Source organism: Triturus cristatus, chromosome 2_2, assembly GCF_964204655.1.
Source record: "Triturus cristatus chromosome 2_2, aTriCri1.1, whole genome shotgun sequence".
Taxonomy (NCBI): Eukaryota; Metazoa; Chordata; class Amphibia; order Caudata; family Salamandridae; genus Triturus; species Triturus cristatus.
In genome coordinates this window covers 168,865,087-168,937,175 of record NC_140582.1, presented here as the reverse complement: position 1 = coordinate 168,937,175, position 72,089 = coordinate 168,865,087, and positions in this window count along the sequence as shown.

Genomic DNA, 72,089 nt, shown 5'->3' with positions numbered 1-72,089 from the left:
AATTGCGGCAAATCAGTAAGATCGCCCATCTGCTGACCCATTCAGCCCTCATACAGGTTATGATAGCCCTCATACTATCGCGTCTTGACTTTTCAAATTCTATCTACCTCGGCCTTCCTCTGTTCTTACTCAAACGCTTACAAATAGTACAGAACCAGGCGGCAAGATTAATCTCTAATCAACTCAAATGGCAATCTGCCAGACCCCTGTTAGCCCAACTTCACTGGTTACCTATTGTTCAACGTGCAGCTTTTAAGACAGGATGCCTAATCTTCAAGGCCTTGCACTGCAGGAGCCCCAAACCTTTAAGCCTTATGATTGTAAAGCATGCCCCACTCCGCAACCTACGGTCAGCCCATCTTAAACTACTGAGTACCCCTGTCATTAAACTCATACGTCAGGGAGGGTGTAGGTTCTCCTACCTTGCCCCTAAATTTTGGAATTCTCTACCACTAGCAATCAGGATGTGTGACAACCTGTTGAGGTTCAGAAAGGCGCTCAAGACTTGGCTGTTTGAGCAAGCCTACGCATAGCTCGTCTCGCCTTGAAACTATTAAAGATCAGCGCCATGAAACCTTCTGGTGACCGTGTGCTCTATAAGTTTCTGTTAACATAACATAACATAACATAACATAACATAACATAACATAACTGCTGAATTTCGCCTGTTTGAATGAGTAAAATCTGAGCCTACCTATAACGTCACTGCAGCATCAGTTTTTGCAGCCTCAGTTTTTGCAGCCTCCGTTTTTTTCTTACATAGATAGATAGATAGATAGATAGACAGACAGACAGACAGATAGATAGATAGATAGATAGATAGATAGATAGATAGATAGATAGATAGATAGATAGATAGATAGATAGATAGATAGATAGATAGATAGATAGATAGATAGATAGATAGATAGATAGATAGATAGATAGATAGATAGATAGATAGATAGATAGATAGATAGATAGATAGTGTTAATAACAAAATATAATTGTTTTCACAATTTCCATTATTTATGTAATAATAAATGTGAGGTGTGTATATTAGTGCAATTTCTTTAACTAACATGCTATTGAGCCACATTCAAATTCACTGACACAGCATAAAGTTCTTATGCCAGTTACCTAATTGAATTTACGTTTATTCGGAAAAACCATGGGCCGCCTATATGCAAAACAGTGCACCTCCAGCTGAGAGATTTCATTTCTAATAATCAAAACAAATATATTGCAATGCTGTTCTTAAAGTGTGAACTTGTTATGTTAATGATAGCCTTTGGTCGGAATGCATTTACTTAATTTGTTTACACTGGAAAATAAGGAGAAAGGAAACCAAGATATAGAGGCATAGCTCAGGATCTCAGCCTTTAACAAAACCATTTTTTTGCAAATATATTGTAACCTAATTAACAAACTGCTGCATAGTCCTCCTTGAACAACAAAAGGACGGCCAGCTTTTGAACATAATTATACTCAATAGAAAACATGCATTTGATGAATAAGTGGCAGAGCACACAGGCAAACATAATCTACCACCTGACATTTACGTTTTCAAGAAAGCCTTTGAGTCAGTGGGAAAACATATCATACTAAGCCTGACAGAGACAAAGGTTATTTTAGTCCCTGTGAAGGGTATATGATAATGAGATCAGCCCGGCTGCCGCACAAGGATACTCAAAGGATCAAACACATAATGATGAATCAAAACAAGAGAAGACCTTTTTACGGTAGAGTGGAAATACACAACCATTTCATAGCTGAGAGGTGAATAGCACCATGAGTATGCTTTTAAGGATTTACGAAATATTCTGAGAGCATGTTTTCTGCAGTAGGCACTTCTTTTTCAGATATAGGCGCATAAATTATAATAATTTTAACTACAAAGTACCAATTTCTGGTGCTATGATGTACACTGGCAATACTACTACATACAACAAGAAGATTTCTTTCATTACCTGAATTTCAGGCGTTTAACAAAAAGCCCCAGTAGTTACCATAGAAATGTAATCAAGTCATACATTTCTGGGTATAATCTTCCGCTACTTGACCTTGCAATTTATCTGCAAGGTGAACAATCCGCAAGAATTACTGTTGCCGATGTTTGCATTTGCATACCAATTAATTTTTTCTATTTTTTCCACTAGAAACATATTTTTTTGTTGGACAAACCCCTTCAAACTCATGACATTTGGAAATATTTTTGTGTTTCTCATCATCCTTCTTATAATTGAACATTTTTTGTCCCATGCATAGGAACTTAAATTGGTTGCAAAATGCTATTGGGAGGATTTGTGAGTACTCACCAAATTATGACTTTGTTGGCAACCGGTCCCTTACCAATGATCAGCTCTTGGGTGTTTTGTTGACCTGTTGCAATCAAACTCAATATATTTTTCCAGTAACTTATTTCTGTTCAAAACATATCCCCTCTCTTTTGAAAATCCATATTCTATCCCCGTTAAGCATTAGTGCTGTGATAAGTTCTGTCTATGGGCTCAGATTCTTATTCTATGGATTCCTTAATGATCTTAAGATCACCTGTTTTATCAGTTGAGGTGAGGGAGCAGTGCTTCAGACTCTTCAGAAAGGAATTTTTGCCACTAATGTAGTAATATACTTGGTGCCTGACTAGCACCTGGTGTGCTGCTCTCTAAGTAGTGACAGGGGGTCTGATTTGGAGTGTTGTGTGTGTCCTGCCTGCCCACTAGGACAGCAGATGCTCTGGCCTCCCCTCCTCTGGCTGGGGACGACCCATCATATTTAGAGATCCCCACAGATAGGCAGCTCCACTGAAGACACTGATGATTTGTAATTTATTTCCACTGCAAGTTTGGTAGGGTGGGAGCACCACCAATTTCTAGACCTAAACCTCCAAATGTGCTTCTTATAAAAATGGGGGTTATAAAAAATATGTTACCATTAGCATAAAATAGGGGGTTATCAAAAAGATGTTACCATAAGTAGTGCAATCACCTCCTATATCATAGCAAAAGGCCTGTCAATGTTTACTGTAATGTGAGTTAGTATATTTGTAAGGCTAAAGTAGATGTTAATCAGTGATCTTCAGAAGACATCTGAAAATTTAGAGTAGAGATTCAGAGTTTGAAACTGTAATTAATAAGACCCATCCTTATATTAATATTAAAAAATCCCTAATAATGTTCTCCTTATAATTGCAGTTATCGGACCATTCCATGAATGTGGATAAAGTTAAGCCCCTATTCTGAGTTCTCCGCTAACTTATCAGGGAAATACCAATGCTAAAACTAACGCTTCCTTCTGTATCTCCCTGTGGATTAATGGGTATCACAATTTAAACTCTCTGAATGGTGAATGCCCTGCTGGACCTCGAATTACAGAGTCCTTTGATACAGGTCTACTCCGGTTCCAGAGCATTGATGTTTAATACCTTCTCTGTGCAAGTGGTAAGTATATGCAGTGGGCAAGTGCTGGTTGGAAAGTGTTGGGCAGTGAGGGTATCCAGGAGTTTTGAGGGTCTGGGCCGATCTGGTTTGGAACATTGTCTGGGGTCCACATGGTGCCAGAGGGGGCAGGTAGAGGCTGAGCTGTGCTGCTACCCACAGGCACTCTCTTTCTCCACTTATGGTTTTTACTGCTGCAGATCCAGTTTCAGAAGCGAGTAATTCCACATCTGTAGGCACCAGACATCTTGTATTAGCCCCAAGCAAAATCACCTCAAGCAATACTGATCCAGGGAATTCAGAATGGGAGACCAATTGTTTTCAAAATCGATTTCCGGGAACCAGTATGCATCTCTAGCGTCTTCCAGAAAACTAACCTTAAGAAATAAGTGAGATGCCAAGTTTCCTTTAGTCAAGCCATAAAAATGGAAATAACTGTGCTTTCTCGGGTGTATGACAATATTTCACTCTGATTAGGAAAGTACTGCTGTTTAGGTCATTTGTAAGGATCCCTGTTTGTAGTTCGAGCATCAAAATCCTAAGCATAATTTACAACACGGAATTGAGTTTTACTGGGTTAATTATATTGAGTAGCTGATACAGGTTCTGTTCTGCAAAATAGGCAGAAACAAACAACCTCAGTTATGTAGGGTTATTTTCTATTATAGTGTATCCCTAGTAAATCAGACAATCTCCTAAATTAAACCAAATATCATAGCATAGTCTATTTAGAAGATACTTTACGAATGGAATAGTTCTCCTTATATAGCTGTGTACGAAATATATGAAGTGTTCCTTTACAAGTCCTTTACAGATCCTTCCAAAGTAAAGCATGGTTACCAATTGATCCACCATTTTACAGAAGATTCTTTGTATTGCAGGCAATGCATATGAAGGTGATTTAAAATTAAGTACCTTTTTCGTCTTCTTACAAACCAAATCCACCTAATATTTCAAGCAGCAAAAAACCAAATCTCCTCAGAGAATTTTAATTTCTTCAAGTTGCCAGTGCTTATTTACTAGGCACGTAACTTTCTATGATGCCATCTGCTTCCAAATGTTCATTCTGATATAAGCATGTTAAGTCTTTGAGAGCCGTTTAACCTATGGGATCCTGAAATACAAATTGACTATAGTCTAAGAACTCTTCCAACCCTCGCTAAAGATATGACCTTATAGAGATACATTTCCTTCCATATCTGCTTCAGGTATTTTTCTGGTAAGTTTTAGCATGGCAGGTTGAGTTCCTAATTTAGACTTGGGCTACAATGGAAAAGTCTTTTTTGCAGGCTGTGCAAACCCCTGAGGATAATCCAGTTTTAGCAACATGATATGTCTGATTTGTTTGAGACTTGCCAAGCTTAGATAGAAAATTAACTATTCTGGGTTTTAAGGACCATCTAACATTGGCCCATAATGCAATCAGAACTTGTCAAACAAGCATCAAGAAGCAATAAGCAGCAACCAAAACCAGATCCTCATAAGTATCTGGGAACAAATAGTGGCCATGTCTTTAGCAGATCAATTTAGAGTATTTTTGCTTTTTGTGTATCACATTTTTGAGTGCAAAATAAAGAAGATTGTTGGCTGCTGCAGGCGTGTCTTAATACATTGTAAAAGAGTGCTTCACCTACAAAAGAGGTGGGGCTTTGTGTTATAGGAGGTGATGAAGAAATAGTCATGGCTGGAAAGACAACAGCAGTTAAAAATAGCCACTCAACGAATCATAGGTGAAGTGAATGCTATTGCAGTCATCTAGAAGCTTCTGGGGGTATCAGTCCCTACCAGAGCTAATTGTGTATTCTCTGTCCATGTTATTTTGATTTCTGTTTGTGTGTGGGTTAAAAGGTATTTTGGGAGGGAGTTTTGTCAAATAACACCATTGTTTCAGTGGTGGTAAAATTTGGAGGTATTTTCGAAATTTTTCAAATTCATCCTAGTCTGTTTCTTTCTTTTTTTTCACCATATACACATAAAATTTAGACTGTTTTTGAGAACACTTAGGGCCATATTCTCAAGGAGCTATCTCCGATTTAACGGTACTTTAGCACAGCCAAAGTTGTGATAAATGTACCGCCCCATTCACAAGCCGGTGCAAACAGCCTACAGCACCACTTTCCGGTGTTAGCATCCGCAACAAACATCACCACGGATGACCCCGGCAACTATCGCTAATGAGATGCAGAGTAGGTGTTCCAGAGCAAAAAGCAGCGACAACATCACTCCTCAACATTCTCAATGACCAGCCAGACCTGCGATAAGAACACAAAACATGAGATAAGGCGCGTTAGCACCAGGAAATTAACACCTGCTGTGACCTGGTGCAAAGTTGGACCACAACCTGCACCAGACAAGGGAGCACAGCCCAGAGCCACACATGAAGAACAACAGATGCCCCTGAGCAACTGCCCATGCAGCACGGACACCCAAGAGGGCCACAACACCCACCAACACCACACCCAGGCCTGCAACCCCCCCGGCCCTCCCCCAACCCCGGACAAAGAAACTGCACACCAACACTACGAATCCCAAAACAAAAGATTTTGCCTGATGTCGCAAAGCAGGAAAATCAACATACATGTGTGGCCAGAAAATGGAGAATCAGTCATAGAGCAATGCAATCACCAACACAAAACACCATTCAAACAAAAGCCAAAACAACCATTCGGATGAGTCCTAGTGGGTCCTCACTGGACAATCTGTAGTACAAAGCCTGGAAGACAAAATCCAAGAGAAGAAGGTGTGCCATGCGCCCAACAAAGGAAAGAGAGGGAGAGAGGGAGGGAGAGAGCGAGGAAGAGAGACGGAGTAAGATTGCACAAGAAGCGCAAGGCCTCTCGGGCACCTGGCTCCACATGCCAACATGTGTGTGTGTATCGCCATCGGTACACCATGAGCCCAAGGCCTTGTCTCAATCTCAGCGCCAAAGCCACATCACATTCCGAAAACGCAAGTAGTAGTCAGACAAACATTAAGGATGAAAGCTCCTTTGTTCACACCCCACACACAGAAGCCCCTGCCTGAGGTACCCCCTCACGGAAACAGCAAACCATTCTCCCCAACGTTGCACACACATTTGAATCAGGTAGGTAACTACTGCGCCACCTGCTCATTGACGCCTTCATTGATACTTACTGACACATACTTGCTGGTCCTTCCTTTTAAATTAGATTTTAATGTTCTTTTAGCATTAGTAGTGTATCTGTGTACTTATGTGATATTTTTTAGCCCCGCATACTCGCACTTTAAAATTAAATACACTGGAACTCTTTGTTCCTATCCTTGGCTGCTATAACTTATAACGCTGTTTGCACTATTTTGCACATTTCCACACTCAAAGATGGCGCTGCCATAATCCGACTCTACCCTACTTCCTGGTAGCGTCACGTGGCTTGGCACCTATTAGCTTGCTCCGGCCCTTATTTCAATAGCCGGATGCAAGCGCGCACTTGTAGTTAACTACTGCGCAACCTGCTCATTGACGCCTTTGTTGATACTTGCTGATACTTACTTGCTGGTCCTTCCTTTTAAATTAGATTTTATTGTTCTTTTAGCATGGGTAGTGTATCTGTGTACTTATGTGATATTTTTTAGCCCCGCATACTCGCGCTTTAAAATTAAATACACTGGAACTCTTTGTTCCTATCCTTGGCTGCTATAACTTATAACGCTGTTTGCAATATTTTGCACGTTTCCACACTCAAAGATGGTGCTGCCATAATCCGACTCTACCCTACTTCCTGGTAGCGTCACGTGTCTTGGCACCTATTAGCTTGCTCCGGCCCTTATTTCAATAGCCGGATGCAAGCGCACTCTTGTAGGTAACTACTGCGCCACCTGCTCATTGACAACTTCGTTGATACTTGCTGATACTTACTTGCTGGTCCTTCCTTTTAAATTAGATGTTATTGTTCTTTTAGCATTGGTAGTGTATCTGTGTACTTATGTGATATTTTTTAGCCCCGCATACTCGCACTTTAAAATTAAATACACTGGAACTCTTTGTTCCTTTCCTTGGCTGCTATAACTTATAACGCTGTTTGCACTATTTTGCACATTTCCACACTCAAAGATGGCGCTGCCATAATCCGACTCTACCCTACTTCCTGGTAGCGTCACGTGGCTTGGCACCTATTAGCTTGCTCCGGCCCTTATTTCAATAGCCGGATGTAAGCGTGCAGAGTGCGCGTGCAGCGGGCGTACCGATGGCGTGCCGGAGGCACGCCAGAGGCAAGCCCGTCTGCGCCCATCCGCGCCCAGGCGCGCCCAGCGACCAGTAAATATATTTTGCCGGACCCTACCATCTCTAATTTTTTAACATATACAGCTGATAATATACGATCTTTAAGAGGCTTGATTCCGCCATGCTGTTCCGTAGCCAATCTTCAGTAGCAGAGATTTGTTTGTCCTAATTGTCTCTTTGCTTTGGGCCGTGGTCCTAAAAAACGGATGAAGGCTTTCTTAAATGCTCCCGCCCCTTCCATTTTAAAAGAAAAGTCTCTTCCAGGTGTAGGTAACCTTTTCCATTTCTGGAGCCTCAACTGCCGCTCCCTCCCAAAAAACAAAGAGCACATTTATGACTTCTTACAGTCAGAAAAACCAGATGCCTTGTTTGTTATTGAAACCCGGCTCCACACTAGCTCTGGCCCGGACATTGCCTGCGCCCTCCCCCCCCGACTATGTTATGGTAAGAAGTGACAGAAGTACGGGAAGGGGAGGCGGGATAGGGATCATTTTTAAGTCTAAGTATTCTTGCAAGTTTGAACCTCAATCTTTTTCAGGCTGTGAGGCCGCTCTGTTCAAACTTGCAATATCCCCACAAATGACCATATCCGGAATGCTTATTTATCGTCCCCCTGGCCATGCGAGACAATGGTCCTCCTCTTTATCAGATTTAATCGCCCCTTTTATTTTACAAGCATCTAACTTTATGACTTTGGGTGATTTCAACCTTCATTTGGAAGACCCTAGGAACTTGGAAAGCTCTACTTTTCTAGCGGATTTGGAAGCTCTTGGTCTGATACTTCACAATAGGGGACCCACACATCAGGCAGGGCACTTGCTGGACCCTATTCTATCAAATTTTGCTCTAGTCTGCAACTCTCCTGCTCTTCCCCTAAACTGGACAGATCATTATGCTGTTCACTTCCAATTCACTGTCTCTGGAAACCCTTTACCCTCATCTACTTACAGCAATGGGAACAAGAGACCATGGCATATGTTAAACCTAGAATTGTTAAATAGCCTACTGGAAGCGAATTCTCCAGATTTAGAACTTCCGCTCAACTCCTTGAATACGGCATTTTCCAATTGGCTTTCCTTTTACATCGAAAAACAGCTCTTCTCACCGTCCTCCGGTTCCCTGGTTCAACGATGACTTGAAGATTCTGAAATCCAAGTGCAAATCCATGGAAAGGAAATGGCGCAAATTATATGCTCCCAGCTGTAAAGCTGATTATAAGGCAGCCCTTCACATATACCATTCCGCCTGCAAGGCTGCAAATGTTTCAAATACCATCAATAATGCATTAAATCATCCTCAAGCCTTGTTTTCCAATGGTTAAAAAACTGGCTGGCGCAAACACTCTTCCTCTACCTCCCGTTCTTGATTCTACTAAATGCAATAACATCGCTAATTTTTTCATCACCAAGGTAAAGACGATTTATAGTAGTTTAAGTTCTCCCGTCTCTTATGCCCCTGATAAACGTGGCCTAGAAAACAATTGCACGAATTCGCCTGGCACATCAAAAATCGCACAGTGGCCCCTCCTTGATGATGATTCTTTTGCCAATTGCCTAACCAGGGTAAATTCAGGCTCCCCTCTGGATCCTTTACCGGCTAATATCTTGAAACAACTTTCTCCTGCTGTATTAGGAATCTGTAAAGGGCTCCTCAATTCCTCTCTACATGAGTCCTTCGTTCCTTCAGATTGGAAACACGCAATGGTGGTCCCTCTGTTGAAAAAGCCCAATGCTGACCCTTTGGTTTTAGCCAATTATCGTCCCATTTCACTTCTACCTGTGCTTTCCAAAAACCTGGAAAAACACATTAATCTTCAGCTAACTATTCATATTGAAAACGCAAATTTTTTACATCCTTCCCAATCTGGCTTCAGGACACATTTCTCAAATGAGACCACCCTATTAGGAGTAACTGAAAAATTACGCTCCTGTCTGGATCAGGGTGAGACTATGGCACTCATTTTATTAGATCTGAGTGCAGCATTTGATACTGTGTCTCACCCCATCCTGTTGAAATCTCTTCAGTCAGCAGGAGTGGAAGGATCCGCCCTTTCATGGCTCACCTCCATCGTTGAGGACGCAAGTCTCACATTATACTCCTATGCCGATGACACTCAAATCATTTTTTCTTTATCCTCTTCTAAAGACTCTCCTGTATCCTCCTTATGGAACGGTCTACGTCGAGTTTCGGAATGGATGAATGCCAATTGTCTGAAATTGAATGGGGATAAAACCAAAGTCATCATCCTGGGCAAAGATAAACATCTTTGGAACCCTCATCATTGGCCCCAAGAAATGGGTCCATGTCCCAAGCCAGTTGCTCAAGCTCGCAATTTAGGGTTCATTATTGATAGTCAACTCTCCATGCGGCAACAAGCAGTCAGCACCGCTGGCACCTGTTTTTCTATACTTAGATGGCTACGAAAGATCATTTGGATGCTCCCCGTTTCGACTCAGAGAACCGTGGTCCAGGCTCTTGTCATCTCCCGCCAGGACTACGGGAATGTAATCTACCTGGGAAGCAACAAAGAACTTTTGAATAAGCTCCAGGTGGTCCAAAATTCTGCGGCTCGCCTTCTTTGCCATGTCCCAAGAAAAATCTCCATCTCCCCTTTCCTTGACAACCTTCATTGGCTTCGCATTGGAAGTCGAATTAAATTTAAGGCCCTCTGCCATATTTTTAAAAATCAAGCAAGGCTCTGCACCTGCATACCTGCATGAATTAATTCACCCTTACACTCCGCATCGCGTCCTGCGCTCCTCCAGTCTAGGTAACTTGGAACTTCCTAGATTTAAATTGGCTAGAATGGGCGGACGCTCTTTCTCATATCTTGGACCCAGATTCTGGAACTCTGTTCATAATCACATGAAACACAAATCTTCCTATCTGAAGTTTCGACGTGATCTTAAGACCTGGCTCTTTACCCAGCAATTGGCTAAATTACCTAGTCTAGACTCTAGACATATTCGCGCCGGGAAACCCTGTCTGGGGGAGCTGTGCACCTTATAAATTTGATTAATAATAATAATAATAATAATTTTAATCATTGCTCAGAGCTCTGGCATATCCTCCACAGAACTGCCGCAGTTCAGAAGAGTGCCGGTTCCACGAGATGCACCAACGCAATGATAGGCCATACCAGGAACATGCACAACCCCCATCATGTGGAACAGTACCGTGCACGTATGCTGCATTAACTGGGTGCACTGCTACTGGCAGTGCTGCGGATCAGTTACCGACTGAGCTTCCGCCTTGCCTACTTCACCTGCTTCCAGCCCTGGTTCCACTGCCGAACATGCATATTTGAGTGTCCCATGGATGTCTGCTTATCCAACACAACCGTAGATGAATTGGACTATGACTTTTGTCTGCTCCCCCTGTTGGATCACGAACAGGCGTGTAACCGAGATAGCTATGAATGGGATGCCTTGACATGCAGCGTATGTATTGGCAGTTGTGCATGGGAGATTGCACAATTACTCGTGTGCAGTGACCACATTGAGGCGCTCCCCTATTTGGTTGTGTTGCGGATTGGTGAAACGGCGTGGGCTGAGCACACCTGCCCGGACCAGTTAATGGATTGGCTCACCCTGATGTTCCTTGAACATGACAATGACGTACTATTGGAACCCATTGCACATGAAGCTGCATGGGCATTCCTGGAAGAGTAACTATGTTCCTGCAGCCACATCGGATTTTCACCCACAGCACAGGTCCCAACAACGTGTTGCATCGTGGGGAATGCTCACATATCCCACCACAACAGAGGACATGAAAGCCTTCATCAGGACTCTGGATGCATGTGCGTGGAACTACGCGTGTGTACACACACCTGTGCAAGGTGATGTAGGTCAATGGTAGGAGCAACACAGCGTTGTTTGGCAACGTTACCAATTCAGACACACTGCTGGGGGGAGAGCACACACATGGCAATGTAGCACGACATGTGAACCTGTCAGACCCTTTCACCTGATCACTGTTAGCAGAGCAGACATTCGGCGCACTACGGTGGCAGAGCACTTTGAAGATCCCATGGGCAGTGAGTCGTGCCCCCTCACACGGGGCAATGGGCAGACGCCAAACAAAACATGACTCATCCAGCACGGCAAGGTGGGCTGAGACCGTTGCCATCCGTGATGATTGTCGTCCATTTTTGCCTCACCATTTTCTGAACCTCGACATGTTCCCATGCTGTGTGTAAGTGTCTTAAGCATGTCCCTGCCTGTTGTGGCCGTTGCCTCGTCCATACTGACAAGCACATGCCAATAAAGTCTATGCAACTGCACTGGTGTCTAACAGTGATGAGTGTTGATTAGATTGTCCACTCGTGTGCCACAATGAGCATCGTCCATACACAGGGAGGTACTGACTGACGCATGTACAATGGGGGTGACTTCCTTTTGCAAGCTCCACCTCTGTGAGCCAGACATTGTTTTGGGATAGTTACTGGCCGACCTGTGCACTTACGTGACTTCAGCAATGTGAGTATGGTGTCCAAACTAAGAACATGTGGAGCAATGTTATGAATTGTAACAGGACGTGTCCACACAGATGTGTGTGGGTAGGTATGCGACGTGAAGTTCGGTTGTTACATGTGATGTAGGACACCACTTCTGGCCTGCTACTGATTTGGTCATTCCTACACACAGCTGTATTCAATACAAGGACGTGTCCCTATGTTGGGGGGTGGTGAGATTGTTGTTGATGTGCAATGGGGACACAGCTAGTACTCACCTTCACAGTCAGCCAATTGGCCATGTGTCTCAGGAATACACATGCGCATAGATGTCAGTTACCAGGGTATACCTTCATGTGCGATCATTGTCCCTACCTCCAGCCATACTTCCATACGTGAGTGAACACAGTCATGACACATCTGTGTGATTTAGAATGTTTTATTCACATTCAGGTGATTGACGGAGCTGGAGCTGTACATGGCCATCCAATCCCACATTACATGGAAGCCCAGTGGTGGGCCAACCAGAGTCCTTTGGGGATGAAAAGGTGATTAGGAAGAGGAGGAGTGCAGTCCACAGCAGGATTGCTGTGTGATTGTCCAGCAGTGATGATATGGCAGTCCGTGTCGGGGTCCGGGTGAATGTCGCAGTGTTCCAGGGTCTGTGGGAGGTGTTGTCCCAGGGCATGATGCATAGGTCAGAACCAGGCAGGGACAGGCCATATGGCTGTGATGGATGATACTGCCTCCTTCCTCACACAGTAATTACCATCCCCATCTTACTCCCCTGATACGGGTTCTGTGTCCGGTGTGTGTGGCGAGGTAATGGCTGCAGAACTGTGTGCCACTAACACATCAGACTGTGAAGGTGATGGGGTTGCATCACTGTGTGCCACTGACACATCAGGGGTCAGAGCTGTGTGTGCCGATGTTCCTGCTGCAGTCATCTAGGACAGGCTCAGTGGCAGCAATGGCAAGATGATGAACTGCAGGGCATGGAAGTTCCCAGCTACTACTCACTGGTGTCCAGCAGTGGCAGCCATACTTGCAGCCTGCATCTGCTACATGGTCTCCATTGACCTCCGCATCTCTGCCAACTCTGTGCTGTCTTCGCTGGTGCCTGTCTGACCAGACAGTTCTTGTATCCGATTAATGGCCCCAGCGAGGTCAGCCAAGGTCTGTGGTGGAGCATGGTGCATACAGGGGGTGTCCGATAGGGACTGTATGTGGTCCCTGATGGGACTCAGACACCCACGTATGGCATGGAGTTTGGCTGCCATGAGCTCAAAACCCACCCACAGCTGTTCAGCCAACTCCACCTGGCAACCCGAAACACGCTGTTGGAATTCCATGTATTGGTCGGGGGGTCCTCGGAGACAGCCGTGGTGGTGTGTGTTCCCTGCTGTGTGGTCTGTTCAGGTGGTGGGGTCACCTCGAGGCAGCTGGCCTTCCCTGCTCCTGGGGATGGGGTGCGGAGGCTCTCCATTATCCGTTGGAGGGTGTCTTGACATATGTGCAGGTTGTCCTCTTCATCATCAATGATGAGAAGTGTGGTGTGCTCTGCAGGAGGTGTTATTTGTCCCTCTGCAATGTAAAGGGGATATGCAGGCTACCAGAGTTTCACATGTATGTTGAAGATTTGCAGATGTTTACATTCAGACTGCATGCCAATGTACACTGTGACTGTTTTGGTGGAGCTGGCTAATTGATGGCAGTCAGTGTGTTTTTCGACTACATGACAGATGTGTGGTAGTACCCTTGCATTATCATCACACAGTGTCAGACAATGCCAGATGTGATACAGTTACTACACACGAGCGGAACTTGTTATGAGCTCTGTCCTGTGGTGTTGGTGTTGCATTTTGTACCACATTGCCATCATTGCTGATGTTCTGTGATTGCTATGTGTGTGTGCTGCATTGTGGGCGAGTTGCCCCTGCAGCTCTGATTTTGTGTACCCTTCTCCCTATGAGGCGGGGTGCCTTTGAATTATGTGCTTTTCGGGGGCTGAATTGTTTTTGACTTCGGTCATATGTGCTCTTGGACGGATTTTGTGGCCTGGTGCATTGTTCGTCTGCTGTGTGTATTGGACGGCATGGGTTGTGGTTGCACGTAGACATGTCAGAATGTGACCTGCTCCTTCATGGATGTGATCCGCACGGGGCCACCTCCATGTTGATTCGTGGGCCATGTCATGTTTTTTTGCTGCTGCCAAGCTATCGGGCATGCAGTGTCACTTGCATAGTCAGTGTGGCTCACAGAGCCCCTGCTTTGCTGGATTCAGCACATGTGCATGGGTAGGCTGTGATATTGGTGGTAGGGAGGGGTTCCCCTTTGTGCACATTATGGACGGGGGCCTACTTGGTGTTTCTATGTTTGCTGCAGTGTGCCAAGGCTATCAGGGACATGTTCCATGATCATAGTGGGTGTGCAGTGTGCTACACATAATTGTGCATGTGTGCCATTGTGCCCATCTCCCCCTGGTCGTTACTCACCCTGCTGCTGTTGGGTCAGGCCATATTGAGCTGTGTCCAGGCCCCCAAATCCTGCCACCATCTCCACTCTGATGACTGTGGCCACCATTTCCTCTAGCTCATCCTCCTGTGTTGCAGGACTCCCACCTCCAGTCACCGTTGCTGCCTTCCTGTTGGCGGCGAATTTCTGTTTGGTCTGCCTTTTCACATCATTGCAGCGCACCTTGACCTCCTCCATTGACCTCCTAAACACTCCGACTGCATTGATGTTGGTGACGATGGCCTGCCATATTTCCGTTTGGGTTGCCAGTGCCGCAGTGGAGGTGCTGAACAGTTGTTGATGGTTTTCTATCACCTCCGTGACGATGATCCGGTCTTCCTGCGGACTGAACCCTGTCTTCTTCTTCCTCTTCTCCTTGCCCTTCCCCGAACACGAATATCCATGCTGGACCTCCGTGGGGCTTGTGGAGTTTGGCTTGTCCTCTGCACTCGGTCCGGGTGCATCAATGGTGCTAAGCAGTTTAATTTGGTTTTGGTGGGGTTTTTTTCTTTCTTTTATAGTGCATTTTCCCACCAGACGTGTGCGATTTGCAGGCCTGTGGCTGGTTTTCGCTAATTTTTGTACTGCGATTGGCCTCATCGCATGATATTTTGCATTCGCGTTTCGCATTTTTGTGGCGTGGCGTTGATTTTAAAGCTGACATTTGACGCATTATCTGGTGACTATCGCATGCTACTTCTGCATTGTGAATACTTGGTTGGCACAGCTTAATTTTCCCGCGATACGCTCTGATGTTGAGAGTTGCGTTAAGCTACTTTTGCGGTAGTTATCACACGTTCTTGTGAAGATACCCATTAGTAATTTATGAGCTAACTTCATTGCATGCTTTAGACTTTTTCCCTGCCAACTCACTCAGAAATAAACCACAAATAGATTGAGCGGTAATAGTCAAGAAGGTTGGGGCAGACCAGACCCCACGGTTAATTAGGGTGTTGGAAACGCTTGGTTGTTTCCCGTTCCATATCAAGGTACGGAGACCCCTTTGAAGTTAGCAGATATGCTCCATTGGAATAGGGGTCAGGAGAGAATGGAACAGATAGAGTAAGTGGCGTAGAATATTCATATTAACCACTTTCAGTCGCCCCAGCCAGGAAATGTGCATGAGTTTTCACCAACGCAGATCCTCCAAAATAGCCCTACTGTAGGTGTGCCAGTTACCATGGGTTCACTTCTGCAGGGAGCTTGTGATATGCAAAACAGGAAGCGCTAATTCAAAACCCTGCAACGTGTGCACCACTGCAGAGGGAGTGATGGCTGGCTCAGTCAGAGTCAGCAGAAGATTATCTGTACAGGGAAGGACCTTATGTTCCTGCCTCATGAAGGAAATGTCCACAATGCCGGTGCCTGGTGAAGGCAAATCGCCAGAGGCTCTATGACTAAAGTAAAAAGAAGAGGAGACAAGGGACATACCTACCGGGTGTTTCACTGTATCAGGATGGATGCAGTAGATTGTCCGTTCACCCCGAATGGTGGCCATCAGTGCAGATAGGGAGCCATTTTCTTGCTAATCATGATGGGGCCCAACCCTACCTTGATGAGGACAGTGTGCAGAAAACCACAACTAACCCATGAAACACCTTCTCCACGTCTAAGAAAAGGAGATGGGTGGGAATGTTATGCATAAGGGTCTTTTCTATCAAGTTGGCAAGGTATCTGGTGTTGTCCAGGCCTTGTCGATGCTGTATAAAGCCCGCCTAGTCAGGGTTGATTAGACCCGGTAGAAGAGGCTTTAGGCGATTGGCCAACATTTTAGTATAGATCTTAGCGTCAGTGTTTAGTAGTGCTATGGGCCAGGAGGAAGCGCAATGAGTACAGCCCTTACCAGGTTAAAGAATGAGGGAAAATGCTGCAAACATTGTAGGTGTGAGTCCAGTAGTGTGGGTAAGAGAGTTAAAAAACTTGAGCAAGTGGTCTTTCAGAGAAGGGAAAAAGATCTTAAAATAAGAAACGGTAGTCCATCCGAACACAGGGCCTTCTTCACGGACATCCCTCCCAGAGCTTTTTTAATTTCTGATGCCATGAAGGTAGCCTCCGTGTCCTGTGAGAAGTGCGGTTTTAGGGGAGTCCAAAGGCAATCCTGGAGATAGGCATGAATGGCTGCAGGATCTTCCCTCCCATAGATGTAAAGGGCACTATAATAGTCGCAAAAGGCTTCCTGCTTATCTAGTTCGCTAACCGTGAATCCCAAGTCCGCTGTGTGTAGTTTGGCAGTATACTGGTGGTGAAGATGGCATGTTATCAGGGTGCCAACTTTGTCCCCTCATCATAATATTTTCCCTTGAGTGCCAAAATAGAGCGTTCAGCCTTATTGACCCTATGTGCCTTGTATTGCCCTCATACCATCGCGAGCTATCATTTGTTATGTCCAAAAGGGATGCACTTATCTATTCCCTCCAGGGTCCTAATTTCTTCCGTGAGTTTAGTCTCAAAGAAGCATGCTTCGCATGACCATGTTATCGTTCTGGAGGAAATTACGCCCCAAATTGTTTCCTTAAAGCCAATTCCATAGTATATGAGGAGGGGTGTCAGGTGGAGTGTTGACTCAAAATTTTCTTAAATTACACAATTAATAGCAGCCCTATCTACTGGGTCGCGGAACAAATGAGGTGTGAGTTGCCACCAAGGGGGAGTGTCTGGGGCACAGGTCAGCTCTATATGTGTGTGGACCAAGATAGAAATTTCGGATATCAGTGCTGGTCCCAGGCTATGCAAGAAGGAATTCATAAGAAATACATAATCTATACGGGACTATAACTGATGTACATGTGAATAAAAAGGAGAATCCTGAGCATCAGGGTGTAAAAACGGCAAGCATCAACTAAGCCTAAATCTGTAATTTCCAAACTTAAGTTTAGCTGATTTGGCTCTCACGCCTTGAAAATGAGTGGAGCTCCTGTCAAGCTTGGGTTCCCACACCAAGCTGAAGTCACCCCCAACACCAACTCCCCTGGGACAGACTGAGTTCGGCCTTAATAATCCTATGGAGAAAGTAGAACAGAGCTTGGTTTGGGGCATACTAATTAAGTAAAGACAGGGTAGTGCACCCTCTATCCATTATTACCATCAGAAAACACCCTCCAGGGTCTCTGACTAAGCGTGTCTACTTAGTAATTAAACCGCAAATGAAAAGGATGCCCGCCACAAACGTTATAGTCTCTGTATAGGCCCTCTATTGGGAATGGCACTTATGGTGTGACATGCAATGACAATCCTCCCTGAGCAAATGGGTCTCCTGTAAGAAGATTATGTCTGGGTCGTGGTGAAGGAGGTAACCCCATAGATGTTTGCTCCTACTGGGAGAATTAAGCCTCTTCACATTGAAGGAGAAGAACTTTGTCTTAATCAGGGTCCTCATGATCTATCTAGAAAGGGGAAAAGATGAAGGGAGATGCATTAAAGCAGTTGTGGTCACAGGGCCACAAGAGTACTCGAGCAGGACCAGGGGAAGCTTCAATACCAGATCAAAAACACCCTGCTCAGGGAGCCAGGTGACATGGTTGGCAAGACGTATCACAAACCAATAGAACACTAACGAACCAACTGGGCACAACCTAGTGAGGCACTCCATCCACAGACAGATGAGGGGTAAGCTCAGGGTCTGGAGAGGTGTCTTCTCAGGTGAAGAAGTGCCTCAATGGGGGTGGGCGAGACCAGGCAGGAAAAGAAGACCAAGTACTATCACAGTATACATATATTTGATTACCCCCGAGTTTCAGCATAAAACACCACAAAGGGCAATACAAGAAAGTCCAGCCCAAAGACATGGGTCCTGCAAGAGAAAGGAAAGGTTAGCATGACAATGTGCTCTGGCGAGGTGTAGGTCTGGTGTAGCCTACTCGGGCAACAGTCAGTATCCGGCACAGAGTGTTGAGAAGATTCCTTCTTCATGTTTTATAGATGGGATGTGATGTTGTCTTTTGCCCCTTTTTGGGCCGTTGCCTTCCACAAGTGATCCTTACCTCGTCTGCCAACTGTGCTCCAAGTTGGTCACCATTTGTCTCCCTCCTCCGGGGTTGCCAGTGAAGGTTGTGGGCCAGGAGATCCCTCCAGCGGGCTCAGCAGGGACTTGACTTCAGTCAAGGAACATATCAACCGGTGTTTACCATTCGACTGGAAGAGCAGGCCAAAAGGCTTTATCCCCTGATATATGAGGCTCATTTCCTTGAGTTTCTCTGTAACTGGCCTGAAGAACCTTTGTTTCTTAAGTGTCACAGGAGAGGTTTTGAATGATTTGCAGCATGTATCATTGAAAGACCTGGTCAACCTATTCAGGATGGCCTCTTTCGCCTGAAAAAAGTGGAGTTTTTAGGATGTCCAGGATGGTGTCAGGTCAGCCCTACATGGCCACAATGCCATGAGCATGGTCAGGATCAATGGTGAAGCCCCTGTTTTAGCCTTTGATAGTTTGAGCAGATCTTTCATGAAGGTCAAAATATCATCTCCTTCTGCACTCTAGGGAACACCCCAAATATGGAGACTGTTTCTGCAGCTGCGGTTCTCAAAATACTCCTGTTTGGCTAACAATTTGATTTGTTCATCATCTAGGATGGCAACGTGGCACATAACAATCTCTTGAACCCCTGCGTGAAAGTCCATATTGCGCTCGAGGTCATCCATGCTTGTGCCCACTTCTACAATATCTCTGAAAAGATCCTTCATGCAGCTTTTAAAGTCTGGTTTTAGGGGGACACATTCTTGCTTAATGTCATTTACAAATTGGGTGATCAGTTGAGCCACAGTAGCTTCAGGACCCTGTGTGGATGGTTCCCCCTTAGTAGCCATGACCTGCAAGGAGGACTTGGACCATAAAGAAACCACAGAGCAATCCCTGGAGGGTTTGCCCCTCAGCATATTATCGTGGGGACAAGTGATTGATAGGTATAAAGGATGTAGCTGAATGGTATCAGAACAGGAAGACGTCCCAGGCCAAGAAGAGGACCCAAAGGAAGCAGAGCCTAGAAGTCCCAGTCCAGGGGAGGGACAAAAAGCAACACAGGAAAAGGTAACATACAGAGGTCCACCTCTGTGCTGCTCAATAATGTCCTTGCACTCAGGGAGCAGGCCTGAAAATTCATGCAGCAAGCAGTATGGGGGATCCGCAGTGTAGCAAGTCTCAGTAAGGAGGATCCTCATCATATCCGGGGTAGCACATAGAGGGACCTGGGCCAGGAATTCCCCTACAAGGTAAACTCAAGACACTGAATTTATGGGGCCTGTAGTGGCCTACACCCACTCTCTGAACCATCAGGGACTCCAAAGAAGGCCCCCCACCTCCCTCTCTCTCAAACAGGGAAGGCAACTTCTGAGTGTACTCGGTCTTCAGATCCCCAAAAGTCACTGGACCCTCACCTTGCGCCTCCCAGTTTGCACTGGGCCTGCAACACCATAGGCAGAGCAACGTTCATCTAAGGGACCCCAAGCAGTGCAGCATGTAGCAAGTCAGCACAGCATACACACACTGCGATATAGTGTGGCATGCATCCCAGCCCGTCGTCACAAGACTGTGCAGTCCCTACATTGAACCATTGGAGATGAATGCCTCATCCCAGGTCCCACAGGGCTTAGGAAGCTGCTGGCTGCAAGGCTCACCACAGCTGCTCCCCTCGCATGTCGGCCTGCAAAAGTCATAGCAGATCAGGGACCCCCAAGGGCAGGCCAGAATTCCCTGCGGGTCAGCAGGCCAGCGCTCCACCTATGTGCCTGGAAACACGGTCCAACAGTAGTCCTAGCTGTAGCCATGGTTCAGGACAAGATGGCAGGCCAGAGAATTGCAGCCCAGCAAGGGGAGTTACAGGCAGCACTCTGTTTGCCTGTTATGCTCCCCGCTCACATGGCCAGCAAACCGCCTCAGGCACCAGTCCCCACCGTGTGGCAGTAGTTGGCCTCCCACAAGTGCCACAGTGGATTCCTCATACTCCCCTGCAGTCAGCAATCCAAAATGGTGAGCCCTCCCAGATCTCAGGACCAGAGCAGGTTGTCGCTTCCACCAAAGGCTGTGTTCTCAGGCTTCAATCGCATAATCCTAGGGCTCCAGGGACTTCAGGTCTGTAACAGCAGGTGGGTCAGATATGAGGCAGAGCAGCAAGACAGGCAGAAATAAGCTTTGAGGCCCATGGGGTCTCTGAGCATGGGTAAGTTGCGTCCTACTCCATTCCGAGCTAATCTATGCCACCCTCTTTTGTCATTTTAACTACATGGTGTCACAATGATAAAACTTCATGGGCCAGCTTCATTAGAAAAGTGAAAGTGCACTTTGAGAACTACCAGTTTCTTCCTGGTTCCAGTTTTAAGGGCTCAAAAGAAGGAAGACTATCCTCAGATGAAAATGCAATGTGATATGGGCTTCTTCTAAAGCATTCAGGCCCAACCGTTCTATAGTCAAAGTGATCCTTCACTAGCTCCATTTTTGAATGACCTCCACCCCCAATCAACTCCTTTAATTCTATTACTTTCCATAGGTTTAGTACCCCGGCTGCTGCAGACAACTCTGAGTCTTCCTACTGAGAATTAGATGGCGCTCATTGTGAAATGAGTGCCTCATCTTTACTTTAATGAGCCACTGATAAAATTTCATCTATGTGAATGTTTCCCTGAGATATCTCTTCCTTGTTTGACTCTTTTTTGGTAGTGCTCTGTGATATAATGAGCACAGCCTCCATTGCACTGGAGACTGAACTCTAAGATGTCTCCCATGAAGCATACCTTCCCCAAGCCTATAAGGTAATTGGACAGTCTTTTATCAAACCTGGGTAATATATTGGTGACAGAGTACTTACAACTTTCATCAGTTGCAGTGCTTCAGTGACAAAGACTGGTATAATTATCTTTCAAGGAAACCACAATCCAACAACCACCAGTGTCCCCCATGCCAGACAAAATGGTGCAATCTTCCAAGAGAGTCTTAAGGCAATCCTTGCAGTTGAAAGGTATTTTAGGATTGATGCCTTGAAATTCCCATCTTCTCCATCCAAAGAATCCCTTATAATCAGAGGCCCCTGAGACAGCCTTTATCTAAATTGAAGAGAAACTTACAACCCATCAGCACTGCAGTAGACTATGGGTAGATATACGCTTGTGCTCCACAATTATTTATACTTTATTTTTATTGGGTTTGTCTCAATATAAATGGGATACCATTCTCATCTTTTGAACATTCTAAAAGTATCTATTCCCTTTTAGCTTTCCAACAGGAGAACCAACTTTGAACAATTGTCATTAGTCTTTGAATCCTACTACTCCGAACTCTAGTCACAATGGCTTTCCCTTATGACCACTCTACAGATTCTGAACTACCCAACTTCCTACCCACCCATCAACCAGCATAGCATGTTCCTTGGATTCAGTGATCTCCATGTGCGCAAAATACTGACATGATTCTGGTGATGTTCCATGCAAAAACCAAAGGAAATGATGGACGGAGTGTTGAACATTGCAAGCACTCACCCCCAGTCAACTGATCTGGGTTTAATCCATCACCGTTTTTTAGCCCACTCTGCCACCCCAGTTCAGACATGGCCATGTGCAAATCAGTCTGACCCTGTGCCTCATGGGAACAGTCCAGCCCGAACTGCCAAGCCATGTCTTCCCTGGACCGGAAACAAGCTTCCTAGGACCGGTTTCTGGCATTTCAGCCGTCTTCAGCCAGGTTTGCTTGAATCCAGTGGCAAAGTGAGCAAGAGACTCACGTCTGAGCACACCCTGCCAACTTATGGCGAACAAAGCAAAAACCAAAGGAAATGATGGACGGAGTGTTGAACATTGCAAGCACTCACCCCCAGTCAACTGATCTGGGTTTAATCCATCACCGTTTTTTAGCCCACTCTGCCACCCCAGTTCAGACATGGCCGTATGCAAATCAGTCTGACCCTGTGTCTCATGGGAACAGTCCAGCCCGAACTGCCAAGCCATGTCTTCCCTGGACCGGAAACAAGCTTCCTAGGACCGGTTTCTGGCATTTCAGCCGTCTTCAGCCAGGTTTGCTTGAATCCAGTGGCAAAGTGAGCAAGGGACTCACGTCTGAGCATACCCTGCCAACTTATGGCGAACAAAGCAAAAACCAAAGGAAATGATGGACGGAGTGTTGAACATTGCAAGCACTCACCCCCAGTCAACTGATCTGGGTTTAATCCATCACCATTTTTTAGCCCACTCTGCCACCCCAGTTCAGACATGGCCAAAAGAAGTCGAAAAAGCTCTTCAAAGTTTGCCACTCTTACCGTTCAAATTTCCATTTGAACTTTGGGAATGTTATGCCAAAGGTCTCCCAATTCGCATTCCTTATCTTCTGAAAAATCTTCATATTTTTTAATACTGGGTAGGGACCAAGCAGGTCTTTGAGTTTCAGCCCACTTCATTAAATTGTATTGATGTTTGTCTCATTTCCCATCATTTTAATCTTTAGCGTAAAGCAGCTGGCTAGTTACCCCTAATGTCTCCATCTTAGGTGGTAGTTCAAATGCATTCACCAACAAAATATCATAATACCCAACTGACTTTTCTGACATGCACATGTGAGGCATTAGGATTCTGTGTTGCAGTACTGAATACTGCTGGTACTAACTTAGTATTATATATTCCAACTTCTTCAAGTCTCTAATTTCCTATTGTGGAAAAATGCCGCTTTTTGCATGATCACCACCACTTTTTTGGACTGGTGCTGCTGGGTATTTTATTCTCTGCACTAGGACTCTGATAACCAGGCCTTGGTGCATGTGCTCTGACCTTTAATACATGTTGTAATTCGCGATTCATCAAATTATAAATTTAACTTACCTGTAAGTTTCCCCCGTACCTGTAAGTTAAATGCCACAAGTATGCTGAAGCACCTACTGTGCAACCTACTATTGGGATAGGGCAAGCATGACTGAACGTCTACCACGGTAACCTATATTTGCTGTTTTAAAACTGCAAAATAGACCTGGCAAAATAATCAATTTTTAACAGTCCAACCCCCTCCTTTTACATACTAATAGGACACGCCGTAAGTATAACTTCCCACCCACAAAGCAGGGTGAATAGTATTTATAAGTGGGAATTTTGAAAGTTTAACGCTAAATATGTCCTTATAAGAAAAAAGACCTAAAAAAGTTGTTTTTACTGTAGCAGGGTTAGCTGTTCCATGGAAAAGCATTGGCATATAATATTAAATGTACGAATGTTATCTCCAGCAGGGTAACAGCTTCAAAATTAATTCTTGGACTTTAAAAAAATACTTAATATAATCCTAATTCATTGGTAAAGTCAGATTTGTAATAAAGGTTTTAGAAAATACACTTTTTTTGATAGTTACCTTTTCCCTGCCTAATTTCCCTAGACGACCATTTCAGTGAGCTTGAAAAGCCCCCTTGATGTGGTGTTAACTTGTTCTCAGAGCTGAGACAAAGGCTTTGGAAGTGGGGAGATGTGCTGGTCCTCTGGCAGGAGTACGGACGGGGTAGGTGCGATTGAGCCAGCACCCGAGCAAAACTCCCAGGAAGGTGCAGGTGTCCTACTTTTCCTAGCCTATGGAGCAACTCTCCCGACATTTAGAGGTGACGCACAGGAGCGGCCATAACTAAATAGTTTTTTGCAACTAGACTGCAGGGTACACTGTCCCCTGCCTCGCCCTGACACCTCCTCAGGGCATTAACCCTGACACTATTCACGTGCACAACACTTCCCCTTGGTTAGTCGGTCCTGAAGAAGCGCCACGGATCTCTGAGACCAGACAGGCACGAAACATGTCAACCTCTTCTACATTGTAGTTGCCTGGGGCTCATTAAGCCGACTGAGGTAACCCCTAACCTTTGGGTTTTTTACTCTGTCAAGGGTACCCCTTCATTAAAAATCAGAATTCTGGCAACCCTTAGACAGTTTTAATCACGTTGCACACACCACACCACCCTCCGAGAGGACCCACCCCACACACCCGCATCTACCTTACGGTGTTTTTGTCTCAAAAGATCTCCGCTAAAGCGACCCTTCAGGGGACCCGTGGGGCATTGCAGGGCCGTCCTGACAAGGAGCAAAATGCCCGATTTTGAAGCATGACATCCTTCGGGGTGTGTGAGGGCATCAAGAGACAAGACTTGCCTTTCCCTCTCACTAGTGGGTCTTAAAAAAACGAGGATTACTTACATATCCCTCTCTTTCCTCTCTGCTGTTTTCCTCCCCTTTTGTATTGAGCGGGCGACGATGTGCACACCTCAATTGGAACATTGCCACCCTTTTTGATATAAACGATTCACGTTAGGAGCACGGGCACTGGATCTATAACTGCTCCTGGTCCCCCCTCTTCATGCATTTATACCTCTGACAGGTAGACCATCTGGGCTGTAACCAATAAAACTGATTAACTTCTAAGAGGCCTACCTGTCACAGGCAAATGTTAACTGACACCAGAGCAGAACGCTCTTTTGTCTACCTAGTCGGGTAAGCACCAATCTCAATGCGAGTGGAGCTGCCTCAAAAATGGGTTTGAAGTGTCCACAAGGGGTGGTGGGGTTACCCATTTCCCTGGCCATACCTCTGGGGTGGGCATTGGAGCTCTCTGCACAGGCAAAGCAAGATTCTGGGTTTAGATAGAGAGAGAGTTTAGATAGAGAGAGCACTGTGGGAGTATTTTAAGTAAGGCACGCAGGAAGTGCTTCAAAAGTGAGTATGTTACCCTTGGGAACCTTTTCCCTATTAGGTATTAAGGGGTCAGGAGTCACCCCCACCTACATTATTGTGCCAGGCATAAATGTGGCACCCCTGCACAGTCTCTTTAGAATACTATTGGACCTGTGAAAGATAGAAAAAGAGTTGCGTTGAGACCATTGAAGAGACCTGAAAGACTCCCATTTGTACCCCGAACAGATACATGGACTGCAAGACTCCATTGACTAGCCTACTGTTAAGCTACAGGCACACAACAAGCTGCTATAAGCCCATTTTACTGTAGAGCACAGCTGACAATTCCAACTGGACCTGTCCTTTACCCTGCTACCAGCTTCTGCTGGAGTGAGTCCTGGCCCCCAAGTGCTGTTCCTGAGGTCATTAGAGTTCAATAATGTTGGTATTGGATATTGTGTTCACTGAATCAATAACCAAAAATCATGATGCAAGGATTCAGGCAAGGAATTCCATCTACTTTTTGACCCACCAAACAAATATGTCAGTAATATATCAACAAGGGGGCTTCATCAGGACAGTCAAGAGGAACACCTATGTCATCTGCAAGACAAACAGTAAGCAATACTGTGGGAGTCAAAAGATGCCAAATCATCATTCTTGAAATAACCACTGAATGGGAAAAGTTTTTATATGAAAGCTCATTGTGGGAACCTTTCGGGGGCTTCAAGGAGATATGCAAAAGCGTTGACACTGTTCTATAAATGTCACATCCCAATGAGAGCTGACAAGGATGAGAAGCTTCTACAAATCACTACCAGCTTCTTCAGATTACTATTGGTGTGTAAGAGCTGAAGACTGAGATAGCTGATTCTCTCTGCTTTTTCCTTGTGAGCAAATCTATTTCAGCAGGACATCGCAGAGAAGGTATCCAGCCACCTGGAGCCCTGGTCACCTAAGGCCAGCAGCCTGGCTCCAGTGGAGAAATCTGAGCTACAAAGCAGTGACTAATTACGAATGTGGAAATCTTCACCAAGCAAAGGCGCTGAAAGTTACCGGCCGGTGGACGTGAATTTTGAATTTCTCATGCTAGGAGCTTTCCCACCAATAGTCAACGATGTCACCAACACTTTGTCTGATGACTATCATGCCTTGTGGAGCTCTTGTTGGCCACAGACTGATGCCTTGCCCCACTTGGGATTATTCCCATCCATTTCAGTGACTGAGACAGAAGGTAAAACTTATGACCATTGATAAATTGGTTTATTTATTCGACCCGCACTCCTACTCTATCAGCCTTAAATCGTGGAAGGACAAAAAAAGGATTCAGGAATTACATTTACAGGCCAGCTTATAGAGGACGCATATTATGGGGGATTTTACCTACTTCAGCTTCTGTACTAGTTCCAGGATAAACTTCCTGCAATTTCAACAGCTCCAATAAAATTTCTTATTTTAGATAGTCATGCATATGTAGCCTGCCTCACTCTGCAGGCTGACTAGAAAATTCTGCAATTATAACTTCCCTGATAGCTTCCTCAAAACACTGACTAGCATCAATTATATTCTGCATCTTTAGTAAATGTCCTGTGCTGTTTGTCTGCTCTTCAATATTATATAAAATCTGGAGTCTTAATTGTAATCTACTAGTTGTTGAACAGCAGGTCTCTGCGAGCTATGAACCTAAAATGCAATTGGGGAGGTTTCTTACATGGTATTTCTGGAATATTAGATACCAAGTATTAGTGCAAGCTCACTGAATGCCCAAAAACTCTTTAAAAGGCTTTGACTTTCAACCAATACCATAGACAGCAGTTAAGCGCTGCTCTTGATGTGCTGTGTGGTGTAGAACACTTAGGAACAGACATAATTTGAATACTACAGCATAAATATATTATGCAAGCATTGGTATGACATTATGGAAAGTAAAAGCTGTTTAAATTAAAATTATGTATTCTTCTTAGCCTGAAAGTATGTTCTTCTGAGGAGACACTAGTGGTCAGACTGGCTTTGCTATGTTAAAAGTGAACTTCTGCACTCTTTTAAATTATTAACACAAAAAATAACACAGGCGCATTAACAAGTGGCTCATCCGTGTGTCTCATCTGTCTCATCTGAATATGTGACGTTACAATGCATGTCATTACATCGCATGCCATTGCAACGCAAAACTTCACCCCGACTTTCTGTTGGGGAAGCACTGGAAGTTGGAATAGATTAATTTTCTATTCCAACTCCAGTGTGTGCAACAGTAGGGAAGGTGTTGGAGTTAAATCCAACACCTTCTACCCACTGCTGCACACCTTTTGTGTTGCAACGGCATGCAATGTAATTGCATGCGTTGTAACGGTTGCGTTGAAAAGGCTGTTTCCCATCTCATCTGTAAGACCATGTCGGTAAGTTTTGTGATGGCAGACTAGAACAGACTATACCTAAATCTCCTAGTGAGTATCATCAGAAAATGTCTACTAAGATTTCAGTCTGCTGAGAGTTTGATTAAAACGCATGGGGCTAGTTACAAAGCATCCACGCTAATACATTGTCTACAAGAATTCCTACAATAGATGAATAAATCTCTTCACCTAAATAAAAATAAAACAACATTTATGTTAAAAGGACCTCAAAATGGTGAATTAAACTGTACACCCCACAGAAAAAGCAAAAAAACTAAGGGTTGTCCAGAAAAACACCAATATACAAAATGGCTGGTGAATGTGCTGCAAACTATCATATTTGACTGTTGTTTTCTTTAAAAATGGATTTATGACTAAGAGGAATGAGAAGAATCTTCATTGAAGCCATGGTGAATGCAGGAATTGACTGTGGAAACACCACATACTTAGGTATATCCAAAAATTGATCAGTATTACTGCTAAACATTCAAAGTATGTGTTAGATTGGCAACAATACTCAAATGAAAGTGACCTGGGCCCAGATTTACAAACACTCTGCATCAAGTTTATGATACTTTTTTAACACAAGCCTGACACAAAGTGTTTAGGTGGGATTTGCAATCCAACACAAATCACCATTTGTGTTAGATTTTAACCCAAAGAAATGTAAACTATGCAGAGTGTTGCCTTGCAATACTTTACTTCAAGGGGCGTACCTTTGGATATGCAGGGGCGTTCCCATAAAATCACCCATGGGGTTTAATGCAAATCTACAAAGAATTGAAAGAAGATGTTTGTGTCAAAAGGGCAGTAGGCATTCTCAGAACTTCATATCTCAGAGATGATCCCAGTTAAAAATCCATTGCTGATCAGCTAGAAGAGCAACGAGTCATAAGAAACTTAGGGGCATATTATCAAGCACAGCGTTGAAATTATCGCCGCTTTAGCGGCAGAAAACTGCCGCTAAAGCGGCGAAAATGAGCTTGATGATATGCCCTTGAGAACTCCGATAGAAGCCCATGTTCTGGTGTCAACATGGGCTTCTATTGGAATTCTCTGCGGCATATTATCAAGCCCATTATCGCCGTGCTTCATAATATGCCCCACATTAACTTGTAATCTGTGCGCCATCACGTGACCATATCAATGGTGAAAACCAAGGGAAAAAAGGAAGAGCAAAATACTTGTCAGACACATGTACAATTATAGCATCACTCACAGTATACATTTAAAAAGAGTGAACCTGGGGGCAAGATGGCGGCCGCGACCTTGGCCGACTGAGGCAGCATCTCGCTCCGCTGGACTGTATTGACAACCCGACGAATATTGTATACTTTGAAGAATCGAATATGCCGGGGAGATTGAAAACGTATTGAAAAACAAAGAAAGGAAAGAACTACAATTACTTATGGCCTTTGTAGCTCACCCGGATATTTTAAGACCCGCTTTCTCATCAAGGCTGCAGTGGTTCCGGTGGGCTGCCTGGTGCCTGGATTTCTCTGCGCTCTGTACGGCGCCCTCTACACGGCTTTCCCTCTCGGTGACTCCGGCGTTTTCTTCAGTCCCATCTTTGATATCGGGGATGCCACCTAAAGCTCCTAAAGCAGCTTCCAAACTGGCGAAACCCCGCAGCTCCATCCAAAATCCGCCGGACGCGGACACGGAAGTCCCAGGAACTTCCCGGAAAGGCAGAGCACCGATGGCAGACAAAATCCCCCCTCACGGTCAGCCGGTTGTAACAGCCACTTCTTCCACTTCCTCGGCACCGGGTAAGGGGCAGACATTGTCCGATATCTTTGCTAAGCTTGGGGCCAGGGAAAAGACTGCACTTCCTAGTCCGTCAGCTACTATCACAGTAACCCCGGCTTCTGTTACTCTTACTGGTACTATACAAAGTCCTTCCTCGCTGAATACACAGGCCTCCCTTTTTCATACCTCAATTAATCCCCCGCATTTGGTGGCCTCTGCAGATCCGCTTCAGCCCGAGGGGTCGGATGTCCCTCAAAGAGAATCACGGATCCTAAGTCCTTCTGCTGTTGTTCCTGGTTCTGCTCCAGCCCAGTGCATTCTGGATAATGTAGTCCCATCCTCTAATATACATCTAGCTGCTACCTCCTCGGGACTTTTTACAGAATACTTCCACAATGCCGGGGGGTCGGTGGTCAGTGACTCGACAGAAAAATTCTATTCCGTATCTGATCATTCACTGTCTGGTGAGGAGGACGACCCCGATCTTCAATGGTCGGATTACGATAGTGATGCAGCAGATTGGCGGTCCAGCGAGATCTCAAAGGCTTTGGCTGCTGGCACGGTTCGTAAAGCTCCTGGCTCCAAACTTTTGTATCAGGAAAGCCTGCATGATAATTCTCGAGATGATCAATCTCAGTCCAGCCTTCAGGTACCCCCTAATCACAACGGAGGGGATCCTTCTGAGGCACCGGAGGAGGTCTCCTTGGCGACAATATATCACACGATTATGCAGCATAGAGAGGCAACCAAACAAGAGAACTTACGTACACAATCTGTCTGCCGTAAATTGCAAAACTCCCTCCGCCGCGTTATTAAATCATCTGTTGAGATCACTACAAGAGTCACGGAAGCCGAGGAGCGAATCTCAGCCCTTGAGGATGCTGTAGTCGTGCAAAAGGATCTAGTTACCGAGGTCAAGGAACAGCGAAAGGATATCATATGGAAACTCTCTGACCTCGAGAATCGCGCTAGAAGGAACAACCTACGCGTCTTGGGGATTGAGGAAAATTTAGAGGGTGACGATGTCCGAAAGTTTATTGTGGAGCTTTTCACAGACGCTTTCCAGGAGGTTACTCAATGGAACTGGAACTTAGAGATTCAGAGAGCACATCGCTTTCCACTTACAAGAAAGAAACAACCCTCTGTTAGTGTCAATAGTTCCTATCCACGTGCTATCCTGGTCTGTTTCAATAACTTTCTCGCTCGTGAACGTATATTTGATTTAGCCCGACCTAACAAAAAGCGATCTGCCAGGGCTGTCAATTCTTTGTTCGCCCTGATCTTGCTGCAGAGACAGTTGATCGCCGTTGGTATTTACGTCAGCAGATTCCTCTTTTCCAGGCGAAAGGTGCTCAGGCTTTTTTGCTCTTCCCGGCAAAGCTGAAAGTGATATATAAAGCTCAAACGAAGTTTTTTTTTTCCGAAATAACTGCTAAGGAATTTTTGGACTCAATGTAGCTTTTTTTCCTCTAGTTATGTTGTGGTTTTTCTTTTAAAAATTGATGTAATTACTGTTTAGAATGGGGATTCTTATTTTCTCTTGGGGGATGATCTGTCTCATATATATACCCCATTCGAATCTTCCTTTTTTTTTTTTTAATGTTAATTGGATCGCTCTTTATCTATCATACATATGGGTGTTACTACAGGCCCAGCGGAGCGTGGGGTGACGCTTACTCAACCATCACAAGGACCTAGGTCCTGAGCTCCGAATATAGGTTGTGGGGTGGGGGGGAATGGGTGGGTGGCTGTGCTCAGCACGGGGTGGGGAGGGTGGGATGGGGGGGCACTGGGTGGCGTTGTGGTGGGTTGTAGAGGTGATTGGCTTTATTAATAATATCTGGTTCAGGATGATTCCAAATTTATTCAGGATGTTAATTATTTGTTTATTCCTTAAGATAAGCTGTTGGTATATTTTCCATAATCTCTTAAATTATATGTCAGATATATATCTCTTTCATCATCATCAATGGCAAACCGTAGATTGACGTGTGCAACCTGGAATATCTGTGGGTTAAACGATCCTTAAATTTCTGGGTTATGATTTAGTGGCCTCCACCCGACAAACCTCCACTATCAGGGGTGTGGCTATTATTTCAAAAACGGGGGTTACGCGAGTTAAAAGGCTTAAGCAAGATAACACAGGAAGATGGTTAATTGCTGAATTACTTGTCAATAAATCTGTACTTTCGATATGTTCCATCTATGCATCTAATTTAGATGACCCGCAGATCTTGATTGATTTAAATGTAGAATTAGCCATCTGGCCGCACCCGTTAATTTTCTGTGGCGACTTTAATATTGATATTCCTAGTTGGTTAGATATCACCAAGCACACTGCCTATGTCGGGCGGAAGCCCCAAGTTTATAAAGCACTTCGCACTTTACTCTCTGAACATAGGTTGGTAGATCTATGGCATGTTAACTATCCAGCTTATGATGGGTTCACCTTTTATTCAATACCCCATCAAAAGATGGTTCGTATTGATTTTGTTTTCACTTCTCTTGAAGTTCTGGGGTCTACTAAGGTTCGAATCGATCCTCGGACTATATCCGATCATAATCCTATAGTTTTTAGTTTTTCATGGGATCGCCCTCTTCACCAAATAAGATCATGGACTTTTGATAGGAAATTACTACTGGATAAATTATATCATGAACGGATGTTAGTCTGGATCCCAGAGTTCTTTGAAATCAATAGTTCTACCGCACCGGTTGGCCTAGTCTGGGACACTTTTAAAGCTGCCTTGCGTGGTGAAACTAAGAGAATCGCGTCCTATCGATGGCAAATAGAACAGTTGGATCTCAAAAACAGAGTTGCAGTACTTCAACAAGCCGAGTTAGATTTGAGTACTAGTATCTGTAATGGCGAAGACGTAATAACTCGCCAGAAAGCGGTCGCCGTCGCTAAGGCTAATCTCCTGGATCCTCTTTATGAGGATATAGCCGCTAAGTATTTTCAATTCCGTACTTCAATGTATGAGCTGGGTGAAGCGTCTGGTAAGGTTTTAGCAAAACGCTTACAACAAAGGGCAATAGCAAGTCAAATATCAAAGCTCAAGGATCGGTGTGGTACATTACAAGACTCACCTAGTGGAGTGTTAAATACTTTTGTTGACTTCTACTCAATGTTATACACCGAGGAGCCAAATATACTTGAATATCAACAAAAACAGCTAGAGTATTTCTTTAAATCTTTTGATACCCAGATGCCCTCTCTCGATCAGAATTTAATTCTCGCTGAATCTATCAGCTGGGAAGAAATCGTAGCTGCTATTAAATCTCTTTCTATTGGCAAAGCAGCGGGACCCGACCTTATCCATCTTGAATTTTACAAGACTTTTTCACATTTATTTAAGCAGCAGATGTTGGAAGTCTTTCAACTTGCCCAGATGGGGGTCATTCCTGACTCCTGGCGGCAGTCGACTATCGTACTATTTAAAAAGAAGGGTAAGGATGAACTAAATCCAGCATCATATCGGCCCATAGCATTAATAAACACTGATAGTAAAATTTACTCAAGGGTCTTGGCATGTCGTCTTGTGCAAATAATTTCTCCGTTAGTCTCTATCCTTCAGCACGGGTTTATCCCCGGTAGAGATACGACCGATCACATCAGGCGGGTCATCGCTCTTTTAGATTGGGCCCAGGTGACAAATTCTCCCCTCGGGGTGATCCTGTTGGACGCCGAGAAGGCATTTGACAGGGTCTCCTGGGGGTACTTATGGGCCCTCTTGCATTGGAAGGGGATAGCCCCCGAATTTATCTTGGCTTTACAAACTTTGTACATATCTCCAATAGCCAAAATTCGTATTTCAGGAACTGAATCAAGTTATTTTCCCATCACTCGCGGTACTAGGCAAGGATGCCCCTGTTCCCCCCTCCTTTTCGCCTTATATATAGATCCCTTTCTTTCTTTGATAGAAAAATCTCAAAATATATCCCCAATCATAGTTCATGGTACTGAGTATAAGGCTTTGGCATATGCTGACGATATAGTGGTATTAACAGACAACATCACTGTCTCTTTTCCTGCATTGGAGACTCTAGCCGCTCAATTTGGCCTAATCTCTGGCTATAAGTTAAACATTACAAAAACACAAATACTGCAAACATCGGCTATGCCAACGTCGACTGCTCTTATTAGTACACAAGCAACATACCTTGGCATTCAGATCTCGGCTGAAGTTGACCAGATTTCTGATTTGAATTATTTACCCGTCATTGATTTGCTTCACAACAAGCTAGAACGGTTGAATCATCTTCATCTCTCTTTATTCGGGCGCTGTAATGTTCTTAAAATGCTGGTTCTTCCAAAATTCTTATATCTATTTAGATCTATCCCATTATTAATTTCCAATCTTACTTTAAAAAAAGCACAAAGGATCTGTCAAAGGTTTTTATGGGCATACCGTAAGCCAAGACGAGCTGCTAAATGGACCTGCCTTCCGCAGGAACGTGGGGGCTGGTCAGTTCCAAATTTAGTCTATTACTATTGGGCAGCTATGATTCAGCAATTTGCCTTTCCACTATCAGGGAAGACTGTGGAGCTATCGCCGTATTTGGCCCCATCAATATACTCAATCGCATTAGGTGATGCTACAAAAGGGATACTAACACGTATCCTTGAGCCAAGCTACTTCAAAAAAACGAGGTTCAAGGTTGCATGGGCCCTGTTTACGATCTGGCAAAAAATCCGTCGTCTCTCTGCAATCCATAAGCTTAATTATTACACACCACTGAATGCTTCTGGATTACTTCCAGTGATATTTCAAGATCGAGTAGTTTCCATCTGGGCCTCTCAAGGCCTGAGTGACATAGGAGACCTTGCTGACTCCGGCCTGCTGGCTTCTTTTTCTTCTTTGAAACACAAATTTCAATTACAGTCTAACCACTTTTTTAAATACCTGCAAATTAGAAGTTTTTTTGATAAAAAATCTCTAGAAAACCCAACACTTTTCGATAAAATTTTGATATTTGAATTAGTCAAAAGGAAAGCTAAAATCGGTATATTATATCAAACTCTTTTGCCTCAACTCCCAGATGACTTACTTGATTACAATAACAAATGGGCGGTTAAATTCGGAGCACCTTCCATCGATGTAAAACTTCCATTGATGTTAGCTAGGACGGTTTTTGTCTCCGGTACCCTTCGCACTCAAAGCTACATGGCTATATTTAATCTTTACTATACTCCAGCAAAACTAGTCAGATGGGGGACTGTCACTGGGGGTAAGAGTTCATCATGTGCAAGATGCAAATTTCCATCTGCTGATTCTCTTCACATGTTTTATGATTGCCCTGAGCTATCACTTTTCATCAATCAAATCGAAACGTTTCTTACACAGATTACTCAATCCTCAATTAAAATCTCCGCTGAAATGGTAATTACTGGTTATCAACATGCTATGATCTCTGTGAGATCAAGATACGCACATTCTTTTTTGTTTATTGCAATGGCAATGTTTAGACTGTGTATCACCTCTCTTTGGATAAATCCTGAGCCCCCCACTTTCTTTCACTGGCAGGCCAGGATGTTGGCATGGTTTAAATTAGAAACTGCTGCACAAAAGCTTCAGGGAAGGAGAAGACGTTTAATTGCCTCTAAGAACTGGGCCCCTTTTCAAGATTGGTTAGCAAATTAATAATGTATTTCTGCCATATATTATCTCTTTGTACATACTCTTATATGACCTTGTTTCTAACTTTTTTTATCAACAATGTATTTCTGTTTTGTAATATTTTTATGGTATCTGTTTCTATGAATTGTATACTGCCAATCCCTCCCCCACCACCACGGGGGGTAGGTTGAATAAAATAATAATAAAAAAAAAAAAATTATAAAAAAAAAAAAGAGTGAACCTTGGGAGGCCAGAAAGAGACAGGTAGCATCATGATATATATATGTTCCAGCCCATAGTGTTGATAACGAAAGCTGGTTATCATTTGTTATGACAACTACCCCATAATAAGCCTTCAAACAAGGTAAACACTCTGTCCGCATAGAAATCACCCACTGTGGTTATCCCATCCCAAGTTCAGAAAGTGACATTATGATGCTTAGCAATATTCGATGTTCGGGGTGGACTAGAGGGGCAGAACCTGAGAATACAGGACTGGGCTTCCCACTGCCCTGAAATATTGGGCCCAACAAGCCTTGATCATGTGCAGAGCCCAGAGCTGATGGGGGGTAATTGGGAAGTATGCTATGCCACCTGAACCGTATGCTTAATCTTAATATTATGCAATATCCCACCAAACATCCACCAGCTGATCCTTTCCATGCCCTAACGTCAATGGAGGAACAGTTTGCTGAGACGCTGACTTCCACATCAGATATTGTTATTGAAAGACAAAAACATGTAAGATCCAAGAGCGAAAAGAAATAGTTTGGGCGATAAATGTAACTTTATCTCAGACCGCTGGCTCAGATGTTTCATAGTCAGGGGATCCTATTAATGTAATATGCGGATGACACACAACTCATCATTTTTTGGGGTCATTCCCATCCCCTGTCTTCTGAAACATTTCACACATGTATGCAATAACTAACTGGATTACTCAAAAATCTTTAAACTGTAAAGCCGACAAAACTTCATTAATGTGTTGTTCCACAGACAAGATACTAATCCATTACAAGTGAGTTCTGGTCCTGGTCTGAGGAAACCCCTCCTGTTGCAGTTCCAACAATGAGAAATTACATTTTTCATAATGACACTGCCCTGCTTTTGTCTGCAGAGATTGATACACTGTCCTCCTCTTGCTTTACATTATTGAAAACCTTGTACAAAATACTACCACTGTTACCTCAACATACACACCCTTCAGCAGGTCAGACGTTTTTTTTGTGTAGACTCAATTATGGAAATTCATTGTTCATAAGAGCTTCAGACTATCTTATCAAGCGCCTGCTTAAAATTATGCATGCGGTAGCTCCTCCTCTCTATCCTGGCTCGTCCTGTCTCTCACTCCTATGCAGGACTTCGGCATCTGAGGCATTAAAGAGACAGACTGGTTTCCAGTGCCGAGAAGAACCATCTTTAAGTCGTTCTGTTTGGTATAAAAAGCTATTCAGCAGGCCTGACCCAAATATCGTCAAGACAAATGGACCTGGGCCGGGGAAGGCAGAGCCGGACACGATGGGGGCCCGGGTGAAAACGCCGGCCGGCTGGGACCATTATAAAATAGAGAAATTGCACGGAGCAATAGAGAAAAGCAAACATGGACATTGAAGGACTGAGGGGCATATCAACAAGGGCTTTATCTCTGCTTTTTTGGCTTTAAAAGCCAAAAAAGCAGAGATAAAACTAGCTCCCTATCAACAACAGGGTGCTAACATGCAAATTTGCATGTTAGCACCCTTTTACTCTACGCTTCCCCTTGCATCTCTAATGAGATGCAAAGGGGGCGTTCCAGAGTAAAATAATAAGAGAAACCCTGTTAGAGACAAAAAAGCAGCGCTAACCGCGGTTAACGCTGCTTTTTTACGTCTGGTATTTTCCTGATTTAGCCATGATATCCTATGGGAGGAGGATATCATGGCTAAGTTTGCCTGTCTCTATCAACAAGGTAACGTGAGATTATCGCTGGGTTTCCAGCGATAATCTCACGTTAGCCTGTTAGCGTGAGGATTTTTATCGCTATTGAGATAAGCGTTGCTAATAGCACGCTATCTCAGCGATAAAAATTCACGCTAGCCGGCGATAATTATCCTAGCGCTAAGTGCGCTTAGAGATAATTATCGTCGGTTGTTGTTGATATGCCCCTATATTATAACCACGGATGTTGAATCTAGAATGTGGAATTTTGAAATGAGTAAATTTCATGTAAAAAGTAAAATGATTGTTTTAAAAAATAAACTGCGACCTTCTCAGGCACCAAAGAAGTTGTAAGGTGGTGATTCAAGGGAAACGTGCATTTGGTGGTAACAAACAGGAGGGGAACGGGGAGGGAGTACTCGCCGTCTGGAAGGAGTTTGAATTCTTTACAACCCTGCCAGACCACTGCGCTCTGCTGATGCAAAACTCCTGGTCATTCCTAAGTGCATTCATGGGGAGTAGGGCTTTCTACAGTCCGGGCCTCTCACCTATGAAATAAGATTCCACTTTCTACTTTCATTTCCGTCTGTCCCAAACTTACTGCAATTTCCAGAATTACTTCAAGCTTGGCTTTACGCTCTGTATGTCATGAAGGAGCCAGTTTATCACTGCAGCAGCCTCTGCTAGCACCAGGACGCCTTCCAGGCAACAGTTTGTGCTTAATATATTAAATTAATCATGAATTAATAAAGATATTATTGATTGTTCAAGCTTTTTCTTAGTAAAGTTTGGCTGACGGGCTCTGGCCAGAGTCATGGGATGGTCTGCCGCATGTGCTCACCTCTCTATGCAGGTTGGACATACAAACGTGCTCCTCTGAACTATTTGGTGCTCAAGCTCTTTCTCATCGAGGGGGTCAGTGGTGCGCACTAAGGGGAATATTTACGAGCCCCTTTGCATCGTTCTTGCACCACTCAATGTGGTGCAAGGTCGACTCAAATAAAAAATGAGGCTTCCTAAATCTCGAGTAAAGTAACGCAGTGCATATCGTTGCATTGCATTACGCTGAGCCAGGGAGGTGTTTCCAAGGGTGTTGCGTGGGTGTTCCAACTCAACATCAATGGATTTTGATGCATTCCCACCTTTGCAAGAAGAGGGAAACCTGGGAATATGCCAAAAACATATGCCTCCCCAGGAGAGGATTAACGAGGAGATATATCTTTATTTCTCTTCGTTTCTTCCTCTTTCTATGTGTGCTGCATTCTACAGCACACATAGAAAGAGTAAAAGCCTCTCAGGATTGTTTCTGTGCAGGAAGGTGCCCTTCTTAGGTGAAAGGGTTCATGAGTTGGAGCTAGGCTGCCATAACGGTGCCAGTGCAAGGGAAAAGGATAGGAATGCGCCGTATTGGATAAATACGGTGCATTCCATCCATTTCCCTGTGACTCAGGGCAGCACAGCAAGGTGACTTGCCATGCTGCCCTGCACCACAAAAGACATAAATATGCCCTTAAAAGTGTATATCGCTTAGTGTGAAGCTTCGTTGGAGTGACACTCAAACTATCCAAAACACACAAATGGATTCAGGATAAACAAAATGTCCTATAGCACCACAGGACTCTAACAAAGCTCACAATGCTGGTGCCCATCTTAGATTCATGAATTGAGATAGTTGCTGCAGCTGGAATCTTGGTGCCAGGAGACTGGTATCAAAGACTACTGGATGGTGAGACGTTTTATGGAATAATACTAGAAGTCAATGATTTAATGATTATGCATGGTAGTTCTGTACTTATGCTTTCCAATCCCATTACTAACTCTGTCACACTTATTATTTCAGAAGAAGAACAAGAGGAGCACTCAACTCATACAGACTAGCTTATTACAATTGAGCCGTATATATTAAGGTATTACCAGTGGTGGGGAAGTGAACATATATTATCAAGAAGAGAAACTCAATAATAATGTGTAGGACCGATAAACATGTTGGATTTAGAATCATTCCGATCACACACTTGATTCACAAATCATTAAAGGTAGAAACCAACTAAAAAACATATTTTACAGTTCAGGTTATTTTGTATAACTAACATAGAGATATCATTTATATGTCCTCTCTGGGAATCTCACAGAGTTTCAACCACCAATAAAGGATTGGCTATATAGAGATTGTCACGAGGTATGTGACGTGTCATGTTAGGAATAGTGAATTACAATGCTAATGGTGCACCATTAAAATAAATATTTAGTATTGTAGATTTCTAAGCTTCTGCAGTGCAGGCTGAGCACAGTTTTTAGAAACAGGAACCAGGGTCTTTTTTCCCCGGGTCTACTTGTGTACAGAATAAATATTCAGTGCATGGTGTCATTGGGTTCAGGAAAATGTAGATATTTGCATCACTCCTGTTGGATCTGGATTACAAAGTTAAAGTATCATGATATTTGCACTTTTATCGGTTTTAGCACACCCACATTCCTGAAAGTGTGACACATAATTTGATGTTCTTTGGGTACATTTTTTAAAGATATTCTGAACAGGGCCCCAAAAATTCTGAAAAAATAAAAACTCTGACGTTTTGTATAGTTTTAGTTATTACGCCGGTAGCACACTTTATACAATTATTGAGCTGAGGAATGTGAATCTTGTAAAATATTGCCCTTGAGTAGTTACAGATAAGAATCTTTTATTTTTGACTTTTCTGCAATTTCAGTAATATCACCAACCAATCATGGCTACTATACTTTATTATTTTTGAAATGTCAGTCAATAATGTTTAAACTTCGATTGAGTTAAGATTTAAGAAAGTCATCCTGTTTTCAGTGAAGCAACTACAGCCAGAAGCAGCTATGATAACATTATTGATTTGCCAGAAACAAACTGAAACAGCATGATTGCAATTATTTACACTAAGTTCAGCAACAGTTTGTGCAATCCCAGTGCCCTTTCCAGTCAGCAGTGATCATTAGACTGAACTAAACTGTAAGAAAACATTAGATAGCGCTTTCCTTCACAGAGGCAGGATCACAAAAAGTCGCTAGTAACATTTTGAGCAGCTCATAAATTCACACCAGGGATGAGCAGCCATGATAGATTTATTAACATAGTCTTGGCTTTTAAAATGGAGAAAGATTACTGAAACATATTTACATTTGCTTTGGACTGTTGGAGCTAGCAGGAATAGCATGGGACTCTGATATAGTCGGGGGAATCATTACTCCAGGAAATGCAGTTTTCTGTGGCACCACGGGGTGAGACCCAGCATTTTACCTACCCAGAGGGTGAAAGGGACAATTCCCTTGATTGCATTAAGTCCCTCTGCACACTTGCTACCTACACCATTTGACATAGATTACTACATAAAATATAAGCATACAAATCTGGCAGAAGCCAAGGTCAAGCATTCTTTCTGGTATAATATGGATTAGTAATGCTAGGTTTGCTCAAGGCATTCTTTGCTATTAATTTTGCTACTTCTTAAGGTCATTTTCTGAATGTAGGGGGGTTCCATTTAAAAACATCTTAGCATTAAGTGAAAGGTCACTGGACATTTTAAATGGTTGGTGTGCAATAGGTGCTAGTAAACAGTGCACCCAAGAAAGTGGATTTCCCCACAAACTATCAATTATAGAAGCTGCTGTCTTGACACGTGTACTTGTACCTCAACCAGCGTTGATGTTGGAAGAGATGGGAATTGGCGAATGAGATTAATCGACAAACATATGCACAAGATTAAATTCAGGGAGTCATGAGTGCTGCAGAATTACCACATCCTATCTATACTCCTGACCAAAAGAGACTATGGTAATGACTTTATATTGCTGTAGACAATGGGGTATTTAGAGATAGGTAGGCAGTAATTGCTTCTTCCAGAGACATTAAGGTAATACTCCATTGCCCTGGTGGTCTACAGCCTTCCATACTTAGAGATCTCTGCATTCCTGATGGAAAACTCTGTGCCTTTAGCAGAGGGGCAGCCACTGCGGGTCTTCTGAAGGCTCTCTGAGTTTAGTGAGTGAGCAATATGTTACATTAGGCCACTCATCCAGCTTTTTTACAAAAACAAAGTACCAAAGCCGGAGTTTTGTTTTTTTTAAAAATAACGAATGGTCGAGACTCTCTAATTTGTCATATGGCATGGGAGTAATTCCTTTGTTTTCCGGTTTGAGTCTGCCAGGATTTTCCTGAAAGTCCCAAACAAGAAAAAGAGTATGCCAGAACACCTGGCCTAAATAATGTGGATAGGCTGAGCTACTTAGACAGATCCCCCAAAGTTCATCAGGCAGTCAGTCTAGGATTTCTGCCAGCGGGCGCACCCCTAGTGGAAAAATACCAATCTGCCCAGAACATCAATTTGAAAGACAGGTCACTTTGCCATGTTTGTTGTGGAGTACCCTTTCTGGAAAACTTTGAATAACCCCTTACATTCCTTCTAATAAGTGGTTATATATCAAGATATACCTCTGTGATTGTGCAACTCTATATATAAGTATATTATCTTGACCTGAAGTTATATTATACCATGTAAATTGCCTAACACTAAATCTTCACAGCAAGTTTATTCTTTATATTTGTACCTCAAAATCATTAACCCCAATTGTATTAACAATTGTATTCTCCTATTGCATCTACTGAGTGGTTGAATGTTATGTTGTTAAATGACAGACATGGGAGTTCATTTGTATTCAAACATGTGGTAGTGAGAAAAGGAATGAAAAGACATGACAGTAACAGCACATACCTTAAAGGACCAGGGTTATTTAATCTTCCTTTGATGTCTCTACAATCGAAAGGGACTGTATAGCACAGTTTAATGGCTAGTGTCATTGAAAAGTTTTGATGGATTCAGTAGTATTATTAAGCACGAGAAAAAAACAGTTTTCAACACAAATATGCTTCGTATATTAGAGGCACTCTTGCGATGACCAACACTGACAAGGAGCCAGTCACAGGGGCCAATAGCCTTCAGTTGAACAGTTACCTCGCAGTTAAAGCAGTCTCCAGTCCAGTTCTAGGCTCGATGGGTGAACTGCCATAGGAATGAATGGAGTGGTCCTGATGCAAGGGATGATGAAAATGCACGTGGATGCTGAGGATGCTGAGCCGGTGTCAGGGGTCTTTCCGGGGCCACACTTCGATTCCGAAACATGGTGTTGTGACTTTGGCCACAGGGGTTGAAGTCCCTCAAATGTACTGGTGACGCCCAGCCAAAAACCAGTTGCCACTGGTCTACTTGTCTCCGGATACAGCTAAACCAGTGGATACCTTTAACTGGCAGTGACTTCCATTCTAGTCGCCCAAATTGCACTCTGATGGTTCTTCCAACTCCAGCAGACACAGGTGCAGCTTTTGAGGTTTGGGACTTGGTCTCTGATCTGCATTTCAGTCAGTGGCAATCAGGTGTTCCTGGCTAGTAACTCCCCAAGGCAGGCTTCTTGAGCTTTTCTGGCCCTATGGCTGTAACAGGGAGTCAGCCAACTGACTTTTGAAGACAACTTCCCTGTCTGGGGCTCAGGGAATTGCCTTTCTTTTTAGTGGGACACCACAGGCAAGTCTTCTTTTTGCTACCCCAAAGTGCAGCAGGTGCAGTACGGTCTTTAGTGCAACCTCACTTGATCTGAGGTCTGGGTGCCAGTGGTGTGACTTATGATCCCAGTTCTTTCCCTCAGGAAATGTGGTGACCACTAGCCATCTGGCTACGAGGCCACCTCCTGCCTAGCGATGACTTTCTGTTTAGTGTGGCACCTATCTAGCCCAGAATGTACTATTATGCTTACTACCAACATGGCAGGACCCTTCTCTTAGTGTGTGGAGCTCCCTAGCCCATCCCAGACTTGTGTCTACCTGGGAGCTACACGTCCACAGAAAAAAACCGGAATGGCAATGACTTCCCCTTCTCTGACCAAGGTGTCAACCTGTTGGCTAGAAAAAATACATGCCCCCTATGTGTGTGACTACCATTTGCCATTCAAAGGCGACTTCCCCTTTGAAGCGCGAATTTTGTTCTCACATATTATTTGGCTAGCAAGCCAGGAGGAGAACGCACAACTACTAATGGCAGATCCTTTTTCTTTCTTTGTCTCAAGGACAACAGCCTGTGTGCAACCAAAAGCAGTCACTGGAAAACTTTGGGCAACAAAGTGGCAGCTTTCTAAAGCTGGCATTTGTAGAAACATTACATTAAATTCAACTTGAGCAAGTTGAGTTTAATGCAACAATGCTCCAAATATTATGAAGTACTTTATTTAGAGGCCATTTAGAAGTTAGCACAGCTTGTAACCCTGTACTCGCCAATGGGGCTCCTAGCCTTTCAAAAGCAAAAATGGCGATGTGGCCTGTTTACTGTCAGGACATGTAAAAGCACATGTCCTACTTTTTAATACACAGCACCCTGCCTTAGGGCTCCTTAGTCCTGAATTATGGCGGACTTATATATATTTAACAGGAAGGTTTGGGCTTTGCTATTACTTTAAAAGGCAAAATCAAGTTAGCAGTGTGGAACTGCTCTGGCAGCCTGCAATGGTGACCTGAGAGGTGTGCTTTGCTTCGTCACACTTGTGGTGGCAAAATAAGTGCTGCAGTTCACGAGGGACACTTTATCTTGCACGTGCTGCTAGTAAAAATACACCAGGGACTTACATGTATGTTAACTTATGCTAATTGTGGGTGAGCCAATTAGACATATACTTTTTAAAGGGTCAGACCACTGGCACTGAGGCCTGTTTAGCAGGACTCAGTGCACTTACAGAGTTGAAAAACCAGCAGCATTAATCCAAATACCTGGGGAGGGGGGTCATGTGAAAAGAGCCATTTTCTTACAGTAGTAAAGTTTTGTAAAGCATAGAATTTTTAGCTGAAGGGGTACCCTTCCAGTATAAAACCTAAGCTTTACATCACTCAAAAACCCCTGCACTCTGGTGCAAGGGTGTGTGCATTGTTGCAAGGCAGTATAAGATATGTCAGCACACAACTTTGGATACTGTAAATCATAAAATCGTAGACCTTTTGCCCCTTCATTTCTTGAGACGAATCACTCATAAAATAGAATGCCGACCAGTATGGATTACATATGACTCCTACACCATGTAGTCCTCATTGTCCTAGGTAGCATTTCCTATACACTGATTTACTCACGTATAATATGTTTTTATGTAAAGACCTCTGACAACCTACATTGGGATGAATAGTGCTATAAATTAAATGTGGGAAAGGGGCTAAGGAGAGATAAAGTGCACCATTACAGGGTTGTAGTGAGGGAATCTATGAAGAAGGATGTTATTGGCGGGCGGGGGTGTCAGCAGAGTTTGTCGCCAGACGCCACTAATGCTGAAGCCAGTCCTGGCAGGCTCTGTTACAGAGGTAATTTCACCCACACCTTACATTCCAATATACTAATGATATCAGAAAGTGAAGGGGGCTCCAGATTGAACACCAGTAATGACAAAGAAACTGAGGTGGCATTTTAGCATTTCAGTTCACACTTTACACAATAGAATGACAGGTTTAAAATAGTAAGGGCGACCCAAACTTCAGCAAGTTTGTCCTCTATCCTATTCTGCAAAAATACGTAAAACACGATGAAACCTTTGACTCGGTTTGAGTTACTAACATCACTTGCTTGCCAAGGGCTGCACAATAACATAATCTGACCCCTCCAACTCTAATGAGAGCCAGAAAAATAGAATCCCTTGTCAATATTTCTTACATTCCCCTCACTTTATTGGTTAGTGTCTGATGAAATTCCAAATGTCAGTCATTTCTTTTATAGTGCAAGCACAGAATTCAGCATTGCTTAGGAGCTAGTGTTCAGATCATTCGGTCTGCAATGAGGCAGACAACACGCACACAATGTTGCTTCATTTAGAGCAATGGTGTTGAAGTAGTTTTAGTTTTGTTTTCACCATTTAAATGATAAAAATTATATTATTCCATAAATATGCTTGGTTGTATCATTCTCAGTTTAAAGTAAGAAGCCCATTAGTATTTAAACATGTTTACTGTAAATTGTTGATGGTAAATAAAACAATGCTCAGCTGCTTCTCAGAACAAACTCTAGAATGCTGCCTTCTCCTCCCATACCTGTCAGCAGATTGTACTGAGCGTGATTTTGTACAGGCTTTCTGTTTTATTTATGGGTCCTAAGATTTTATCTTATTTTGCATTCCAAAACTCTCATTGAGAGTGACTAGTGGATGGGTTATTTCAAATTTCTTCTTTTCCTGATGATTTTAAATGCAATTCAACATTGAAAAGGATAGCGGCAACCAGGAGTCAAGAATGTGCTAATTGTGCATTAGAACACAAGTAGTGTTTCTACCTATTTTTTTAATATGTTATTGCATTTTTTGCACCTCAGCTCTGAAGATCTCACTTCTAGTGACACTGTGATTCGGATGAGGCCAGTAACTAATATTATTAGCTAACTTGGGAACATCGTAAGTCTGGCGTATTTTACATAGATCTGGACGCACCCAATATCTCTGGGTAAAATACTGTGAAGGAATGCAGAATTTCGTAGGGAAAAGAATGCAGATTTACTGACTCCCTAACTCATATATATTCCCACTGACAGCTATAGACTTTGATTAATTGAAATGCCAGGGTTGATGGAATTGAAACCACACATCTGTTGGCTGCAATAACTTCACAGAAAGTGACATCACATTACATTTGACCTTGAATCTCAGGAAGTGATGTCACAAGACCTTGATGCCATCACAATAATTGACATCACTAAAGCATATGCAATGCTCTATAGCTAGATGTCAATAAGACTACACTAGCTAAACTGCAGCTGGTACTGAATGGGGCTGCTAGACTGATTCTTGAAGGTCCTAAATTCCAATCAGTTTCTGTGGGGATTCGAAAGCTTTATTGGCTGTCTGTGGACAAACAAATTACTTTTAAGGTTCGTTGGATCGTTCACAGGTCTCTCCATGTCATCAGACCTGGAGGACTTAAAAATATGTTCCAACAATATACTCCCCCCAGAAAGTTGCGATCCTCAGGCAGAAATCTTATAACTGTTCCTAAGTATCAAAAATCGAGATGGGGAGGCAGAGCTTTTTTGGTAGCGGCATCCAAGCTTTGGAATTCTCTTCCTGAATCCATCTCCAATCTTCAAGCTCACATTCCATTTTGTGAGGCCCTAAAAACTTGTTTTTTTGCTCTCTAACATATGTTTTCTGCCTCTCCTCCTTTCTAAGACTAACCGCTATCAGGTCCTTGAAGCCTTTGGGCAATTGTTTGCACTCTATATGTTTATTTAATTTCATAGTATACACTTCAAAGAGTAAATGTATTGTAAAATAATAGGGAGATGCTCACAAAAAGAGATTGGAAAAACAAGAGTGATCAGGCTCATTGGAATTATTTTTTATGGACCATATATTGCATATCAACTATGTTGTTGGCTTGATTTACTACCTATCATAATTATTAAGTTTTAATTTAGGATCCCTTGCAAACAACTATCAATGAATTATGAAGCTTGTAGAGCAAGTTTTCATGTATTCATTATAATAGAATATGGGAACAAGTTTAAAAAATGTGTCATTTGCTTAGTTTCATTTCATATTCTTAAGTGTCATAGAATGAACTTCTTAATTTATTTGATTTATTTATCCAAATTAAAAGAATATTCTCCTGTATGAGCTACAGAAAGTAAACTGTACTCATCTGAATACCAGTGAAAATTACTCCAACTTCAAAGACACAATACCCAATAAAACATGATGAGAAAAAACAAGTCAGCGAGATCCTAGATCAACTTGAATATCAAGGTGCAATAGAAAATTGCACCTCCTCCATGAATAATCCTATGTTTCCTGTGTTGGAACCTGATAATTAATATTTTCTAGTTTTAGACTACAGGCATTTAACCACATGTACAAAGACATCTGAAGTACAAAATGCACACAGTGCCAAATTAATGAATAACATTGTTCGGAAAAAATATAAACCAACACTAAATATCTCAAATGGTTTCTTTTGCCAAAATATAGCACCTGAAAGCAGAAATTTGACGGCATTTTCAGCACTAGGCTCTCAGCGTTAATTGTATCTACTGTCCCAAGGGTATAAAAACAGTCCAGGGTTGTTCTCAGCAAGAGTAACAGAGTTGCTTCAAAATGTTGATGAGGAGGCATTGTTCCATGTAGATGATATCTATATTACGGACGATGAATTTTTGGATCATTTGACCAGAGTGAACAACATAATTCTAGGGTTCGCCGCTGAGGGTAATAAATGTAACTTTAAAAATCAAACATTGCTCAACTCAATGTCCTATTTTGTGGATATGAGCTCTCAATTGAAGGGACAAACTTGTTAGAAAAATGTGCGCTGCTCCAACCTCCAAAGACTATGAAATACTTACAATCCTCCTTGGATTCCTAAATCTTGACAGAACACACAGTTTAGATTATGCAGAAAAAGAACAACCTTTTTACGACTTAATCAGATCTGATTTTTCAGTTGAACACTGGACACAGGAACATACAGAAATACTATATTCCTTAAAAACTGACATGATAGCTTCCAAACATGTGTAAACACAACAAATTTGGTGAACCATGTAATCGGGGGTCAATCGGCCTACATTTACCTCACGTTCATTGAAGGCGAAACTGTACCAATTCCATACAAATCTAATTTGTACACAAACGCTGAGATGCGTTTTGCATCAACTGAAAAGATTTTAACAGCAGTACAGAGTGCTGTAGTGAGAGAAAGAGCACTGGCTCAGGGGTAACATATAATTGTCATAACCCCAGTACCAACGTTAAAGGCTGTTACAAAAGGTAGCGTTCCAAACGCTAAAGCGGTGCATCCACGATGGATACAATGGGCTAATTCTCTCTCTGCAACAGATGTAGCCTACAAATTTGACTCTACATTGAAAACACAGGCATTTCTGCAGTACAAACAAGAATATTCTCTCCCAAATGAAATAATGCCTTTAAATCATGATGAATACATTATTTACAATGATGGTTCTGCTCAGCCTGCCGTAGGAAGTAAACAGCAATACAGCGCAGCTTGTGCGATTGAAAGGGACATATGCACGAAGGTAAGTTCTGTCCTAGCAATATGCAGACACAGTCTCTAGGAGATTGCACAGCTTATTTGGCAGAACTAAAAGCCCTTGTACTGTCACTAAAAAATACAGATCAAGAATTCTCCATGCTCATTGTGCATGATTCATTTTACTGTGTCGAGTCATACAATGAATATCTTCACTATTGGGGCCAGAATGGGTTTAACCCCTTCCATGCCCATGACGGAACGGTTCCGTCATGAGCATCGGTTGCGCTGTGCTCATGACGGAACCGTTCCGTCATGGCCCCGCCCGCGCTCGAACCCTTCAGCACCGCGGGGGAATTCCCGCAGCGCTGAAGGGGTTAAAGATTCAAATGGTTGCATATTAAAGCATGAACTGCTTTCAACCAATTTGGGGTCCAGAGGGTACCTAATAACATTCCAAGAAACTCCCTGGGAGCCCATACTCCTTATCAGGTCCTGTTTGGGATGAGAATGTGGGTACCCTACCTCAATTATGGCAGCACAGTGGTGGATGAAAAACGATTTGCCATTGATGATCGTTTGCCTGTTTTACAGGAACTCAATTAATTCTGGGCATTACAAAGCAATGTCCAAGTAAAATGTACACCACTGGGTGGTCAAAGCTGTTCCAACAAGACCTACCTGGGTCCCAAAGTTCAGGGACCTGGGCAGAGATAAGATTGTGGACAAAAAAGAATTTAGGCCATCTTACAGAACCTGCCCTGGCTGTTGAAGGAACAAGAGCGGTACTTCTTCCTCCTCTTGCCGGCAAAAAAGAAAAGAGATTTCTCATTATTGATGTGATCAATCCACACTATGTGGCTGATACTGAATAAAGGCCATGTGGGTTCCTGGGCAGCCACCGATCTCCTCTTGCTACCATACATGCAGTTCAGACAGAAAGACTAATAACGTTTGAAAATTCTACTCTACGATGTAACATTAGGCTCTACACCACTGCGCGCTGTGCTGACATTAAGACGTGTTTGCAATTTTAAAATATCCCGTTGTGTATATTTGTTGTTTTTAGTTTATCCTAGGTCTTTCTCCCTGTTTTTACTCACCCTCCGCACTGCCGCACTGTAATTGTGTCCCTCACCGCTTTTTTGGCGGCTCTGGCCCTCGCGTTCTGCTCGTACTGGGCGCCATCTTGGATTGGTCTCAGGGAAGCTCTCTCCTCCCCCGGCGCTCTAGCAGTCAGGTGGTTGGGGCGGAGGCAGTTCCTGGACATAGCTTTATAAGCTTGGACTGAGGTAGGAGCGCCTTATTAGGCTCTACACCACTGCGCGCTGTGCTGACATTAAGACGTGTTTGCAATTTTAAAATATCCCGTTGTGTATATTTGTTGTTTTTAGTTTATCCTAGGTCTTTCTCCCTGTTTTTACTCACCCTCCGCACTGCCGCACTGTAATTGTGTCCCTCACCGCTTTTTTGGCGGCTCTGGCCCTCGCGTTCTGCTCGTACTGGGCGCCATCTTGGATTGGTCTCAGGGAAGCTCTCTCCTCCCCCGGCGCTCTAGCAGTCAGGTGGTTGGGGCGGAGGCAGTTCCTGGACATAGCTTTATAAGCTTGGACTGAGGTAGGAGCGCCTTATTAGGCTCTACACCACTGCGCGCTGTGCTGACATTAAGACGTGTTTGCAATTTTAAAATATCCCGTTGTGTATATTTGTTGTTTTTAGTTTATCCTAGGTCTTTCTCCCTGTTTTTACTCACCCTCCGCACTGCCGCACTGTAATTGTGTCCCTCACCGCTTTTTTGGCGGCTCTGGCCCTCGCGTTCTACTCGTACTGGGCGCCATCTTGGATTGGTCTCAGGGAAGCCGGAGTCACGCCAGAGTCCAGCCCATCTGCGCCCGTCCGCGCTGAGGACGGGCTGGCCGGCTGGACATCAGGCCGGTGCAGGGAAAGTCTTATATCCCGTTTGTACTCTATGAATGACCTACTCAGGTTGAAACCTTCCAGACTCCCATGTTCCCATAAGAACGCTCCGGATGATTTCCTACTTCCTTTAGGCTGTGGATGCTCACTGGTAGGTTCTGGGGATTCGATCCTCCCCTCATCCTCCCATTCGTTAACACATAATACCTATATTGGAATCAGCCCAGTGAGGGAAGACTGTATCCTTATTAATGCTCGTTCATTAATAAAAAACAATACGTCTTTTAAGGAGCTTGTATTGGACAGGAAACCCTCATGGGTTTTTGTCACGGAGACATGGGCAAGGGACTCCTCCGGTCCAGACTTGGTGGAAGCGGTCCCTATGGGCTACTGCCTGTCTCGGCAGGATAGAATTGGTCGTGTAGGAGGAGGTTTAGAAATTTTGTACAAAGACACTTTCTATTGCCATACCCTATCTCTATCAGACCCTAAAGATGGGGCGAAGTTTAAGCATCGGAAACAATTCGGGAGATGGTTGCTATACATTTTGGCTATTGCCGCCGGAGTACGATACAAAAGCCATTTTCCCAAAAATTACATTCTGCGCCAGTTAGCTCCCCGTAATGTGGAAAAATTAAACTTATTATTGGTTTGCCACGTAGACAATGTCAAAACATGATTTTCTTGTTCCCGCCATTAGCGCCCAGATCCCTTTGTCTGGACTGAGCGAGGCAACGCTTCCACTCTCCGGGTTTCCTTATCAAAGTATTATTAAAAAAAAAGATCATTGTTGAGAGAAGAAATCTGAGTAAACGATGTAGGAGCATGTTGCTGCAGGAATTGATAAATGTAAGTGTAAGACCCGGCTAACAAAAAATTTCTTGAAATTAATAATCGCATCTCCGGTGGAGTTATCCACCTTGTATCCACCTTGTATGTTGCAAAAAATCACCCACTTTGCTAAATCCAGCATTTGTCCAATGACCCATTAAATCAGAGCCAAACACCTGCCCATAAAATGAGAATAAATTAATCAATAAAGAGGAAGAATTAAACAGAGAAAGAGAATATCTTCTAAGCATAGCTGTACGCTTCATAAAAAACCAGGCAATTATTTTATACCTAACCAATTTGGGAGATTTAGGAACTTGAAGGGGGGGAGAAATTTGACTTTCCAAAAAAATTAAATAAAAAAAACAAACTAATAAATACGTTAGAGTTTGATATTGGAGATTTAAATCGGGTCAGATACTGAGCAAAGTAAGCATTATAATAATCTCTAATATTCGGTAGTGTGAGGCCTCCATTATCTAATTCCTCATAGAGAATATTCAGCGCAATACGAGGCGTTTTATGTGCCCACAAAAAGTGCGAAAATATAGATTCGATTTTAGTAAAAAAATATACCCGGAAGAAAGCAGGGAATCGTTGAATACAAGATATTGAACAATGGTAAAATTGACATTTTAATCAAAGCAACTCGGCCCAAGATTGATAATGGTAATTTATTCCAGCGAGTGAGCATTGAGCCAACTTTCTGAAGGAGGGGATCAAAATTAAGACTATAGAGATCTTTAACTGAAGCTGTAAAAAAAAACCCGAGATATCTTTTGGGTTTATTATTGATACAGCCCCTTAAATCCGGATGTAATTCAGGTTTATGATTGCCACAGACCAATATTTCTGTCTTCGTTTTGTTAATACGATAGCCCCCGAAAGTCTCAAATTCCTCAAAAAGCTGAAATACACGAACTTGTGACTGCAAATCGGATTTAATAAGAAGCATAATATCATCAGCGTATAGTTTTATCTTTGACATTAATGGAATCGGAGGCGAAATCTCTACACACTGCCGAATTGCGATTGCAAGGGGTTCGATAAAAAAAGCAAAAAGAATCGGTGATAAGGAGCAGCCCTGGCGTGTACTCCGATTAACTAACACTGATCCTACTGTTAGTGAATTAATAATAATATTTGCTTTGGCACCCTTGTAAAGATTACGAATAAAATTAAGAATAATTAATGGAATATGAAAATATTGCAAAATAATCAAAAGTGTCTCCCTGACCACCAAATCAAAAGCTTTTTCCGCATCAAATAACATAATTAAAGCTGGGATCCTCAGTGTGTGAAAGAAATCCAGGGCTTCCGAAAGATAATGGGTATTAGTCATCAATTGTCTGCCAGCAATAAACCCATTTTGATCTTCATGAATCAGATCCGAGGCAATATGATTAAATCGAATAGCGAGTAATTTAGTAACAATCTTATAGTCCGAGTTTAAAAGGGTAATAGGGCGCTATGAATTAGGATCCCTAGCATCCTTCCCCTTCTTCAGAAAGCTAACCACAGTGCCCTCGCGAAACGAGTCTGGGATGGAGGCTCCAGTGAGCATGGAATTAAGAAGTTGTAAAAAAATATCAGAAAAAGCAGGAAAAAAAACTTTACAAATTCCGCGGGTAATCCGTCTGGGCCGGAAGCTTTCCCTGATGGAAGTTCTTTCACTACCGATTGTACCTCTTCTAAGGAGAATTCACTTACCATATTTAGTTGCTCGGACTCGGAGAGGGAAGGGATCACATCCCTCTTCAAAAAGCATTTAGTTTTAGCTGATCTATTTCATACTGATGGCTATATATTTTTTGATAGTGGGAGTGCATTATCTTACCTATCCCATCCGAGTCAGTTATATATTGATTAGTAACGGGACAAATTAAACCCCGAATTAGATTGGAGGCAACTTGTTCTTTAGCCTGCCAGGCCAGAAATCTACCCGTAAAATTACTTTCTTCGTAGACTTTCTGGTATTGACTACGAAAAAACGCCTCTCCTTGCTCAAATAGATATGTACTAAATTCACGTTTAGCTTCATTCAGTTGATCTTTAATATTTCTAGAGGGATTTTGTTGTCTTAAAGCACTAAGAACCTGTATACGATGTTCAAAGGAGTTTTTTATAGCCCTAGCAGCAATAGATGTGGCAGCATCTTTCCCAATAATAATTCCACGAATAAAAGCCTTTAGGGCATCCCAAATAATACTAAGAGGGGCGGTGCAAGTATTGCGAATTATAAATTCTCTAATTATAACTTTGAATTCAGAGACCCATATTTAGTCGTTAAGATATGATTTATTAAAGACCCATCATTTGGGAGATCTTCTACTATCCCCAAAAATAAATTCCCGAATAAGCATAGCATGGTCGGAAAATACATTATGCACCGTATTATAATAACCTAACCTGAGATTACGTGAGGCAAGAAAAAAATCAATGCGGGATGAAGACTTAAATCTACTCGACCAGCAAGTATATTCTTTTTTAGAGGGATTATCTAGACGCCAATGATCAGAGAGATCCAATAGTCTTTTATAAATGCAAATAGTCTGGAAAACTTTAGGTTTGAGTTGTTTTTTGATTGGAACGATGAGTCCAGTTTGGGATCCATCAAAACATTAAAGTGACCAGCCATCACAATATCCCCTGACACCGTCAATAAGGATTGGAACATATCTTCAAACATATTAGAATCATCATTTAATGGGCCATAGCAACTAAGAAAAGTAAGAGGTCTCTGTCTATTTTTGACTCTGCATGAGACCCAGCACCAACGCCCTGAGTCTTCTTCTTCTGAATGAATAATTTCTGCATGTATGTTCTTATTTAAAAATATCACCACCCCTCGTTTAGATTCATTGCATGATGCGAAACACCGAAACGAAGCCCATGATTTAAACATTGAAAACTGATCTATCTTAAGAGAGGAAATATGAGTCTCCTGTAATAGGATTACAGAAGGATTTTTTGCCTTGATCCAGATTTCCACAGCTCGCCTTTTGTTAATATTATTTAAACCATTAACATTGAGAGAAAACAATTTCAAACTCTCCTTACTTGACAATGACATCTTAAATTATCTAATTGTAAGCAGACATCATCAGTCCTCACCTTGCCCATTGTAGATATTCTGGCATTTTGAATTGACACAGACATAAATAAAGAACGCCTGGCACCATCAACTTCATTTTTTGTTATAACCCACCCATCACCACACTGGCCCCCCTCCCTCAAAACTCTCCCCCAACCATCACCACCCTCGCCCCCCCAAACCCTACCCACCAATGGCCCAACTTCCCCCTCCCACGCTGACCATCGGAACCTACCCCACTGCATTGGGGTGACCTGTCGCACCCCCTGGGCCCCTTGGATTCCACACTCCCTCGTGCTCTGCTGACCCCCCCCAACCCTTCCAGACAGTCCGCACCCACAAAACTCAAAACTTATGACATCTGTGAACACAAAAAGAGCTCTACACAAATTCCTCCTAGTTTTAACTTGATTAAGAAATCGAAATCTCCTTGAGCAAGTCCTGCGCTGCTGCAATATCGGATAGCATAAAGAATTTGCCTTTCACTAAGACTTTGAGCTTAGACTGTTGCGCTATCGTGGCTTGGGCCCTTTTAGCTTTAAATAACTGTAACATTTGGACAAACTCTTTTCTTCTCCGAGCGGCAGAAGCGGACATGTCTGAAAAAATACGACATTTCACAGTTTCAGTAACAAAAAATTGTCTTTTCTGAATTGCCGTCGAGAGAATAGTCTCTTTAATCCGTATATCAGAAAAATGGAATAGAATTGTTCGAGGAAGGGAGGAATTTGGAAAAGGTTGGGCGGGAACTCGATGTGCTCGCATAATGGTTAGGTCATCCTCATGATTGGGCATCACTTTTGATTTTAAAAAAGAGGTAACCCACTGCAACGTGCTAGAACCTTCAAGACCTTCGGGAACCCCCACTATACGAAGGTTTGATCGACGATTATAATTCTCCAAATCATCTAGTTTAGATTCTAGTAAACGTGAAGTGAGGGAAAGCCAATTTGCATCTTTTTTGACCTCGATCATTTGATCCTCCAGATTATAGATGCGGGTTTTGGCTTCTTGGAGACGAGCAGGAAATGTAGAAAAAAGATCCTCCATTTTGTCCAGGCGCTGATTAATCAAAGCGAGCTCAGATTTTTGAAACCTCTTCAACTCTCGGACCTCATCGAGAATTAGATTTAGCATATCTTTACTGACATCTGGATCTCCCCGACGGTCTCAGTGTCCAAATCTAGCAAAGGACTAAGGGGAATGACGTTAGAAACAGAGTCTACAGGGGTAATTGGAAGCTTGTCAGTAAGCAATGCAGCTGTAACCGGGTTTTCCAAAGTCGAAGCCTCTTTCTGAATATCATCCGTAATTTTCAGAGAGTGTACCAAAGGGTTATCTTTAAGTGAAGATGTCAAAATTGTGGAAGGTATAAAAGGTGCCAAAAGGTTAGGCTCATGCAAGAAATTTGGGGGTTGAATAATTGAAGAAGAGGAAGAAGGACAAACTTGAGCGGAGATGCTTTGGCAAGGTACAGCATTTTTCTTATCAAAAAGAGGGAATGGTTTAGCACCCTTACGCACCTCCATTAAGCCATTTTGCTTGGAAGTGAAATCCTGAATAGGTGAAGAGTGTGCTGCCTCTACACCGTGAGAAGCCTCTAAATCCGGAGTCGGAGTCTCCCCGAAAGACTCCTCCAGCTCTTCCGAACTTCCCGCACTGTCGCTTTTTTCCTTCACATCGGCTTTATCGCCAGTAGCATCCTTATTTAGTAATTTGGCTGCGTTTCTCGCTTCTCTGACCTGAATGCGCAGAATGTGGATGTACTGCTGGACCCGTTAAAGGCCCATGTAGTGCAGTGTCGTCTGCGTATTCCAATCCTAATGTCAGTATTCTTGGAGCCACCATGGGATGCTTCAGCTCCTGTTGGAATGGACACCGGCTCTGAAATAAGATTACAGGCATCAAAAACTTTCTCAGCAACGGCTGTGAGAACCAGAAAAGATCAACTTTGCTCCATTGACCTTATCCAAGAGGTGTTACAGGGACCGTCGTCTGTCGTCATCCTGACCCGATATGCCCACAGTACATTTTTAGGAAGTATCCCTGAGGGTATCTTTTGGGTATATAAGCACTACATATTCGCTGGGCAAGCTAGAGGAGAAAGACTTCCATGCTGACACACTGTCACGAGTAGCTGAGGTTCCTGTATGCAGACACTCCAGCACGCACTATTCTGACATCCCTTGCGGAGTGTCCATCTCGATACCAAGGCGGGATCCTTCACCCTCCCACATCAGGTAATGGGGTTGGCTCTATCCTAAGAAAATTCTTGACAATACACCTGCATACATGCTAGGTACATTTAGGTACACCTAGTTGTGTTTGCATTGTAGGAGTACACATTATTACTGTTATGTATATATATGCCTGCATATATTAATTGAATTAGCACTATGGTAGAATTCTTCTTTATTTTTACTCTATTGGTGTTCATAACCATATCTATCTGTTTGTGTCTTATGGTTGTTGCAGCACACATATTTTATACTAGAATGACGCTGGTTCAATAAATAAATATTGAAAATGTCCCCACTGTTTATTCTGTGTATTTCTCTGAGACAAAGTAAGCACGAGTGACTGAGCGAAAAGTACTGTACTGTGTCCATGATCCATGAGGGGTCAGGGTTGTCATGCTCGATAGTTGCCAGAAACTCTTTGCTCCTTTATAAGAGGGGCTCATAGTGGCACTGTTAGCTAGCTGGTCTACAGACTAACATATCCTTTGGGGGTGCATGGAATCATTCTGAACACCAATCCCTTAGTTTAAGTTGTCTAAACGTGCACATCCTATATAGATTTGTAAGAAGGACACAAAACTTACAACTTGTAATCAGGGCCTACACACAATTTGCATCACATGCAGCACTCATAGACATAACACATGAAAATGTACTGAATGTGTCATCATTGTTCCAGTGCTACTTCATTGTGAAGAATATTTTTCCATTAGAAAAGAAGGGATTTATTTCCCTTGATTATATTGCAGTTAGGGAAACATGAGTATTGGGAAAAGCATTTAGTGCTCTTTGGGAATATTTTATGGCATGATATTGAGCTGTGATATTACCAGTGACTGAAAGTAATGCAGTCTCCTTGGGAGCGGAGCCCTGGTTTCTTTATGAAGACAAACCAGGGTTGGCACACAGGCAGAGCTTATGTGTATGACTAGTGTTGTTTAGAAAGATATAAACATATATTCATATCCTTTCTTAGATTCTTCAACACTTGGTGGAGGCAGAAGACCTTCAAGTGGGTGGGTGCAGTCATGAACTGTGATCAACTTCCCTAGCTTTCACACACTCCCTTGTAGGAGGAAACTACCCGCAGCATACCCTCATGGAGGGATGGATAACACTGCCACTTTTTGCAAAATACTTAAGGTTGCTCATGGCACAATCACTTTACACCTCATCATGCATCAACCTGTTCTATACGTAAAGACTGGTATTTTGGAATCAGTATTCCAACAAGTTAGTGCAAATTTGATTTGCTACAGCACCACACCATCAAATCCAAATCCAATCACCCATAATCAAGCAAAACTACATCCTTTGGCAAAATGGATAAAAAACTGAATTGCTGATTTTTTATCCTAGCTTAGCCTGCCCTGGGAATGTGAATACATTCAAGTGGTCCAACTCCACAATCCCTAAGGATGCCAAAAGTTCCTGTTGCAATGGGTAATACTTCACAAACCTGCATCTTTATCAGTAGTTCATCCGTCAGTCTTCCTAGCACTGCATGATGCATTGCAACACTTCTACCCAGAGATGTCGGCTCCAAGCTTTCTGTGCCGTTTGGACTCAATAAATACGCCATTGATGAAACTAAACTAGGAACAAACATGTTTAGGGTTGCTTGTGTCCCCTTTCAGATAAGTAATACCTTTACAAAGTGGTTTAAGAGTTCCATCAATGAGTTAGAAAACTAGGCTCATATTTATCATGGGTTTGTGTCACCCTCTCGCTATGCAATGCGGTGCAAGGGCGACGCAAAACCTTGTATGATATTTTCTAAGCCACGCAAGACCAGCTTGCGTGGCCCTGAATGGCTTGGTAAATGTGTCAGTCACTGTCATATGTTACTCTGCACTAGGGAGGCATTCCTTGGGTTGAGAATGGGCGTTCCCATGAATCCACAATGTAATTTGGAGCATTCTCGGATTTACCATTTGTGGTAGACCTGGTAATCCATCAAAATGCTATGCCTCCCGAGGTGAGGCGTAACAAGGAGAATGTTTATTTCTCCTCATATTTTGTATTTCCTCTTTCTACATGTACTGCACTCTGCAGCACACACAGAAAGAGGAAAATATCTCTGAAGATTGTTTTTGTGCAGGAAGATTTTCCTTCCTACACAAAAACAATCCTGCCTACAATGCCGGCACCAAGGTGCAAGGGTGCCTGCTTTGGCGCTATGCAGTAGTTTGTGAGCGAGTGCAGGCACAGAGTAGGAATGCGCTCTATAATACTAAACACAGGAAATGTCTTCCATCTCCCTTTCACACACTGCAGGAAAGTGACTTGCTGCTTTGTGTTGCTTGTAGGTTTGATAACTAGGCCCTAGAGTTCTTGGTTATAATTCCAGCCAAGGTGGTTAAAGCACTTATGACCCTGGTCATGAAGTTATTCACCGTCCACCTCTTTTTGAGGTTGAATACTCCCAGCCCATGCCTGCACTATAAAAATGCAAAATATAAAAATGCTAATCTATAAAAATACAGCAGTTTGTTTTTATTTTTCCTACTGTTGCAGGACCAAAGCTGATATACATTTGCTTTGACATCTTCTCCAATTGCAGAGACAAACAAAAGTAATTGGATGGAATGTTGCATCCAGGAGTTCCACGTGGTTAAGGGGGATTCAAGGAAATGCATACATCACTTTTGGCTGTCCCAAAGCTAGGGTAGATAAAAAAAGATGCACTCTTGTGCTAATAAGTTAAGACAAAGTAGAGACAGCAGTAATGCACATTTTATATTTTCAAAGCATGCTAATTTCATGCAATCCAAATAATGAACATCTACTGTAAATCATTTTGAATTTAGTTTACAGTACATAATTGCCTGTTTCCAGTGGTGTCAAAGGTTGCAGCGAACCAGAACCACTTATGCCCCCCGCTCTTCTTAACCTCTATCTAGCCAACCCATCATAGCTAGTTTCCTTTTGGTGAGTTTTTAACAAATACTCCCTTGAGGAATTATGCTCAGAAATTTGACCACAAGCAAATGTTTAGGCCAAAAACAGATTTAAAAGGAAATATTAGCGATTATTTGTGTTTTGGATTCATTCAATAAGTATCCTGAATCTTCACCGAAATCCTTTGCCATTTGTATCAGCTCAGGAAGTGCCTGATGCGGGTCCACTGTGGTCACCGCCAGGTCATCCGCATATGCCATAACCTTAGTTTCGAATCCCTCACATATCACTGGACTAATTCCCGGACAGCCTAGGATCTTTTGGATAAACGGGTCGATATATAACGCAAAGAGGATTGGGGAACAAGGACAGCCTTGACGTGTACCACGGTTTATTGTTATCAAATCAGATCTCTCGCCCATAACCACCACCCTGGCGACTGGGTTGATATACATTGCCCTTAATGCTCTTATAAGTTTCTCACCAAATCCCCTTCCTGCCAAAATCCCCCAAAGAAAGTCCCAGACCACTCTATCGAAAGCCTTCTCTGCGTCGAGCAGGATCAAGGCCATCCCGTCTCCCACCGTGGACTGGGCGTCAAACAGTGTTATGGCCCTCCTGATGTGATCCGTGGTGCCCCGTCCAGGTACAAACCGGTGTTGCCAGGGGGAGACGAGATCGCCTATGACCCTGCCCAACCTTTTAGCCAGAATTTTAGAGTAGAGTTTGGTATCTGCTTTTATTAACGAGATGGGACGATAGGATCCAGGTTTTTCCTTGGGTTTCCCTTTCTTGTGAAACACCACTATATTAGTTTCCCTCCAAGAATCTGGGACCACCCCTGTATAAACTATACCATTAAATAAATCAATCAGATACGGGGTAATCACAGAAGTAAAGCATTTATATACCTCCAGCGGGATCCCGTCAGGGCCCGCTGCTTTGCCTGTGGGAAGCTCCTGCAAGGCAATTGCTAACTCGCTCTCGCTAATATCGTCCTCCAATTCCTCCCTGGCAATATTGTCAAGACGAGGGCCGATATCTATATACTCATGGCCTCGTCGGCCTCTGACATTTTCCTCCGTATAAAGGGCTTGATAAAAATTCTTAAACACCTGGAGGATGTCTTTGGCTTCCGTATACTCTTTCCCACTATCTTCTATCTTAATAATATTATTTTTAACTCTTTCCTGTTTGATTTGTAGTGCCAATATCCTACCGGCTTGCTCGCCGGTTTCGTAACGTTGAATCCTAGTAGTTTGGAATTCACTTGTTGCCTTAAATGTAACGGCCTTCTGTATATCTGCTTTGGCTGCTACTAATTTCCTTTGACTCTCCGAGCTGTCTCTGCCTTGTACTATATCAGTAGTATGTTGAACCTCGGCTATTGCGAGTTCCCTCATTAATCTTTCTATCTCACTTCTGTCTTCCCTTCTCAATCTTGCCGCACAGCTTATTAATTCGCCTCTTAAGGCAGCCTTGAATGCCTCCCATACGCAGTTGCGTGAGGCACTATATCTGTTGACTGAGAAGAATTCCTCGACCCACTTCCTGACATGTTCTACAAATCTTTCGTCTAATAGTAATCTCCTTTCCAGTGTCCACCTAGTTCGTGCCCTTTCTAACCCGTCCAAGTTATAAGTTAAAACCAAAGGATTGTGATCCGATAATATCTTTGGGGATTTAGAAATTGATACCCTACTTATTTCAGAATCTGATATTAAGAAATAATCCAACTTGATATATCTCTGGTGGGGATTTGAAAAATATGTGTACCCTGGATCTTTAGGTTCCTTTATCCCCCAAACATCTAGTAGCCCATGTGACCTAATAAGAGATGAGACTGCCCTAAAAACTTTGGGCTTTCGCCCTAAATAAGCTACATTCGGACCCCAGTCTGCTGAAATATTGAGGTCCCCACAAAAAATTATGGGGGTTAACCAAGTAGCTAACTCTATTTCCAAAAAGTCGTAAATCTCTGGGTCATCGTTGTTTGATCCATAGACTACACAAATTGTAAAGCCCTTTTCCAGCTCAGCTAGAACCCATCTCCCATTTCCATCCACTTTAATCCGTCTAACTCCTCCCAAAGAAGCTCTAACCAAAACTGCAACCCCCCTAATAGTAGATGATTGCGTTGTACAAGCCACTAGCTGGTAACCTCTCACAGACATGAGATTCCTTTTGGCCCATGGGAGGTGCGTTTTTTGCAAACACAACACATCCAATCTGTTAAACTTAAGGAAATGGGCTATATTTTGACGTTTCCTCCAATCGTTCAGCCCACCAATATTAACTGAACATATCCTAATGTTCGCCATCGTGAGAGTCTACTTGAACGGCTAAAACTACCTGAAGCTTCAACTGGTGATTAACCCCTAAAACCTTGCCCCACCTATTAGACCCATAGTGTACCAAACTGCAAATTTTTCCCCCTTTTCCTGATCCCCGACCCCCTCCCCAGCCCTCCCCTTCCAACCCCTGACTATTTCCCCCCCCCCATCCAACCCCTACCTACCGCCGTCTGTGAAGCGCTCAGACCTAGTCTGTGCACATGATGGGCAGCGGTGCCTGCGATGAAGACAGCAGGAGAAAAGCTAGTACCTACTAGAGCCCTTAAATCGAAGGATTATATATACAGCAAGTATGCAAAAAGAAAAAAGGAACAATGGAAAGAAAGGAGAAAGAAACCCATTCTTAACTTTGCAAATTATATTCCAATTAAATTCCAACTACCTTGCTCCCGGAGAAGAAAGGCGCAGATACTTTTTTACACCCTAGCCCAAAGAGTAACTTAGAGTCTAAAGTGTAAAGTCTAATTACCAACAGAGTCCAGATACTCCTTAGCTTTAATTTCTGAGCTAAAGTAGAGAGTCTTGCCATCATTGATTACTTTTAACTGTGCCGGGTTTATCAAGAAGGCCTGCATTTTCTTGTCCCGGAATGGTTTAATCATCTCCCTTAATCTCCACCTTCGCTCGACCGTCGAGTGACAATAGTCTGGGCGGACGAAAAACGAGATTCCTTCTCCAGCTCTCTTAGCATCCGGCCTCGCTTTTTCAGCGATAGCCTGCCTTAAAATAAAGTTGCCGAAAAACACCAGTACCGCTCTGGGTTTGTCTCCTTCCCTCGCATTCTTTCGGATTTTAAAGGGAGTACGGTGAACCCGCTGGATCTCGGTGGCCCAGTTCCAGCTAGAAAGTTCCGGGAACGCTTGCTCGAAAAGCTTGATGATATAAGCCTTTATATCCAATCCCTCGGCCCCCTCAGGAATCCCTAGGACCCTCAGATTATTTCGACGGAGCCTATTTTCTAACTCCTCAGTCTTCCATTGGAGATCAACCACCTGGGCACAATGGGCATCAACCTTGAGAATAGCTTCAGCGGCCTCCGCTTCTGTTGTTACCAGCCTCTCTTCCAGATTTGAAACTCTGTCCCCAGTGTTAGCGCAAGCCTTAGAGAGTTTCCTCACAACACCCTGCATCTTTCTCATTGCTGCCTGGGCTTTTCTATTGTCCTGGCGAGTCTCTTCTCTGTGCGCTATAATTTCTTGATGGATTGTCTCTAGGAGTATCCGGTTGGAGTTTTCTTCTCCTGGGCTCCCCTGGGGAGGTAGAGCATAGGATAGATCACGTCTAGTGTCACGGCTCTGCGTCAATGTTCTTGTCGCCAAAGGTGGCCTGACTGCCGTTACTGGGACATCTAGTTCCAGATTGCTTCCTGAGTCGGCCTCAGATTCCGAGCTAAAACTACCTTTGTCATCCTCGGAGCATCCAGCCCCTTCAGAGGTTGAAAAGAAACACTCACTGGGAGCCTTCTCTTTCTCTTTCTCGCTGCATGCACCCCCCCGGTCAGGATCAAACTCAGCTCTACAGGAGCTCATGCTCATGCCCGATGCGTCTTCTACTTGAGAAAATGCAGATACCATTGCACCTACAGAGATAGCTTCTGGGCCAGTTTTATCGACTTCTTTCTGTACGAAGATCTCTTCCTGCCCAGTTTTAATTTCCAGGGCTGGGTCGGTGATCATCACTATATCCTCATCCCGATTTACGGTAGGGGGTAATACCTTTGTATTAAGTCCAGTTTCCAAGCCCCCAATTACACCTCCGTTCAGCTGTAAGGTACTACCCTCCTCCTGCTCTACCACCTCTTTCTCTTTCTCCTTCCCCGTCTCCTTACCGGCTTTTGGGAAGATGTCTGCGATGGAGGTAGGTGGTGGCCGGACCTTAACCATGCTCTGTTGTTGCTGTTTTCTTCCTCTCTCCGAAGGAGCTTCTTTTCCCTCGATCTCAGCACTGCTGTTACCTCCGCCGCCACCATCCTCCCTAGTCCCTTTCCTCCTTTGGGTCGCAGCCTTTGATCCCGCTGCCGTTTTCGGAGCCATTTCACCTCTTCGCCTATGAGCAGGCCAGTAAGAGATATCCGGACCGCTAGCAGCGCTCGACTCCCAACGAGAGCCGACTCCGCACACGATTCCGCTCCGTCTCACTCGGCTGACCCAGCTCCGGGCTCCTCTGCCTAGGCTCCGCCTTCCAGTACTTCCAGTGCTTCCGCAGACTTGACGCTTGAGCGGGGGGGCTACGAGCGCGGACTCCACCGCTGCCGCTGCCGGTCGACGAAGACCTCGAACAATGGAGACCACTAGCAGTAACATCATTCCGACATCGCGGCAGTCGTAGCGGGCTCCTCTCCGTACACGGTAATTTTTTTAGATCGGGCTCGTCTCCTCTGTCTCCACCGCTACACCGCTACGGCCGTTACGCAGCCGCCATCTGTACTGAAAATATCAGCAAAATTGATGAAAGATTTGTTGACTCAGCGACATACTTGGGGGTCAGAATTAATGCGGCAACAGCGAAAACTGTCGCTGAGAATTTTGGATCATTGAGCAAATCCATAGAAACAGGTCTAAAAAGAATTGATGTTCTACACCTTTCATTGATAGGAAGGGTCAACGTACTAAAAATGACTATGTTCCCCAAAGTTCTTTATTTATTTCGTGCCATACCCCTCTTAATAGATGAAACAGTAATCAAAGGCTTGGAATCAATCTTTATAAAATTTGTTTGGCAATATGGGCGAGTCAGACGTTCTACTAATTTATTGTCTCTCCCCAGGGATAGGGGGGGTCTGGCATTACCGAATCTGAGGCTATACCATTGGTCATGTTTGCTGGTACATATGTCTATCCTCTTTCAGACTGAGGCTAAACCCATCCAGGTGAATCTCGTTACTCAGATGCCTCCCTCAATATACGAATTATTAATTGGCCGTAAAGCGGTAGGTTTACTTATGCGGGAAGTAGATCGAAGATATTATAGAAAGGCTCGCTTTAAGGTATTGGAAGGGGCATGGGGGGTCTGGAGGGCAGTTTCAAAGTTTTTTGGAATCCCTAAAGTAAATCGATATCTTCACCTCCATAATTCTAGGATATTCCCTCAGATGGTAGACGACAGAAATCTGCAGGTATGGGGAAACTTAGGAATTAGGACGGTTAGTGATTTAATGAGTGGGGAGGAGTTCTTGGATTTTGAGGCACTACAGTACAGCGTTGGCATCTCTCGAAAACACTGGCTACAGTATATAAGATTGACAAGCTGGCTGAAGGCCGTAAGACCTAGGACTTTACTGGTAGACGAATTCCCCATTATGGACCAGCTGGTTAAGGGGAGCGAGAAGATTAAGGCTTTCTATACACTATTTATCGGCTCAATACAAGATGATTTGGAAAAAACAGAATCCTCTTTGGCTATGAAACTGGGAAATCCGGATGTAGATTTAGATCATGCCCTTCTCTTACAAAAGAAAATATTCCGCTCCTCTAATCTGAAGGCGCAGCATTATAAAACTTTGTTCAATTTATACCATACGCCTGCGAAACTATACTCTTGGGGGATAAGGGAAGATGATTGCTGTCCCAGATGCAAGACAGGCCAGGCAGATCTGCTCCATATGTTTTATGATTGTAAGTCCTTGGAGGGAACACAGAGGGAAATAGAAAAATTCTGGGAGGGGCTGTTAGGCCAAAAAATCCTATTGTCACCCACCCTTATGATATTAGGCACTGATAATAGGTTAAATCTGGGGAAAACGGAGGAGGCCCTGGTGTTTATCTCCGTTGCAGCACTTCGGATATTAATTTCTGCAGGTTGGAAAGACACTGTTGCTCCTTCTTTTCAAATGTGGCTCACTAGACTACTTGGCCTACATAATATAGAGATCTTTGTTGTATGCTCAGAAAGGGAAAAAAACTGGTGATTTTGGGAAAAGTATCTGGGCTCCCATTACAAGGTGGAGGAAGGCAAGATCAAGAGAATAAGAGAGGAGGAGAGCAGGTGATAGTGAATAGAAAGAAGGAATTTTTTTTTTTGTTTTTTTGTTGATCCTGAGGGGGTAAAGGACCTTTGAAGATTATGCTACAACTGGAAGTTCAAAATTTGTGTACTGAATTTTGATTTATTATGATGTCATTATGTACCTACTGCAAATAAAAAAATATAAAAAAAAACAAAAAGGAAATATTAGCGAATGTTTAGGCCAAAACAGATTTAAAAGGAAATATTAGCGATTCATGACATGAGACACCTCTTATTCTCTAGTTATCCCTTCCCACAAGAGGTAGGTGATTTTCCCATCAAAAAGCAGAGATGGTAAAACTAAGCAGTTTGTCCTCCAATAGGAAAAAAAAAACAGATTTTTAAAAGGTATTTTAAGTGTTAATGCCCACCCTGGCATGCTGGGTCTCCAACTGCAATACTATTGGTTGTAATTAATTATATCACTTATGTTTCATTGGTCAGGTAAATCAAAATACATGTGACCTCTCTGCGTTTGTGCCATAGCACCTAACTACTTTTTTTTCTGAAGCCAATAGTAACGACAGAAATCAAGCAGCTAATCTTATTGGTACAATCTACCCATGTTCTAATTAATATTATCTATAAAGGGTCCTTGTAAGAAATCCGTTACAGAGGATCCTAGCAGTAGCAGTTACTTTTTCCAAAAGTAATAAGAAGCCACTTTCACTCATGGTAGTGCTTCTCAAACTTTTTAGAACCACGACCCACTTTTTAGTGTGACAAACATGTGCGACCCATCTAGCTTTACTGGACATGAGGCAGAAGATTTTTGTAATGTGTGGTAGTGCATTGTTGTTTGCAGACATGACATTCGCCATTAAAATGGTCACTAAATTTGCACAGACATACAGGTTTATAAATAAAACTATATTGCACACAAATTATAATTTGTGTTTCAATGAATATTTATTATTTGTGCATCACCAAGTAAAGTGTCTTGATTTGTTCTGATCCTATTAATATCTTTCTTTCCATTACACTTCGGAATTACAGAAAAATGTGCTTCATTTTGCTTTCCTAACTGCGGAATGTGTACAGTTCATTTACAGGTATTTACCTTTTTTGTCTTTGGAAAAAATGGCATCTTCCAGCTTTTGTTTTATACTTCATGTACCCCATCATGATTGTCAAATAATTCCCTTTATTGATTTTTTTCTCTGACTTCAGTGAGAGGAGTTCATAAAGACCATTCTCTATGTTACAAAATAAGCACCAGAAAACTAGCCTGGCATTTGACCTCTCTTTGAAGCTCAGAAAATGTGAGACCATAAATACAACATTTAAAGATAACTTTATTCATTGCCTTGGTTTTGGTGACCCACAGAAAATTGACTTGTGACCCAAAGTTTAGGAATTACTGATTTATGGTGTCTTGGGGCCTCCATACTGTGAGTTTTCCTGAAAACTTGCTTTATCTCAAGTCGTCGCAAGGCAATGCAAGTCCTTAACTAGGATTTACTAAGCCACACAAAGTCAATTTGCATGGCTTTGCATGGTTTAGTAGAAACAAAGTAACACAATGTAGTGCATAGTGGTGCCTTGCATCACTGTGTTTCAGGTAGTCGTTTCATGGGTGGAGAATGGGTGCTTCCGTGCATCCACTCAGGTATTCTGACGACAATCCAGATTTACAAGCACTTGTTTTCGTGGGTTTGTGCCAATATGGTGCGCCTACCCAATAGAGACACAACAAGAAGAAATATCTTTATTTCTTCTCATTAATTCATTCTTCCACTTGTGCTCCATTCTGCAGCACACATAGAAAGAGTAATATGCCTCTAAGAATTGTTCCGTAGAGGTATCCCTTTCTGCACAAAAATAATCCTGCCCATATTGCAGGCACTCTTGACGTATTGTTTAATGGTGCCTGTGTTGGTGCTAGGCAGCACACAGTGCACCAGAATAGGGAGGGAGCAGAAATGCTCCTTTGCTTTGTAAATATGGAGCATTTTTGCCCTCTTCCTTTCATGCAATGCAGTGTAGCAATTTGCCTTTCTGGTTAGTGTAAACAGTAATCCACCCCTTTGGGATACAAGGTAGGGCGGTTTAAGGCTTACTTAGGGTGTCAGGGTAGGCTAGAAACTTAGAACTTATCAATAATCAAAAACCATAAACCCAAAACCAACCAACAAATCAATGTACGTTTGGTGCTTTTTCTTTAAAAACAAAGAAAAATACTTCAATATGAGCAAAACTAAATTATACACACACAATTATCACAAAGTTACAAATGCATACAAAATGGCAGGTAGGAAAACAAAAAGGGACATTCTCCACAGGATCCTGTACACAACAGGGGATGCACAATAAGGGAAGGTCATTAAAAATGTAACAACCCACTACATATGATCTAGGCCCTGTAGGTCTGAGGGACCTCTAACGTTTAAGCCTCTACAAACCATCACTGACAATACCTAAAATCCATATTCTTAGCTAAAAACTTGTGATATGGTGTTGTAAAAAAATCAAACCTCATGGTTTTGTAAGTGTCAGTATACTGTCAACAGTAGACTATTAATTATTATTAATCATTCTACCAATGCCATGCATTTCTAGATAAACAAATGCACTTCATATGTATTTTGGCACAAAAAGCTATTCCTATGGACTTTGACAGACCCTTCTTATGAATAATTACAAAACAGCTCATGCATTTCAATGAGCGACTTTATTTCAGTAATTAAACCAGGTTGTCTACCGAGGAGAAAGAACCTAGAAACTCAAGATACCCTGGCATTCCAAATTGAAAACAAAAAGCCTGTAAGTGGACTACTTAGATCATAAGAAAACCTAGCCAAGGGCCATTGAAGCTGGGCCAATGTAAAATAAGGATCAATGAGGACTGCTACTCTCCTGGCAGTCTTGAAAATGTCAATCATCACTTTAGGGGGCCCCTGCCATTCTGAAGATAACAAAAGCAAAAATATGCATTTCCTAGGAGACTTCACTCTTTCTTGAGAGTCCTCAACAAGTCCACACTATACTCTCTGAGGTCAGAGCTACTGCCACTAGTTCTGGAGACAGAGGCCAAAAAGAGCCCAGGGATACAAATCCAGAGTGCACCCCTCCGCTCAGTATTTCACCAACACAGTATTCTATCATCTCCCTCAACTGCTTCTCAAAGAAGCTTTCCTGTAAAGGGGTTTAAATATGGAGAAGGGAAGTTTGAGAAGTTGAGAGACCGTATCCAACCTCAGAGTATTCTAAGGACCAGATTTAAGACTTATTCATGCATCACAGTACAGTAGTTACGAATGCTGTGCTGTACTGCGTGAAATGGAGAGTGCCATATTTACAGAAATATGGCACTCTCCTCACCTTTCCCTAGCGCTTGCGCTGAAATCAGCTACCGCTCTCCACAGAGACACATTTGCACCATAATGCAAGGGTGTCTCTGTGAGTGTAACATAGGTTTTGTACTGAAAGGATAGCCTTCCAGCACAAACTACCATGCTTCGAATAACTTTAACCCTTTTCCCTCTTTGTATGAATGCTGTAAGGTGCAGCACATGTACAGAGTCGGAAAAGGAAGGAGAAATGAAAAGCATTTCTCCTTCCTTGCACCTACTTCAAAAGGGTGGAATTTTCTAACTCTAAACCCGGTCTACTGTATTTACCAAATAGGGTTTAGTGTCAGAAACCTTGGGAAGTTTCATGGGATTGCCCATGCACCAGCAATGGTACACCATTGGTGCTAAGTAATGCAAAGCAGCTCCATGCACTGTTTTGCGTTACTTCCACATTATGTCCAGTGCTAAACACGTTTCACGCTGGAAATGAAATTGATTTAGCGTTGATTGGCATCAATTTTGTGACACGAACACGGTGTAAAATCTTAGTATATCTCCCCTTAAGAAATTTTAAGATGGCAGTTAGAGACAAAACTCCCCTCAAACCTCACACTGTGACAAAGATAACATACTTTTTCACATTTCTGAGAGGAGGGTTTATAGTATCTGCGGAAATTACATTTTACCTGATAAAAACAAATCCCCTCTTATATGGGTGGACCTATCACCTGGGACAGGAAGGTTATTTTCAGAACCTGTGTGGACCTTTGTTTCTGAATGTTGTCTCCATTTGTGGAGCATTAACTATTGCTGTTGGACATCAAAACAAGACCAGTTTCATTACAATTATTTTTCCACTAGCAACATGTGTCATTGATATATTGAATGTCTCCCATAGTGCACCTGTTGCTAGAGTAAACCTGTGTGCTTCATATCCTATGTTACCATTTATGTGATTCACATAAATAGAAAAGTCCAAGTATTTAAGATGATGTAAGAGGATAGAGTATCGGGAGTCTTCTGTTCTGTATACTACAAAAAGCCGCCACTCAGGAGAGACTGCCGAAAATCAATGAGAACCTACAAACTGACGTCTCTTGTGTTCCTTCTCTCATATCCCTATCCATCTTCAGCCCTCTTTTGCATCAGCACCAGTGCTGCCGTGGATGTGTTCAGTGCTGTCGACAGGAAAGAAGACTTGGGCAGTCTCATGTTGTTCTCACAAAAACATTCTAATCTACAGTTTAGGAGTAACTTGAGTCTGATATTGGGAGGGCAGATTAGTAGGTATTTCCAAAATCTGCAATCCAATGGTAAGGGGGACAGACAAACTATCTGGGGAACATGAAATCAGGGGCAACCCGATGTCAGAAAGGGACCAACCACAACATAATCCCTTTCATATGTATTGGTTCTTTGGTCTTTCTGCCTCTGAGAGGTCAGGTTGGGGTGTTTATCCCAATTTGTCCACTCTAGGGAAGGTGGAACACCCATTCCATGGAGGGCAGAAAGCACATGGTACCACCATGGAAAATGGACTACAGGGCTTGCCATTCCTGGTACTGGATTGCACCCTCTCTTGTTGAGCACAAGACATTCTGCCCCCTTAAGAGGGCAGTTTGGAGGGTTCACATCCAAGCTTCCTGCTCTGGGAGGGGCAGAAAGCCCACATGATATCAAAATTCGGTATCCCAAAAAGTAATGGTACCATACTCTGGCCCGCCTCGGCACAAGGTCCTACCTCGAGACAACAGATACTCTTTCTGCCCCAAGGGGGAGGTGCAAAGGGAATTTACTCTACTTTGCGCACACATATTTCAAATCTTTGCACAGAGGAACCCATATTTTCTCTCACATGACATCAAGATGGCTGCATAATTTGGTCCCTAGGCTCCAATGGGGTAGAAAGACTATATTGGCCATGGGGAGGGGATATCTATTTGCTAGGATGTACCAACCCCACCTAAGTCCTTCTTTAAACCATCTCTCTGATGTCTAGTCGACTTTCTGCCCCTCTACTGAGGCAGAGAGGGACAAATCCCACAATCTTCCAATCCAGCATGCAAAGCAATTGTGTTGGGTTTGAGGTTTGTGGTTGAGGCTCAATATGAGGATTGGCCAGTCCCCTTCCTCACTCTATTATTATATTTGTTTATTATTGGTGCCAAGTGAGCTGTATGGCTCCTCCCTGTGTGATATTGGGTCTAAACCCCCAAATATTGCACCAGAGAGGTGGAAAGACTGTTTGTGCTCTAGGAATAGGCGATACTAACCAAAACCAGAACAAGCCAGCTGCCACCCCATTCGTATTTAAAAAAGAATCCCTGGTGTCTGGTATGCTTTCTTCCCCATGGCAAAGGCAGTTTGGGGTAAATCCCCCCAAATTGCCCTCAGAGTGAAAGAAAAACTGTACTTCAAGTGTGGAAGGAGGTGGCCCGATGCCCCACATTTTGTAGAACTAAATCTGTCCCCATTATCCACTGTTTATTCTGTCCCATTGCAGAAAGACTGACTGGCAGGAAATCTCCCAATCTGTACCCACCAGGTGAGATAAAAGACCGGGCTTACGATGCAGAGTGAGGTTCAATGCCAGCCTTTTCTTTTAAAACAAAATGTTATCCCCAGTATCATGTGAATTCTGTCCCCCCACAGGTTGGTCTATTGGGAGTAAATTGTTGAACCTGGCCACCGGGGACAGGCAGAACGACTTTTTGTGCTTTAGAGATGGGGAAGCAGTTAGATGGGGCCGGACCCCACTACATTCTTTTCTTAAATACAGCAAACCTTGGTGTTTATTCAACTTTCTTTTCCTGGAGTTGGACAAACTTGGGGAAAATCCCTCAAATGGACTGTTTGGTTATTTGGAGGGGGAAGCAATTGACTAAGGCTGGGGGCCTCCCCCTATTAACAAACTCCCTGGTAGTCCAGTAGGTGGTTCCATGCTTGGGAATTAGTCTCCCACAGTGCTCCTTGGGGAGAGATTTTCTAGGTAGATATACCACCAGAGAGGGGAAGTTCCTCCCTTCCCAACATTAGCTCTCCAGTTGTGATCGCTGCTCAGAGGTTTGAGCTGTGAAACTGAGCACCCAACGCAGTGAAAGGAGAAGGAGCTAAATGGATTCTTCTACTCTAACTTTCAAGAATGACAATTTAAAATCACCTCATGCACTGATTGTGATTCACACAGAGCCTGAGGTTGCTCAGAAAGCTCTTCTGTAGCAATCCAAATTGGGGGTCTATTAAGGAAAAATATCTGGTGTTAGCAGCAAAGAATTTCCCAGTTGTTAGATTGTGGATGTAAGTTTGTCATTCCCAGTACTTTATAGGTATTGTGGACCACCACATTTAATCTGTTAAAGATTGTTGAGGAATTTACAAGCTGATCCACCACATTGAAACATTGCTAGTATGTGAACTTTGTGCTGATAGTTTGCATTTATCTGGACTTTAAAGATTGGAACTGGATTTGCACTTAATGAGAAGAGCTCTGTTTGCCATTGAGTAGCATGTC